The following is a 72089-nucleotide window of genomic DNA, read 5'->3' as shown; positions in this document are numbered from 1 at the left end:
CCTGGGCAAGTCACTTAACCCTCATTGCCCCACCAAAGAACAAAAACAAAAAAACAAGTCAAACTCTGAGTAAGTGACAAACCAGTGATGACCCTGGAGGATTTCCAGGGCTATATATTGCATATATTGTCAGATGTACCTACTAGATCAAAGGTTTTTGCTTAATCATTTTCTGTTGAAAGGAGGGTTCAGTCTTGATGGGAGGAGGACCTTCATTTTCTTTTCCAAAACTGATTGTGATGTAAAACCAGAAGGTATCAATAAAATGTACTTAATCACTGGAATGGGCCTGGGATCTTATCAATTCAGTTGTTTTATCCATTGATTCAGATCACAACCAATCCTCTACAGCACCTGTCCATGCCCTACCAAAAATTCACAATAGGAGGTTTACCCAAGGCTGGAAGCCTTCCTTAATTTCACAGGATAAAGGCATCAGTGGAAAATTCCAGCTGTCCATCTATTATCCCTTGCCCTCAGTCAATCAACAAGCATTTATTCAAAACTAGATATGTATTCCTCTGCATTCTCCTAACTGCGTGCCATTCTCCTACTGCATGCCAGGCACCAAGTCAGATGCTGGAGACAGAATAAATGGAACAACACCCACCCATCAGGAGCTTACATTCTAACAGGGAAGGTGGCAAGTGTAGTTGGTTGCTGTCCTTCCTTCTCAAAGAGAACCAAAATGGCATCGCTATGTTAGAATCAACATACAGTGTGTCCTAGGGTGGCTGATCAGACCAATACGTGCTCAGAAGTATCCCACAGGTCAGACACAAATAGTCCATGTGAACACTTGAGGTGGATTTAAGTACTTAATAAATGCTTCATCTATCTATCTATCTGTCCCTTGGGATGCTGCTACTGGGAATCAAGGGCCATATGGGGAAGGGCAGCTTTCTCCACACATTTGCATCTCTGTGGATTTCCATTAGGCATTCCAAAATTCAAACCTTCTGTTTTTCACCCTGTCACTCTTGAACTCTGCCTGTCTCTCAGAAATCTCTCTGACAATCAGAATTTATATGATATCATAAGGAGATCCTTCAGGGAACCCATTCAACCTCCTTGGGGCCTGTGGTAGAGGAGTTATAGCCATATTTGTATTGCTTCCCACATGGCTTCCACATGGATAGGAAGAGAACTCTTCACCAAATAAGGCATTGAGGTGGCTCCAAAAATAAAATAGATTATTTTAATTACATGAAATTGACAGTCTTTATCCTAACAAAATCAACACAACAAGATAAGAGGAAGAATTGGGGGGGATCTTTACACCAATATATCTGATAAGCATCTGATATCTAAGATATATACATACACACAGACATATATATATATATATATATATATATACACACATACACACAGACATATATATATATGTATATATATTTGTTGCATATATGTATATGGAACTAAAAATACCGAAAGTCTTTCTCAGTGGAGAAGTTTCAATCAAAGGATAAAATCAAACAGTTCTCCAAACAACCATTACTAAAAGAACTGAAAATCAAAAGAACTTCGAGGGCTTACTATACACCTAGCAAATTGCCAAGGATGACAAAATATGGGAGTAGTCAGTGCTAGAAGGGCTGTGGTAGGCACACAAACATACATACACACACTAATGCATACATTAACACATGGTAGAATTTGTATATTTATTTATCTAAACATTTATTTATTAATTTGTATATTTATTTGTTTATTCATTCATTGATTCATTTATTGGGGGGCAATGAGGGTTAAGTGACTTGCCCAGGGTCATGCAAGCTAGTAAATTTCAAATGTCTGAACCCAGATTTGAACTAAGGACCTCCTGAATCCAGGGCCAGTGCTTTATGCACTGTGCCACTTAGATTCCCCGGTGGAATTTATTGTGAATTGGTCCAACAATGCTGGAAAGAAATTTGGAATTGTGTGGGGTTTTTTTAAGTGACTAAAATGTCCACACCTCTTTGAATCTGTGTTTTGCTTTTTACTGCCCCCTCCCCAAATCTGCCCTTCCTTCCTTCACCTCCCCCACTTTCTCCTTCTCTTCCCACTTTCCCTCAGGGCAAAATATATTACTATACCCACTTGAGTGTTTATATTATTCCCTGTTTGAGCCAATTCTGATGGAAGTAAGGATCACTTACTCCTCCACTCCTTCCCCATTCTCCCCTCCACTCCATAAGCTTTTTCTTGTTTCTTTTATGTGAGCTTTTTTACACCCTTCCACCTCTCCCTTTCCCTTTCTTTCAGTGTATTTATCTTACCCTTTAACTTTATTTTAAAGATGTCATCATGGGTCTGCTAGGTGACAGATTGGAGAAAGCACCAGCCCTGCCCTGGGTCCAAATCCAGCCCCAGATATAAGCCACCTCACCCTGCCTGCCCCAGAAAAAACAAGGGTATATGCTTTAAAGATACCATCCCTTCATATTCAATTCACACCTCTGCCCTCTGTCTAAGTATATTCCTTTCAGCTGCCCTAATACTAAGAAAGTTCTTATGATTTGGAATTATTATCTTCTCACATAAGAATGTAAACAGTTTAACCTTTTAATGTTCCTCAAGATTTCTTTTTCCCGCTTACCTTTTTTTTTTTTTTTGGTGGGGCAATGAGGGTTAAGTGATTTGCCCAGGGTCACACAGCTAGTAAGTGTCAAGTGTCTGAGGTTGGATTTGAACTCAGGTCCTCCTGAATCCAAGGCTGGTTCTTTATCCACTGAGCTACCTAGCTGCCCCTCCTGTTTACCTTTCTCTAGGGTTTTGTATTTGAAAGTCAAATTTTCTATTCAGTTCAGGTCTTTTCATCACAAATGCCTAAAAGTCCTCTTTTTCATTGAAGTCCCATTTTCCCCCCTGAAACATTATACCCACTTTTTCTGGGTAGATTATTTTAGGTTGTAATCCCAGTTCCTTTGCCTTCTGGAATATCATACTTCGTGTCCTCGGGTCCTTTAATGTAGAAGCTGCTAGATCTTGTGTTATCCTGACTGTGGCTCCACAGTATTTGTATTCCTTTTTTCTAGCAGTTTGCAATATTTTCTCCTTGACCTGGGATCTCTGGAATTTGGCTATAATATTCCTGGAAGTTTTCCTTTTGGGATCTCTTTCTGGAGGTGATTGGTGGATTCTTTCAATTTCTATTTTACCTTCTGCTTCTAGAATATCAGGGCAACTTCTTGGAAGATGATGTCTAGGCTCTTATTTTGATCATGGTTTTCAGGTAGCCCAATGATTTTCAAATTATCTCTCCTGGATTTATTTTCCAGGTCAGCTGTTTTTCCAAGGAGATATTTCATATTACTCTCTATTTTTTTATTCATTTGGCTTTGCTTTACTGTGTCTTGGTTTCTCATAAAGTCACTAGCTTCCATTTGTTCACTCCTAATTCTTAGGCAATTATTTTCTTCAGAGAGCTTTAAAAAAAAAACAGAGACCTTTTGTATCTCCTTTTTCATTCAGCTTTTCAAGGTGTTAACTTTTTCTCATGACTCTCATGCATTGCTCTCATTTCTCTTTTCATTCTTTCCTCCATCTCTCTAAATCTTCCTTCTATCTCTCCTACTTTCTCTTCAAAGTCCCTTTTGAGCACTTCCATGGCCTGAAACCAATTCATATCTTTCTTGGAAGCTTTGGATGTTGGAGCTTTGATTTTGTTATTATCTTCTTCGGAGGGTGTATTCTGGTCTACTCCTCCCCCAAAGAAGCTGTCTATTGTCCACTGTTTTCTTTGATGACTCATTTCAAGTTGCAAGTAGATATCTGATTGAAATCTGATTCTCTATGGTCAGAGCTTGGCGTGCCTGTACCCTTCCCCCACTGGACCGCCACCACTCGATTTAGTCCACTGGTTCAAAACCAGGGTGTTTCTCCCCAACTCCAGCAGAGACTACAGCCACTTCACCCCGGCCAACTGCCAAACCCCCTCACTCACCTGCTAGCTAAGCCTCAGAAGGTGGCACTGAAGACTTGGAGGTGTCTGTTCCTGGCTGGGTCTGGGCCTCCCGCTGAGCTCCTCTCTCAGTCAGATCAGGAGGTGATCACAACTGCCATTTTTGGCTGGCAAATAGTCTCACTCTGTTCTTATGTGAGTTAGGCTTCTCTGGGGTTTTTTTTAATGGCATTATTTGGGAGTGAGTGGATGGGTTTATCGTGAACTTGTGGAAGTCACAGCCTCTCCTCCGCCATCTTGGCCCTGCCCCCCCCCGCCCCTCCCCCCCCCCCCCCCCCCCCCGTGTGTATTTTAGTTTAGTTTAGTTTTTTTTTTGCAGGGCAATGAGGGTTAAGTGACTTGCCCAGGGTCACACAGCTAGTTAAGTGTCAAGTGTCTGAGGCTGGATTTGAACTCAGGTCCTCCCGAATCCAAGGCCAGTGCCTTATCCACTGCGCCACCTAGCTGCCCCCTGTGTGTATTTTCAATCTCAATAATGTAACTTGTAATTTCTTGAACACCTTAATAATTTCATCCTTCCAAAGGAGGAATCCCTAAGAGAAACTGCTATTCTGGACCTAATTCTCACTAACAAGGAGTATTTCATTGTCAAAGTAGAAATAATAAGAACTTTGGGGGGAATGACCACTTCACCTTAGAATTTATAGTTGAGAAATGAGGTGAAAAAAAGGCTAGGTATAATTTCATGCATACTTTAGGATTTTTAGAAAGTACATTTAAAAACATTCAGAAAAGGAGACATAGAAACAGATTATTTAACACTTTAAGGAACCTTATAGGTCATCTAATCCAACCTCTTTGTGTAACAACTAGTTATCGGACTCTGCTCACAGATAACCTTGCTATGGGGATCACACCCCAAAGATGCAATATGGCTAGTGAGCCCACAGCATGAGTTTGTTCAGCCCAAATGCAGGAGAGGTCTATGGCACCCCAATGATGACATCCTAGGGCAATTGGACAGGAAGTAGGGACAGCTTGACAGAAGTGGGAGTGCGGTTGCTACTCACTAAGGAATGAGGCCATCTTTTTTTTTGCTATTTATAACCAGAAATGCTTGCAGGCAGGATGGGAGTGAATCAAAAAATGCTTAATAATGGAGAGGGGAATGCCAGATGACTCTCCTCCACAAATGGCCCCTGGGTGAAGCTGTTCCCTTGGCAAACATGAAATAGAGAACTCCAACCTTACTCAAAGGCTATCCCCTGGGATTGAAAATTGTAGACCCCTTTTACAAAAAACAAAAACAAAAACAAAAACAGAATCACAGATTTAATTTCCTGTAATAAATGTAGTCTAATCTTTAATGTGTCATGCTTTCCTTTGGAAGCCATGGGAACTTTAAAAAAGAGATAATCATGTCAATGAGAATTAGAGGCAAATAAAAATCTATTGTGATTAACTTATGAGATGTTATGTGGCAAGGCTTATTACATTTTTGACCCTGGGTCAAAGTGTGATAGAAACATGAGCTAAAACACTAGGAGGCCATGATCCTTTCAGACCTCTGGGAAACATACAGGTATTGGTGCTCACACCTCTACACCTTCTTTCCTTTTGTATGGAATAGGTGCTTTTGCATAAAGCAGGTGTTTGACCTAAGGAGTCCATGGATAGATTTCAGGGGGGTCCATGAACTTGGATGAAAAAAAATCGTATCTTTATTTTGACCAAACTTTGGTTTACTTAATAATATATTTTTGTTTAACACATTTAAATTCATTATTCTAAGAAGAGTTCTATAGGTTTTACCAGACTGTCAAAGGGCTCCATGACACTAAGAAGCTAGGAAGTTTTCCTCTACTGCCACACAAGTAACACCACCATCTCCTCTCCTGTCACTTTTTTTCTATTCTAGTCTTTGGACAGGAAAGTACAGAATTTTAAAAGTGGCTAATAAAAATAATTTAATAGCTGACATTTATGTAAGGCTTGCAAAATGCTTTACAAAACCTTATTTTATCTTCACAGCAACCCTGGTAAGTAAATGCCATTATTCACTTCATTTTTTAGATCAGTAGCTTGAGGCAGACAGGAGTTAAGCGACTTGTCTAGGATCACATAGCTAGTAAGTGTTTGAAGCTAGATTTGATCTTAGGTCTTCCTGACTTTCTAGGTCTGGTGCTCTACCCATTGTGCCACCTAAGCAAGCAAGAATATGAGAATTCCTAGATGAACTCAAGTCACCAGGCTAAGACTAAATACATCTAATCATACTGGGAGAATTGGCCAATACTATTTCTGGACAATTGTCAGTGATCTTTGAAAGATCACAGACACTTTGACCCATAGATACCACTACTACGCAAAGATTCAAAGAGAAAGGAAAAGGTCCCACGTTTACCAAAATATTTATGACATAATTTTTCATAGGATTATAGATTTAGAACTGGATGTAACTGTACTGACTATTGAATCTAAACACTATAAAAATAATTTTATAAATGATGAAAACAAGGCAAACAGAGGTTAAGTGAACTACTTAGTGTCTGAGGTGGGATTTGAACTCACGTCTTTCTGACTCCAGCTCTAGTGCTCTACCCACCACGCCCCTTAGCTGCTTACCAGGACACCTAGGTGCTCATCCATTAGGGAATGGCTGAAGAAATTGTGATACAAAATGTAATGAAATATTACTGTCCCATAAGAAATGATGAAAGGGAAAAATTCAAAGAAATTAGGGAAGACCCATATGAAATGATGCAGAGTAAAGTAAGCAAAACCAGAAAGAGTAACATGAGGACAACACTAAGTGGAAAGCAATATTGGAGGACAACAGAACCCTGATCAATGCAATGGCCAATCATAACGTGCAAAAACTGATGAGAAAGCATGCCTACCTACTTTCAGTGCACAACTTACTGTCAGATATATCTCATGTATTGATTTGTTTTGCTTAGCTCTACTTTTGTTAAAGGAAACTTTCTATGGTGAGAGAAGGGAGTCATAGGGAATTGATAGTGATGGAAAATATTGATATGACTATTTTTTAAAAGAGTGAGTAAGCATGAAAAATGGGAGAGTTACCAAGGAAGTAGAGAAGGGCAAATGTCCTGCCATTCAACAAAAAGGGAATATATAGAACGGAGTGTACAAGCTATCATGCAGTGAGCTTGATTTAGATTCTTGGCCAAATTCTAGAATGTATTATTTCAAATGTCTGGTTAACAAAGAAAATAGGAAAGAGGGATCACAAAAAGTGAAAATGGCTTGACTAAGAACAGGTTATTGGGGTTTTTTTTGTTTTGCAGGGCAATGAGGGTTAAGTGACTTGCCCAGGGTCACACAGTTTGTTAGTGTCAAGTGTCTGAGATCAGATTTGAACTCAGGTCCTCCTGAATTCAGGGCTGGCACTTTATCCACTGTGCCACCTAGCTGCCCCCAAAGAACAGGTTATTGAAGATCAAGTTTACTTCCTTTTTTATAAGGAAGAAACTTGCATATATGGCCTCCTTAGACTCTACCCAAACAGTTGAATAGTGCTCATGCTGTTCTTGGGGGCAAGATGAAAAGATGTTGTTTTGTGGCTTGGCAGGACCCAAAGACTAGTCAATTCAGGAAGAAGGGGAAGAGGAGAATCATTAAGTGCCGACTATTTACCAAGCACTGTGCTAAACACTTTACAAGTATCTTATTTTATACTCACAACCACCCTGAGAGGTAAATGCTATCGTGATTCCCATTTTACATTTGAGGAAACTGAGGCAAACAGAGAGTGACTTGCCCAGGGCCACACAGCTATTAAGTGCCTGAAGATGAATTTGATAGCAGGTCTTCTTGACTCCAAGTCCAACACTGTATATCCCCTGTCCCACCTAAATGCAGTGTAGTGCCCCAGTGATCTGTGTTTGACCTGTTCCGTTTAACAATTTTATCAGTGACTTAGATAAAGACATAGAAAGCCTGTGTATGTAATTTACAGATGACACAAAGGTAGGAGGGATCACTCATATATTGCATGACTGAGTTGCAATCCAAAAAGGATCTCAACAGGCTCTCATGCTGGAACCAAAAGCAATAAGGTGAAATTTAATCAGAGTAAGTGCAAAGTCTCATATGTGGGTTCAAATAATGAACTTCACAAATACAAGATGGGAGGGTCATGGATAGATGGCAGTTTATTTGAAAAATATCTTAGAAAAATGACAGAAACTCAACAGTGGAAAAAATAGGTCTTGGAGCCCTATGAGAGAAACATTCCCCTTGTTGTAATGGAACTGATTTGGGAAATCTGGGTCCTGGTTTCAGTTTTACCACTGCCTAGCTGTATGACCTTAGGCTGATCCCCTTATCTCTCTGCACCTCAGTTTTCTCACCCATGGAAAGAAAGGGTTGGAAGAGATGATCATGGAGGTTCCACCAACCTTTCAAATTCCATGATCCCATATGACTCTTTGATATTGCATGGAAGAAGGAGGTGGGAAATTGAATGGGGTTAATTGTCCCTCCCATACACACACAAAAAGAGGCATGGAAGAGCTTTAATAATGGAGAGGAAGATGGGGGCGGGGTATGCACAAAGGTTAAATCCATTTCCTTTTCAATCCAAAACCACAAGACTATGGTTGACCTCTCAGAAACATTGTAGACCCAAAGTTGTCTAAATATGTCAGTTCAGAGTTACAGGTGGCATATTAAGGAAGAGCAAGCCCAGCCAAATATATCATCATGTTTCACAAGCCCAGATGAAATAAATATTTATCGAATCATAGTTATAAAAAGTGGGAAGGGCAGCTAGGTGGTGCAGTGAATAAAGCACCAGCCCTGGATTCAGGAGGACCTGAGTTCAAATCCAGCCTCAGACACTTGACACTTACTAGCTATGTGACCCTGGATAAGTTACTTAACCCTCATCGTTATGCAAAATAAAAAAACAAATAAAAAGTGGGAGGGGAGAGGATATGGAGGAAGAGGGATGGATGCATAGCAGATGTTACCACAGTAGACATGCAAAACAGTGTGAGGAAATTCATTGCTTTCTTAAAAATGGCAACCCCCTACTTTTGATGGATTTTTTTCATTTAGTAAACATTTTGTTTATGGCCAATTCTCTCCCCCAACCCCCATCCCAAAAGGAATATGTGTGATTTGATACAGCTGCTGAGGATGTAATTTCCAACTTACGCTTCAAACTTTGTCATGTTTTCCAGAAGCAAGTATGGGATTAAATCCATTTGTACCATAACAATATGGTGTTCAGTTCTAGCTGCCACATTTTTGGAGGGTCATTGATTATAAGTTAAGGGAGAGGGGGCAGCTAGGTGGTACAGTCGATAAAGCACTGGCTCTGGATTCAGGAGTACCTGAGTTCAAATCTGACCTCAGACACTTGACACTTACTAGCTGTGTGATCCTGGGCAAGTCACTTAACCCCCATAACTCTGAAAAAAAACCATAATAAGTTAAGAGGGAGCCTCAAGATCATGCTGTGAGAAGGATAAATTTTAGTGCCTTCCCTCTGAGAAATCTTCCAATTTATCTTCCATAGATCTTAATTGTACATAGGTATTTACTATGTCCCCCTCCACACACACACATTAGCCCATGAGCTTCTTGAGAACACAGACTGTCTTTTTCCTTTCTTTTATTACCAATGCTTAGCACAGTGCCTAGCACATAGTGAGCACTTAATAAATGCTTCTTGACTGGCTGACCAACACAGTCTGGAAGAAAGAATATTTTCTGGGGACAGGGTTTTCCTGTGAAAGAAGGATTTAATCTTTTGTTTGGCCCCAGAGGAAAGAACCAGGAGCAAAGGGCAGATAAGATGCCCTGAAGCAAATTTAGGCTTCAAATGAGATAGAATTTCCTAATAATTAGAGCTGCCCCAAGCTGGAATTGACTGCCTTCGAATCCATTGAATTTCCCTTCACTGGGTTTCATGTAAAACCTTTATAACTGTTCATTGTATGTGTGGTGGAGGGAATTTTTGTCCAAGGATGGGTTGAACTAGGTAGCCTCTGATATCCATTCCAACTCTAAGAGTCTGTGACAGGGAACGGAAATGGGAATGAAGTTGGAGATGGGGATGAGGATGAGGAGGGAGATGGGGATGGGGATGGGGATGGGGATGGTGACAGGAATAGGTTGGTGATGGGCTAGATAGGATGAAGTGGACCTGGGGGTGAGGGCTAGGTTGGGCATAGGAATGAGGATGGGGATGGGCCCTCAAGGGGATAGAGCACAAGGCGTGGGGACCCAATCCCAAAGAAATTCTCTCTTACCTCTCTCTGCAGATTCCCTCTTCCCTGGTCTAATATGCTAAAAGACAAAAATGAGGAAAGGGTTAGATATCTGATATGTCTGAGTAATTACAGGAATTTTACCTGGAACCAAAACTCCCCAGAGGACCCAATCTCCCAGCTAGATTCTACTTAGAGCCTCCTGTGCATGGAAAAGAATTGGACTCAGCACCAAGGAGGCTGGGCTGAAGGGATGGGTTAAGAGAATATCTGATTCATCCCCTGGGCCATCCAATCATCAATAGCTCCTTCCAACTAGCACCTAATTAATTATACATATCTGCTTTTATAGAGCAGTCTTTACTTTCAGAGTGTAAGTAAAGCATTCTGCAACCCTTAAAGCACTCTGTAAATGCTAGCTATTATTATCAGAGAACATGCACACCTGACCCATGCTTCAAATACACCTATGAAAATATCCTCAGGGGACCTGATGGTGCCTCAGGAAACAACAAACAAAATGAGGGAATTTTCAAGCTATAAGGTGAGGAGTGGTGTGTGTGTGTGTGTGTGTGTGTGTGTGTGTGTGTGTGCATAGGTCATCAATGGAGATACCACTCTTCCCTCTTCTCTTCCCCCTAACGCCAACCAGAAAACCTCCTGGGCTAATGGGATCATAGATTTAGAAATGGAAGGGACCATCAAGGTCAACTAATCTAAGCCCCTCATTTTACACATGAGGAAATGGAGATCCAGGCAAGGGAAATGACTTTCTCAAGGATCATTTATCTAGAAGCTCTATGTCTCCCAAGGCCCACTCATCACACTCATCTCTCCTCTACCTCATCTCTCATAACTTTTCCCTCTTTCTCTCTACTTATGACCACTACCCAGGTTGGTCCTCACTACTTCATACCTGGATGATTGTAATTGTGTCCAACACAGTCTCCCAATCTATCACTCTTTTTAGAAACACAATGTTTTATTCAGTTATTTCAATTCTCACCCACTCCCTATCAATACATGCAATGACAAAGAAAAGCAAAAACATTGGGTTTAGTGATCCATGTGACAGTGATATAACATTCTGCCCTAGTAGTCCTCTGGCTCTGTATAATGAGCCAGAAGGCATGATTTGTTTGTGCTACGGGACCTTCACCGGTTTTTCAGTTTCTCCAAGTTGCACATCCTGTTTGGGATCTTGGCTTATACTACTGTCTTGCATCAATTGCTGTGAATCTTCCTATGTTTCTCTGAATTCTTCACATCCCCAATTTCTGTGGGATAATATTCCATTACATTCATGTACTTGTTGGTCCAGCCCTTCTCCATCACTAAATCTATGATCCCAGGGCCATTTATGGGTAAGGGAAAAAGAGTTGTGGTGAGGAGTAGGTATAAGCCCAGTAATAGTAGGATCAGAGGGTCAAAGGGTAAAGAAAGATTAGATACTTCTATTGTTTAATTCCAAATTAATATCTTAGTCAGTTGGCTGAAACCAGAGTTCCACCAACAGGGAATTAATGATCCTTGTCTTCTCAAAATCTCTCCAATATTAACTTCCCATTTTTTGTCATCTTTGGTAATTTGTATGATATAAGATGGAATCTTGGGTGTTTAATCTTGGGTGTATTTCTATTAATATTAATGATTCAGAACATATTTTTACATGGTTCTATTCTTTCCTTAGTCTAAAATTTACAAGGCCAACAGCCATATCCATTTCTCGAACAAGATAGGTCTCTACTTCCTGCTTGTCCCTATAGCAGGGGTGGAGATCTTCTGCTCCATGGGTTGCATCAAGCCCTTAGTTTAATTTCATTCCTGCAGAGTCCCACCAATGGATGTCTTGCTATCCAGGAACCACCCACCACATCCATTCCATTTCAGAGTAAGTACCAAGGAGAAATCTTCTCCCTTTATATTCTAGATATAGTGTGGTTTTTTTTCTTTTTGCAGGGCAATGAAGGTTAAGTGACTTGCCCAGGCTCACACAGCTAGTAAGGTCAAATGGCTGAGGTCGGATTTGAACTCAGGTCCTCCCGAATCCAGGGCCAGTGGGATGCCCCCTAGATAAAGTTTTTTAAAGTTTTAAAAGTTCTTAGCGTGAATCTCCTAAATGACCACAAGATGGAGATGTTACTTCAGAAAAGGTCATTCTTTTCTCTGCTTTCTATGAGATTGTCTTTGGTGTTTCTCTACCCATCTATATGTCCCTTTCTTCTTATACAACTCATTTCTTATTTGTTATACTTACTGCAATTAATATATGTTCCTTCTATGCCTTTATTGGAAAAAGTTCTTAAAGAATATTTTGTATTTCCTTCTCACTTAATGAAAAGTGTAGTGACCTTCGTTTCTTTATGCTTTCTTTTTTTCTTTAACTGGCTTCCTCTTCATCAATGAGATGTCAGTAATAAAACAAAACAACGTTGAAGTATCATAATGACCAAATTTGGCCCTGGAGGAAGAGATGAGAAGATGGTAAAGGCAGAAGAGTATGGATTTAGAATGTTGTATATACTGTCAGACACAATATGTTTGTTTTGCTGATATTCTGTGTGTGTATGTATGCATGTGTATGTGTTTTAATTTTTGTTACAAGAGAAGGTTCACTAAGGAGGAGCCAAGAGGAGCAATATGCTCAAAAACCCCAAACCAAAAGACATTAATAACATTAAAAATTATAAAAGTAAACAAATATTATTAATATTAATTATTTAGATGGTGTCACACAAATATATTATTAATTCTATTAATTGTTAATTATTATTGATTAAATAAAAAATTGATAAGCAATAAGAAAATTCATACTTATTCTCCCCAAAGAAAGAAGGTTCTTAGCCTCAGGCCTATAGGATTATGGTGCCTGTCATATTATTTTATTTCCAAAGTCAAGGTCTCTCCTATCAGAAAAAGGCAGAGCTTCTGAAGGGCAAAGGCCTTTCTTCTCTTTTCTCATTTCCAATAACAATGAGTACAAAGAACTAATTGAGCCTTGAAGAATTCCCCTTATGGGGAACTGGTCTGTAAGGGACTCTGACCTTACTTATTGGCCCTCTGAGTGGTCAGTCAAATTCAGGCTTTTCGGGGGCAGCTGGGTGGTGCAGTGGATAGAGCACCGGCCCTGGAGTCAGGAGTACCTGAGTTCAAATCCGGCCTCAGACACTTAACACTTACTAGCTGTGTGACCCTGGGCAAGTCACTTAACCCCAATTGCCTCACTAAAACAAAACAAAACAAAAAAAAACCAAATTCAGGCTTTTCTTTTCACTTGCCATCAGGTGAATAGGCACATTCTCTGACTCTAAAGGGATCATGATCTTTTAATTCAATCTAAATTACCCTGGAGACTCTGTGAGAATTGAGGAAAAACTTTTAAGAGGTGATGCTGAGAAAATAAAGAAATGAACATGAGTTAGAATCAACAGAGAAGATGAGGGAGAAGGGTAAAGGGAGGGGAACAGAAGAACTGGTCTCCATGGGAGGCCAACCTCCCTGAAATTGCTTTTCCTCCTAACCTGAGACTTTGAGAAATGATAGAGGCCCCCAAGGAGGAAGATGCTGCTGCAGGAGAGGAAAGAACCCATATTCCCTGTAGTCAGTAATTGGTTCATTGTCCTCTGAAGTAAATCCCAAGTTTCCCCAAAGGTTGTTCACATTCATTTTCTCCAAAGAGAACATCGACAAATGATTCTGGCACTGAGTCTCCAACTTTAGGTCAGGGTTCACCTCTACATCACGGATTCCTGGAACTTGGGTCATGGAGACTGTCAAAAAGGAATCTTTATGGCTTGGCAAAGCTCTAGGTGGGATGGGGCAGAAGTGGGGGGCAGGGGGAGATCAGAGAGAGGTGGACAATAGCCCCTCTCCCCGTGGTCCATCTTAGCACCTCCCCATTTTTCCTCTTACCTTCACACTCTTTTTCTGTGCTCTGGGACTTCTTTACTCATGGTGGTTACTTACTCATCCTACCTCCAGCTACCTCCTCCAGGGAGTTTTTCCTGATTATTTCTTCCATTTTCCATCTAACCAGAAAAAGTCCTCTGTTCTCCCAATGTGTTTATGTAATGAGATTACAAAGAATTGTTTTTGAGGAAATCAGGATTCAGCAAAGATGTGCCAAGGATGGCACAGTTATTAAGTATCTGAGACTGAATTAGAATGCAAGTCCTACTGATTAAGGGCCAGTCTTCTATCCCCTGGGCCACCTTCCTGCCTCAGTCATAAAACAATTGTAATCCACAGTTCTGGATCTCCCACACACCAAGTTCAGTTGTGAGAAAGAGGGAAAACGTGAACTCAAATCCTGTTCCTGTATTACTTTGTACCCCTATAAAATTTCCTCTAGAAACGTCAGAAGATCCCTCATGTCTAGGTCTCCACAGATATCACAAGGGTCTCCTCTTCCCATGAAAGTCTCCTAAGGAATGCCTTTGAACAGAGGACAGCCTTTATTTGAACCCGTAGAAAATATTAAAGAAGATTAAGGATTCTGTGGTTGCTAAACTGTAGCAAGAAAACTCCCCTGTCTAGGATTCCTACCATTGCCCAGGAACATTTAGCATCTCCCATGTTTAGCGTATTGCCTTATAGGTTTGTCCTCCCCCTAGAAGGGAAATACTAAATAGGCAGCTCCTCACATTCCAGCGATGAGCACTTTCCACCCCAGTACAGGTAGGGCTCTAGTCTTAGAATGTCTAAGTGAAACAGTGGCTAGAGTGCCATTCCTGAAGAGGAATATCTACTGTCGCCTTATTTGCTTCAGTTTTCTCATCCCTAAAGTGAACTAGAGGAGAACATAACAAACCACTCGAGTATCTTTGCCAAGAAAACCCACAATGAGTTGACAGAATGTCAGACACTACAAAAAACGATCAAACAAAAAGAAAGCAAAATCCCCTTCTCTGTCCCCTTCATTGATCACTGGTTCCTCTAGAACACTTGTGTGACCTGGAGAAAAAAAGTGTTGTGGGAGGTAGAATAGTGTAGAACAAAGGTGAAACTAAGAGGGATCAGTCGTCAGGAAAGAACAGGGAGGGGGATGGAAAAGCAGGGGAAGGGAACATCTCTACAGGAAATCAGATTGGTTCCCTTTACCTTAGGGCCATGTTTCCTGCCTCTGAAATTGAGGTGGATTATAGGCAGCTAGGTGGTGCAGTGGATAAAGCATCGGCCCTGGATTCAGGAGGACCTGAGTTCAAATCTGACCTCAGACACTTGACACTTACTAGCCGTGTGACCCTGGCCAAGTCATTTAACCCTCATTGTCCCACCGCACCCCCCAAAAAATGAATGAAATTGAGGTGGATGGTCAGGCTTATTGAAAAGATACAGCAGTCAAGGGAGCAACAAGGAACCCAGGATATAGAAGTGAGGGTCAATTCCATATTTTCTCAGCACTGAATCCAGCAGGGATTCTATCCTACTCAGGGTCATCTCAAGGTCCCTCAGGAGGAGGGAACAGAGTTCTATCTTCTCCAGAGGTCAGTCTCAACAGAAACAGCTCAGGAAATCAGAGTGCCTGACCCTAGCCAGAATTTCAGCTCTGTATCATAGAGCCCCAGGAGCTGGGTCTTTCCCCATCTTTCCCTCCACTCCATAAGCTTTTTAAAATTTCTTTTATGTGACATACTTTATTCCATTTCATCTCTCCCTTTCCCTTTCTTCAAGTGCATTCTTCTCATCCCTTAATTTTATTTTAAATATGTCATCATGGGGCAGCTAGGTGATGCAGCCCTGGACTCAGGAGGGCTGAGTCCAAACCCAGCCCCAGACATAAGCCACCACACCCTTACTGCCCCACAGAAAAAAAGGATGAAGAAAAAAATAAATGCTTTACATGAACTCAAATCCTATTCCTGTCTCATTTTGTATCCATATAAGATTTCCTCTAGAAATGTCAAAAGATCCCTCATGTCTAGGTCTCCACAGATATCACAAAAAGGGTCTCCAGCTTCAGGCCTATAGGATTATGGTGCCTGTCAGATTATTTTATTTCCAAAGTCATCCCTTCATATTCAATTCACACCTGTTCCCTCTAAGTATATTCCTTTCAGCTGTCCCAATATTGAGAAAGTTCTTATGAGTTAGAAGTATCATCTTCCCATGTAGTAATGCAAACATTTTGACTTTTTGACTTTTTTTTTGCAGGGCAGTGAGGGTTAAGTGACTTGCTCAGGGTCACACAGCTAGTAAGTGTCAAGTGTCTGAGGCTGGATTTGAACTAGGTCCTCCTGAATTCAGGGCCTGTGCTTTATTCACTGTGCCACCTAGCTGCCCTGATTTTTTTGAATTTTTTTCCTTTTTTTACATTTTGACTTTTTAATATCCCTGATAATTTCTTTTTCCTGTTTACCTTTTTATGGTTCTCTAGGGTCTTATATTTGAAAGTCAAATTTTCTATTCAGTTCAGGTTTTTTCATCATGAATGCCTGAAAGTCCTCTTTTTCATTGAAGCCCCATTTTTCCTCCTGAAAGATTATATTCAGTTTTTCTGGGTAGGTGATTCTTGGTTGTAATTCCAGTTCCTTTGCTCTCCAGAATATCATACTCCATGCCTTCTGATCTGTAAGGACCAAATTTAGTATGGGAAGAGTTAACTGGGCAGCTCGCCTTAATATTGGGGTAAGAAAAGAAATTAACAGCCTCTTTCAAAAACAAAACAGATTTTATTAATGAGAACAAATTTAAAACACAAGCAAGGTTAATAGAATTAGGGACAATGAGAAAGAATTGAAATCTCTGGGGTAACCCCTAACCTGCCTCCAGCCCAGCTAGCTCCAAAGAGCTAGCTTTAATCTGTAAGGGCCAAATTTAGTATGGGAAGAGTTAATTGGGTGGCTCACTGTAGTATTGGGGTAAGAAATGAAATTAACAACCTCTTTCAAAAAAAACAAAACAGGTTTATTGGGGCAGCTAGGTGGCGCAGTGGATAGAGCATCGGCCCTGGAGTCAGGAGTACCTGAGTTCAAATCCGGCCTCAGACACTTACTAGCTGTGTGACCCTGGGCAAGTCACTTAACCCCAATTTCCTATCTAAAAAACAAAACAAAACAAAACAAAAAGAGGTTTATTAATGGTAACAAGTTCAAAATGCAAGTGAGGTTAATAGAGCTAGGGACAATGAGAAAGAATCTAAATCTCTGGGGTAAAAAGGCCCCAGGCATCCGAACCTGCCTCCAGCCCAGCTAGCTCCAAAGAGCTAGCTTTGCCTCAAAAACACAAACTCACCACCACCCAAAATCTGTAGCTCCAAGGAGAATTAGGTTGCAGTCTCTTCTGTTTTGGTCTGAAGGTCAAACACCAGCAGTTCTTCTGTCTGCCTTCCTTCCCCGTTCCTCTTAGAAAAACTCTCCTCAGAAAAGCTCCCCTCTCCCTCTTACTCTAACTGCCTCTAACTGTCTCTCCCACAGGAAGAGGAAGTTCTTAGCCATGCCGAGTCTCCAATTGACTCAGCACACCCACATGGGCTGTCCCCATTATAATCTGGCCAGGCCCATATGGGGGTGGGGAAGCTATTAGGGAAGGCTTAGTTACTTAGTTTCAATAAATGTTCCCTGTGGGGGCAGCTAGGTGGTGCAGTGGATAAAGCACCCGCTCTGGATTCAGGAGGACCTGAGTTCAAATCTGGCCTCAGATACTTGACACTTACTAACTGTGTGACCCTCAGCAAGTCGCTTAACTCTCATTGTCCTACAAAAAAAAAAATGTTCCCTGTGGTCAGAGTTCCTCTTGTTTGTTCAATTATCTCTCAAAGTACACACCCATCTTCTCTTAGGCTTTTAAGCTTACATTTTTTTCAGTCTGACTATAATGAAGCAAAGATAGGGTTATGAAAACCCCAAATCACAATTAATTCCTTACAGATCCTTTAATGTAGAAGCTGCTAGATCTTCTGTTATCCTGACTGTGGCTCCACAGTACTTGAATTGTTTCTTTCTAGTTGCTTGCAATATTTTCTCCTTGACCTGGGAGCTCTCTAATTTGGCTATAATATTCCTGGAAGTTTTCCATTTGGGATCTCTTTCAGGAGGTGAATGCTGGATTCTTTCAATTTCTATTTTACCTACTGCTTCTAGAATATTAGGACAAATTTTCCTGATGATTTCTTGGAAGATGATGTCTAAGATATTTTTTTTGGATCATGGTTTTCAGGTGGTCCAATAATTTTCAAATTATCTCTCCTGGACCTATTTTCCAGGTCAGCTATTTTCCCAAGGATATATTTCACATTGCCCTCTAATTTTTCATTCAGTTGGATTTGCTTTATTGTATCTTGATTTATCATAAAGTCATTTGATTCTGTTTGCTCAATCCTATTTTTTAAGCAATGATTTTCTTCAGAGAGCTTTTGTACCTCCTTTTCCATTTGGCCAATTTGGCTTTTCAAGCTGTTGACTTTTTTTTATGACCCTACTGAATCACTCTCATTTCTCTTTCCATTTTTTCTTCTACCTCTCTAATTTTCCTTCTAACTCTCTTACTTTATCTGCAAAGTCCTTTTTGAAATCTGATTCACTGTGGTTGCAAGTTTCACTTGCCTGTGCCCCTCCCCCACTGTGTCATTGTCACTCAAGTTTGCACACAACAGTGCTCCGCCTCAACTCCAGCAAAGACCCCTGCTATCTTCCCCTGGCCAACTGCTGGACCCCCTCACCAGTCCTTGTGTTGAGTTCCAGAAGTAGCTGCTGACACTGATGATTCTGAGGCTCTGGAGGCATTGCCTTTCTGGGGCTGGATCTGCACTGCATGGCTGCACTCCCTTCTCACCCTTGTACAACAGACCTTTCCTGCCACCATTTTAAGCCGTCTTTGGCTGGAAAATGATCTCATTCTGTTCTTTTGTGGGTTCTGCTGCTCCAGGAATAGTCTTATGGCATTATTTGGAGGTATGTGGACAAATAATGTGGGGAGCTCTGAAAGTTACAGCCTTTCATTCTCCCTCTTGGCTCCACCCCTATTACTTCTAGGCTAAAATATATTCCTTTGCTTGGCATTGATAGCATTTCATGGGAGGAAGAACCAAGGTGGCAGAGAGAAGCCAGAAAGTTGCCTGAGCTCTCCAGAGTACCCCTCAAAATCAACTTTAAATCAAGTCTTTAAACAGATTCTGGAACTATCCAGCCTACAAAAAGACATAGAGAGAGACATTCTTCCAACTTGAGACAATTTAGAAGTCTTCAGGAAAGATTGTTCTCACTTGCGCAAAAGGGAAGCCCAGCCCAGGTCAGCACAGTGTAGAATGGGTCTGGGCAAGTCAGCAGGAGGTTCTTCGCTACAGAACAGATCGGCAGCTGTGTCCCCATGGTCCTGGCTCAGCAGGCTGGTGGCACAGCAGGCCAGTTGTGAGAACCACCCTCCCTGGCTGGTAGACACTAAATGAAATAGGGGACTTTCAAGGTTTCCTGATGAAAAGACCAGAAATGAAGAGAAAATTTGATCTTCAAATACAAGACTCAACAGAAGTATAAAAAGGTAAACAGGAAAAAGAGAGTTATTCAATAAGGCTAAACAGTTTCTATCCCTACAGGGGTAGATAATCTTTATAAATCTTGAGAACTGTATCTCTATTTGGGCATATGGAAGGAGTATACATAAAGGGTACAGGTATAAATTGACTTTGATGTGATGATATAAAGAAAATTAAGGGGTGAAAAAAAGGAGGATATGGGGAGAAGAGGAAAGGGGAGTTGGAATAGGGTTAAGAGGAACAAAAACCTGTTATAATAGAGGGAAAGAAGGAAGGGCTGAACATTGTTTCAACCTTACTCTCATAAGATTTGTCTCAAAGAGGCAATAACATATACATTCATTTGGACAAAGAAATTTAGCTTACCCTTGAGGGGAGTAAAAGGGTAAGGGGAACAGGGGGGCACTGACAGAAGGGAGGGCATAAGTAGGGGAGGAAAGGGGAAGGAAAAGGGAGGGGGGTTGATAAAATGGTGGGCAGATTGAGGGAGGCAGTGGTCAGAAGCAAAATGCTGGTGAAGAGGAATAGAATGAAAGAAGAAAAAAAAGTACAAACACAGCAGGAAGTTGGGTGGAGGGTAATACAGTTAGTAATCATAACTGTGAATGTGAATGGGATGAACTCTCTAGTAAAATGGAAGCAAATGGCAGACTGGATTAAAAACCAGAATCCTACAATATGTTGTTTACAAGAAACATATCTGAAGCAAAAAAATACACACAGAGTAAAGGTAAAAGTTTGGAGCAGAATATATTATGCTTCAGCTGAAGTAAAAAAAGAAGGGGTAGCAATCCTTATTTCAGACAAAGCAAAATTAAATTAAATGAGATAAGGAAGGAAACTATACCTTGCTAAAAGGTAAAGAAATAATATCAATACTAAACACATATTCACCAAGTGGTATGGTATACAAATTCTTATAGAAGTTCAATGAGTTATAAGAAAAAATAGACAGCAAAACTATACTACTGGGGGATCTGAACTTTTCCCTCTCAGAACTTTTGATTTATCATAAAATCATTTGATTCTATTTGCTCAATCCTATTTTTTAAGCAATGATTTTCTTCAGAAAGCTTTTGTACCTCCTTTTCCATTTGGCCAATTTGGCTTTTCAAGCTGTTGACTTTTTTTTCATGACTCTCCTGAATCACTCTCATTTCTCTTTCCATTTTTTCTTCTACCTCTCTAATTTTCCTTCTAACTGAACTGGCAAAAATTTAATGGGATAGAAAGGAATATACATTTTTTCAGTGTTACATGGCACATACACAAAAATTGACCATGTATAAGGGCACAAACACCTCACAGTCAAATGTACAAAGGCAGAAAGAGTAACTGAATGCTTTTAAGATCATGATGTAATAAAAATTACATGTAATAAAGAGACATGGAAAGGTAGACTGAAAATTAATTGGAAACTAAATGATCTCATCTTAAAGAATGAGTGGGTGAAACAACAAATCATAGAAAAAATCAATAACTTCATCCAAGAGAATGACAATAATGAGACAACATACTAAAACCTATGGGATGCAGCCAAAGCAGTGCTTGTGGGAAATTTTATATCTCTAAATGCTATGTCAATAAGAAAAGAGAAAGAGGAGATCAATGAATTGGGCTTATAACTAAAAAGCTAGAAAAAGAACAAATCTAAAATCCTCAATTAAATACTAACTTAGAAATCCTGAAAATCAAAGGAAAAATTAATAGAATTGAAAGCAAAACTATTTGGTACTGGGTAAGAAACAGTGGTGGCTCAATGGAATGGGTTAGGCACAGGAGACACAGTTGTAAATGCTACAGTAACCTACTACTGTTTGTTAAACCCAAAGATTCCAGCTTCTGGGATAAGAACTCAGTATTTTACAAAAACTGTTGGGAAAACTGGAAGATAGTATGGCAGAAATTAGGCATAGACCAACATCTTACATCATATACCAAGATGAGGTAAAAATGGATACATGATTTAAACATAAAGGGTATGTTTAGGTAAATTAGGAGAGGAAGGAATAGTTTACCTCAAAGATCTTTGGAGAGAAGAAGAATTTATGACCAAACCAGAGATAGAGAATATTATGAAATGCAAAATGGATAATTTTGATTATGTTAAATTAAAAAGGTTTTATACAAACAGAAACAATGCAGCCAAAATTAAAAGGGAAGCAGAAATCTGGGAAACAATTTTTACAGCCAGTGTTTCTGATAAAAGCCTAATTTCCAAAATACATAGGCAAGTAAATCAAATTTATAAAAATGGAAGTCATTCCCTAAATGAGAAATGGTTAAAGGATATGAAAAGACAGTTTTCAGATGAAGAAATCAAAGTTATCCATTGCCATGAAAAAATGCTCTAAGTCACTATTGATTAGAGAAATGCAAATGAGAACAACTCTGAGGTACCACCTCAAATCTATCAGATTGTTGAACATCACAAAAAAGGAAAATAATAAATGCTGGAGAAACTGTGGGAAAATTGGAACACTAATGCATTGTTGGTGGAGTTGTGAACTGATCCAATTATTCTGGAGAGCAATTTGGAATTATGCCCAAAGGGCTATAAAGCTAGGCATACCCTTTAACCCAGCAATACCACTTTTGGGTCTTTTTCCCAAAGAGATCATGGAAAGGGGAGAGGGACCCACATGTACAAAAATATTTATAGCTGCTCTTTATGTGGTGGCAAGGAATTGGAAGTTGAGGGGATGCCCATCAATTGGGGAATGGCTGGACAAGTTGTGATATATGAATGTAATGGAATACTATTGTGCTGTAAGAAATGATGAGCAGGAGGAATTCAGAGAAACCTGGAGGGTCTTACGTGAGCTGATGATGAGTGAGATGAGCAGAACCAGAAGAACATTGTACATAGTATCATCAACATTGTGTGTTGATCTACTGTGATGGACTATATTCTTCTCACCAATGCAATGGTACAGAAGAGTTCCAGGGAACTCATGATAGAAGAGGATCTCCAAATCCAAGAAAAAAAAAAAAAGAACTGTGGAATATAGATGCTGAATGAACCATACTATTTCTTTTGGTTTTGGTGCTGTTGTTTTTCTATTTTGAGGTTTTTCATCATTGCTCTGATTTTTCTCTTATAACATGACTAATGCAGAAATATGTTTAATGTTATTGTGTATATATATATAACCTATATCAGATTACCTGCTGTCTAGGGGAGGGGGGAGGGGAGAGAGGGAGAAAAATCTGAAATTGGAAAGCTTGTATAAACAAAAGTTGAGAACTATCTTTACATGTAACAGGAAAAAAATAAAATACTTTATTAATAAAAAAAGAACTATGCCCAAAGGGCTATGGGACTGTGCTTTACCCTTTGATCCAGTAATACCACTACTAGGTCTTTATCCCAAAGAGAAAAGGACCCACATATACAAAAACATTTATAGCAGCTCTCTTTGTGGTGGCAAAGAATTGGACATTGAGAGGATGCCCATCAATTGGGAATGACTAAACAAGTTTTGGTATATGAATGCAATGTAATATTGTTGAAAGAAAGAAAGGAAGAAAGAAATGATGAGCACACAGATTTCAGAAAAACCTAGAAAGGCTTAAGTGAACTGATGCTGAGTGAAGTGAACAGAACCAGGAGAACATTGTACACAGTAACAGCAACATTGTGTGTTGATCAACTGTGATAAAGTTAATTCTTCTCAGCAGTAGAATGGTCCAAGACAATTCCAGAGGACTCACAATGGAAAATGTTTTCCATATCAAAAAAAAGAACTGTGCAATCTGAATGAAGATTGAACCATACTGTTTCTACATTTTTTTACTTCTTTGACATTTTTCCATTTTGTTCTGATTCTTCTTTTTCAACATGACTAATGCAGAAATATTTTTAAAATAAAATACTTTTATTATTAAAAAAAGAAAGAAAGCCCTTCATAAGCTGGCTGGCCCCAGTGTGCCTCTCCAAACAACATTATTACACATGATTCCTCTTAATACCAAAGCTGTTCCTTGTGCATATCCTTGCACTTCATCTCCCACCCTCATGTCTTTGCATGGGCTGCCCCTTCAGACCTGGAATGCATTCCCTCCTCACTTCTCCCTTTAAGAACCCCTGGTTTCTTTTAAGGCTCAGCTCAGCCATCACTTTCGACATTAAGCCTTTCCTATCTCAGAAGCTGCCAGTGCCTTTCCCCTAAACTTATCTGGTATCTAATTTGTATATATTCCTACATATGTACATGCCATCCCCCTCTTCCCCCAGACTACCATCCTCAAGGACAACAACTGCCCTATAATAGGTGCTTAATATTAAATGCTTGTTGATGGATTAATATGACTTGTCAACAGGTAGCATCAGGCAACACAACACTTGGCATGTTTAAAAACAGTGACAGAGCTACCAAAAATGAGCTCCAGTGATGGGAAGGGTCTGTTTGAACCAAGTCAAGGAAGGGAAGGGCAAAGTCCCAAAGTAAGTGGGAAGATCAGGGTACTTTCTTTCCCCCACACTTTGCAAGGGACAGGTTGGGGGACCACAACTATAGGCCTGATTCCATTTAGTGCTTTTTTTTTTTTTTTTTGCTGGGCAATGAGGGTTAAGTGACTTGCCCAGAGTCACACAGCTAGTTAAGTGTCAAGTGTCTGAGGCCAGATTTGAACTCAGGTACTCCTGAATCCAGGGCCGGTGCTTTATCCACTGCGCCACCTAGATGCCCCCCATTTAGTGCTTTCTTGACCTTGGAAAAGCCACAACCTCATTGAGCCTCAGTTTCCTCCCCTGTAAAACAAGGGGGTGGCCTAGAAGAGCTAGAAAGTATCTCCCATGGGGCAGCTAGGTGGCGCAGCGGATAGAGCACTGGCCCTGGATTCAGGAGGACATGAGTTTAAATTCAGCCTCAGACACTTAACACTTACTAGCTGTGTGACTCTAGGCAAGTCACTTAACCCCAACTGCCTCACAAAAAAGAAAGAAAGGAAGAAAGGAAGGAAGGAAGGAAGGAAGGAAGGAAGGAAGGAAGGAAGGAAGGAAGGAAGAAAGAAAGAAAGAAAGAAAGAAAGAAAGAAAGAAAGAAAGAAAGAAAGAAAGAAAGAAAGAAAGAAAGAAAGAAAGAAAGGAAGGAAGAAAGGAAGAAAGGAAGAAAGAAAGAAAAAAGAAAGTATCTCCCAGCTGGAGCTAAACCTCCCAACCAGTCATTCCTGTTTCCCCAGACAGGTGTGCAATGCTCACTCTACCTCTCAAATTGCCAATCTGGCTCCCCTGCAGGTTCACACTTCCCTGCTTGGGTCCAAGTGGGAGTGTTTTCTAAGGTAAGATACCTGTACACCCCTAGAGGCAGGGTGAGAGTGAATGCAAGCTACATCCAAAGGAGAAGCAGGCTGGATCCCCAACAGCAGCAGCCACCATTTATGGGAGGAGGTGGGGGAGGGGTCTGACCTCAGTTTCATTTTTTCAGAGTTCCTGATGGCCAGATCCTCAGAAATGAAGCTCACATTGAATTGGATTGGCAGCTCCTCTGACACCTCCTCCCTCTAAGATGCTTCCTGAGACTTGAGTCTGGAGGGGAAGTTGATGAGGGCCCAAGAATGGATGGATGGATGGATCATGGATGGATGAATGGATGGATGGATGAATGAATGCATCCATGTACGCATGCTTGCACAAACTCCATGCAATCTGCCGCTGGAATGAATGAATGCATGCATGCATGCATGCACGAAGTCACCTCCGCTCTGGGATAGGCCGACGCGCCTGGCAAGGGAGGACTTGGCTTCGAACTGACCTTGATGGTGCCAGTTGGACAGACTGGCTATTGCACTCCGGGGCTCCGCTGTCCCGGGTCTTGGCGGAAAGGAGCTCATTCGTATTCCCCAGCCCGCTTGGGTCAGGCCAGAGCTGGTACACCGCTCCCCCCACTCACCCTGACTCCTGCCCCAGGCAGCCAGTCCGCTGTCCACTTTTCTGGAGAACAAGGGCTCTTCCTGGCGCACCCCGTCCCTCCCCGCCCCCTCCCCCGGCAGGACAGGTTTGCTTCCTCCCTGACCCCTCCACCAGAAGGCGCGAGCTGAGCCTTGTAACTGTCCCTATGACGCTGCATCCCCTTCCCCCGCGAGCTCCCGGCCGCCCACCAGTCAAGGGCGATCCTGCCAGCGCGGGCCCAGAGTAGCCTCTGTGGTTGGAACCCTGGGGCCGAAACTGCCACAGCCAGTAACCGCCGCTGTCGCTGCTGAAGACAAACCAAGCCGAGCCTCCCTGGACAGGTGCAGAAGCCCGGGGCTGGGGCCCACCGCCCCATTGTCTCTAGTCCAGCCCTTCTCAGCTGTCCCGGGTGGGGCAGGTGGCGGGAGCCAAAGATAGAGCCCACCCTCCGAAGCCCCCCGGGGCGAAGGCGCCGCAGCGCAGCTGCCCAGAGCCCGAGAAGGTCTACTTAGGTAAGAGATATTAACCAGGGCTCCATGTGTGGGAAACAGTAATAGCTTGAGATATGGTGGCATTTTCTCAGGGAAAAGCATGCCCATATAGGTATCAGCAAGGCGATATTACCTAGTGAATTCCGTCAACTCAAGGAAGAGAAAATCAGGTTTTCAGGACTGGAGATAGAAACCAGTTTGAGCTGATGCTCACCAGTGCTCTAGTAAAAGTAGGTAGGAGGCAGCTAGGTTGTGCAGTGGATAGAGCACCGGCTCTGGATTCAGGAGGACCTGAGTTCAAATCCGACCTCAGACACTTGACACTTATTAGCTGTGTGACCCTGGGCAAATCACTTAACTCTTTTGCCCTGCAAAAGAGAGAGAGAGAGAGAGAGAGAGAGAGAGAGAGAGAGAGAGAGAGAGAGAGAGAGAGAGAGAGAGAGAGAGAAAGGTGGGTAGATAAGTAGGTAGGTAGGTAAAAAATGTTCAACCCTAGTCACTCTTGGGCTTGCTTAATAGTCTTATGAATAGGAACTTCTCCTCCCCTGTCTAAAATCCTCACCCCATTTTCAATCATGGTTGTATGAAGGTATCTGTGGATGACAGGGGTACCATGTCAAGGAGAATTTAGTTAGAACTCCTCCTGAAAGCTTGTGAAACTGAGCCTAGCAAACTCTAGTGGCTCAGGGAAGGGACTTTTCAAGTCCCAGCTCAGGATAAATAAAGGCTGAGCCTTCTCTGAATTGGCACTCACTAATTGGCTTTACTGTGGGTGCCCCATTCTCGTGAGAATGCAATACAAGGCTTTTGTCATAAGCAAAGTTGCCTCTGAAAGAACTTATTTTGAGAAGGTGGTCTGCACCTCTTTCTCACACACAGGATCACAAAGGGTTGGTGGGATAGATTGCAAAGGGTCCATGCACTGGGGTAAGGGGGGGGAAAGGACATCTTGATTTCAATAGAATGGATTTCCTTTGTAATTCAGTGTGTTTTATTTTATTCATTTAAAGACATTCTGAGAAGAGGTTCACAGACTTCACTAGACTCCCAAGAGGGTGCCAAGTCAAATGTAGGGATGGTACCCTGTGACTGAGCTCCACTAAATCCTTTTATTATTCAGCCTATCTAGAGCTCAACTTTTAAAAGGAGATAATTGGAAGGGACTTGAGAAAATACTTTAAGAGATGAGGAAACTGAGCTCTTAGAATTCTCCAGAAAGAAAATGATTTCTCCCAGGTCACTTAGTTGATGTCAGAGCTAGAACTGGACCCCAGATCTCCAGACTCTCAGTTCAGTCCTTTATTTTTTTTCCTACTGTATCACAGGGTTTCTTTCCAGTCCCTGGCCCTTGACATCATAATCATTGTGATATTTCTATATAATTTGGGGAACCTTAAATCAGTAGGCAAGAAGAGGCAGTTTGGAAATGGTCTGTGATCCAGCATTTCCCATCAGAAGTGAGGGAAAGCACAGATAACTATGATGGTGACAGAGAAGTGACCTTACCAACTGCAAAATAACTGAGATTAATGAAGGGTTGTTAATATTACTGTGTCTGACCATCTCCAGTCTGCAGGCCTATTCTCACAGCCAATCAGAGGGGGTGGGTGAGAGAGAATAAGTCCAGAGAATTTTTTACATTATTTGTAAAAGCAAGTAAAAAGAAATTTGTACACTGTTTGCACTGACATTGGGAACAGAGAACTTGAAAGTAAAGTTTGGAAACTTTTAACAGGCAACACAAAAGGAGTGTACTGTCACATTAAGTGCATTCATGCAATTAAAAGGTCTGTGAATCCAGGAAGAACCAAAAAGCAAGAGTGGAAGATCTAGTTGGATATTTACTGTCTTGAAAACCTGTTCCCTGGGAATCTATTTACCACTGAGAGCAATTTTGGTGACTGGTATTCTCCAGATGCTGAGTATAAACTATTGTTGCAGCCCTGGGAAAACAGAGGTGAAGAACAGAGACCAGGTGGCAACAGTTGGATCTCATTCTTGGAACTAGGGACAAGTCAAACCTAAAAATAGGCTCCCCAGTGTTTAGGGCTAAAATTCTAGCTAGTCTGTCTAAAATATCTAATGAGTGGTCGCCAATAAATTATAAGCTTTAGCAAGAGTTAGACTTTTAAGCATTTATTAAGGAGAATAAGAATTCGGTAAAGAGAGAGAAAGGCCTAGATTCCTATCTATTAAAGGGAGAGCACATTTCTAGCTCCGCTCTCCACCAGAGTCCAAAGGAAAGAGCGCCAGAGTGAGCGCCAGTCTCTTCCTTCCTCCTCCCACTAGCCCGCGTCACTTCCTGACGCCAAAGAAAAGACTCCTGGTCTTGCCCTCAAAGACCTTCGCTTCATGGGTGGAACTCTTCTACAGTAAGTCTCCAGCAGGTGTCGTCATCCCAACCAGGATATTGCCAGGAGACCAAATAGCTAGAACAGAACCCACACCAGGGAAGGGGGTACTGACTGTAGTATATATTGAATTCTCAGTGCAACAATCATTGATATGCCTACAGATCACAAGGTCCCTATGTTGCATGGAAGCCCATGGACTTTGCATGTTTTACAGTCAACAATAAGAGGACTCTATTTTTCCTCACAGACTCAAAACTTACATTGATATCACTTAACAAGAGCAAACCTAAGTTGTAGAGTGAGCACATAATCTATACAGTTATAGGATGCAATATATCTCATTGAAAGTTATGGTACTTTCAGAGTCATGTGTGGTCATATCCTCTATGTAGCACAGGTTTTTCCTGGCTATTCAGACATATTGAATGGTATGTGTTTGGGCCAATCACCAATCAGTCCTAAGTGCCAGGATCTTCATGTATTAGGAGGAATTCAAGATATACTCCTTTACTAGATCGAGGGAATACACATCAAACTTCATGATATTGTCCTTAGTCAAGAGCTCTCCTTTGATGGTCTCTTTTGCTGGGCCGCTGGGTACTACAGGACATGATTTCCAACACTGGGCACCCTATTGCCTTTGGAATTGTTACTTTCCCTTGTTCTGCCAGTGTGGTTCATGTAATTGGATGAGTACCAAAACCCACACCTAGCTAGCTGTGTCCTGTGATCAGAGAAGTCACCACACTGCCATCCATTGCTGAATCGCTTTCATTTCTGCTGACCCTGATCTCACTTCTTAGGCAGCCTAATTACTGGTGAAGCAAGTTGATCTAAGTAATGGTATTGCTTTGGTATTTAGTCTCACTTGCCCTTCTCCATCTTGAGGAATTTTTTAATGTGGTATAAAAAAGAGCCCTTGGATTTGAAGTCAGAAGTCCTGGGGACTTATCCAGGCTGTTCCAAATAGTTCTTATGAGAATCACAGGAGATAATATATGTGAAAACAATTATTGGCTGTAAAGGTCTATAACAATATACATTGCTATTATTGAGGGAGAGGGCCATGACACAAGGAACTAAAATAAATCCTAAGCTGTTCTCAGTCTCCCACAGCATCCATTCAATAACTGTTTTTGCATATCTACTATGTACAAGAGAGCAAGAAGCAGCACCTCAGTTTGCAAAGCCCTTTCTAAACTTTCATGATATCATTTGAACCCCACAACAATCCCCAGTTTTAGAAACTACAGGTATTACTGCCACCATTTTCCAAGTGAAGAAACTGAAACTAAGAGATCTTAAGTCACTTGCCCATGATTACACAGCCTTTCAATGTCAGAGGTGAGATTTGAACTCAGGTCATCCTCCCTGCAAGACTTTTATTCACTGTTCTACTGCCATTCATTCTCTTCCCAAGAATTTTCTAAAGAAATATGAGATCAAGGGGTTCCAGCCTTAGCCATTAAGCTATTCACTTAGCTATTCAGGATATAGTACTAGAGTAAGATTTCCTCAGACACCCCCAAGCACACCCAGTGGGTGGCCCACCTCAGAGAGCCTGGGCAATCTCAACCAACAAGCACATCCATCCTCACTGTAGGTCACCAGTCCCCACCTCAGCTTTTTTGTTTGCCTGCTGCTGTAATTTAATACCTGCATTGGGAGCAGGTGTTCAACAGAAAATGGGTGTGTAACACACACACTCCACTGCCTCCATCAACACTCTCTTGCTGTCAAACAGACATTTCAAGACAGATTCATCTCTCACTTTTAGTTGGCTCAAATCCTTTTGTCCAAGCTGCCCTTCATCACTTTCTCCCTCCCTCCCAACATGCTCTTTTTCCTTGTCCCACCCTACATCCCCCAACTCTCAGATCCTTTCTGTTCTTCCCAAAATGGTCCTTATTCTCTGACATTAGTATTCTCCTCCCCTTACCCCAAAATCTGGTTCCTGGTAATCTCCTAGGCAAGGAAACAAGTGAACTAAACTCTATCTACAAGCCAAAGAAACAGTCCTGAAGTTTCTGAGGCCTGGCAGAGCCACTGCTTGTCCCACCTTACCACCACCAACCATACTTCACTAGCCAGAGGCTTTTTATTAAGCAGATGAGCATCCTCTTCTCTCTCTCTGTCTCTCTGTCTCTGTCTCTCTCTGTCTGTCTATCTCTCTCTCCCTCTCTCCCTCTCTTTCTCCCTCTCCCTCCCTGTCTCTTCTCTGTGTCTTTTCACTTTCAGCTTTTGTTATAACCAGTCGCACATCACAACCAGTTCTCCTGTCACTAAGCTTCATTTGGTAATTTTCTAAAGCATCTCAGGCACAAATCATGGTGATGTGAAAACAACATTTAATCAAGTTCCCTTTTATGCACAGTTTCTAGTTTACTCATACCAAAAGTTGCAAGTAAGTTAGCATCATTAGGGGAGTCAAATTCTGTTATATCTTCAGCTTCCCCTCAAAATCAAAGTTATGCCAGTTCCAAAAGGAGCTTGTTTTCTATCCAGAGATCTTAATTTTGATGGTTTTCTTTTTTCTTTACAGTATTGCTGCACATACCAACCTAGTGGGGCCAAGGAAATTGAGCCATTTCAGGTAAGAAAAATACAGAATCTTACAGAGAGCTTAGTCAAGACATAACATGGCTTTGTGATGGTGAGTACTTGTTCCAAGTTTTTGTCAGAATCCTTTTTAAAATGAACTACAAAGATCATTACAGGAGTATTACTAACAATTGAGATTTTTTATTTAAATAGTGATTATTTTTGTAATTGTAAAGAACACTAGATTGTAGAAGGAAAGGAGGGCATTGAGAGGTTAGGACATTTAATATGCTGATACAATGTTAATAAGTCAGATAACTTTAGAGAGCATCCATTTTTGGTTGACTGGGCTTTGTTCAATAAATTTTTATATGCTTTTCCATAAAGTCAATAAGAACCTACTTTTAGGCATAGCCTTTATTTTACCCCAGTGAACCAGTCTTTTAAAAGTGAATTTGATGGGGACAGCTAGGTGGCGCAGTGGATAAAGCACCAGCCCTGGATTCAGGAGTACCTGAGTTCAAATTCGGCCTCAGACACTTGACACTTACTAGCTGTGAGACCCTGGGCAAGTCACTTAACCCCAATTGCCTCATTTAAAAAAAAAAGTGAATTTGGTATGTTTCTCCAAAGTTGTCTGTAGTTGGTCTTCCCACTGCATTGAAGTTCTCTGAAGAAAAGCATGAATGACAAATCTAAGATTAAACAAAAGACAGTAGATTCTGTATATGCATGTAGATGACTATAAGAGGGATTGCAGGAAGGAATTAGAGGTACAACCACTGACTACAAGAAGTATTGGATTGTACATGAGTGATCTTTAAGCATGCCAAGGGTAGGACTGTACATTGGATAAGAAGTAGGAATGACAGATTCTGACTAATACAAGAGTCCTCCTAAAGCAGGAGGAACCCATTTACTTTAGACTCTCAAAGGAATATAGGTTAAAAAATATTTGCACCCTCGCCCTAGTAGCACTGCAGCTCTCTCTTGGTCAGATGGGCTCTGTGCCTCAAATTAGGGAACTCTGAAGCAGAAACCAGGCCATTTCTGCCAGAGAATTTCTCACCTGGCAGACACTGGTCTTAGGTGACCTCTGACCTTTTCATAGAACAGAGCTCTGGAATTCTGAACTAAGTCAGACTTTGGAGCAGGAACTGAAGTCAGATGAGAACTGACTTCAGTAGCAGATGGCATGTGTCTCTTTCACTGATTGCTGATCTCTTTTGCATACCACATTGAAGCCCAGGGAGCTGACTATAGCATTCTAATAGGATAAAGTTCTTTGAGAGTACAGACTATCCCGCTGTAAGATTTGTAACCCCAGTGCCAGAGCTACAGTAGGTACCCATAGTAAGTGCTTAATAAATGCTTCTTGTTTGAGTGTGCCCAGCCACATAACTGATTGTGTCTGCTCTTTTGTTCATAGAACCCTGGGAGTGTTGACATCCAAAGGGCAGACAGTGGAGCAGGTTCAGAAGGGGAGCCTGCCTGAGTCAGCTTTGCACTGGGGTACTCCCTCCTGTTTTGGGAAACCTCAAATTCCACTCATAGGACCCTGAGATGGCCACCCGCTACTAAAGTCTGACCCTTTAATGCAATGGGCTCCCGTCTTTGTCCTTTGTAGTTCATTCCTTTGTGAATCTGGGCTGGTGGTTTACCCTTTCTCTCTCTCTCTCAGCTGAAGGCCCTTGTTCACTTTTAGAGTCTTCTACCTCATTTACTGCAGTCTCTTTCATATGAGGTTAGGTCTTTTTATGACCATTTCTTTAGACTCCTTTACCCTTAAGGGAATTCCCCAAACCTTCTCTACCATCTTTTTCTTCAGGAGAAAACTGAACTTGGAGAAACTGATGGACTTGTTCAATACACATGGCTTCTTCTTTTGTGTGTGTATGTGTGTGACATATTTTTATAGCATTTCAGAATTGGAAAAATAAATGCCCCACTTCAACCCTGGGAGGGAGAACTAGAAGTACTCTCTTCTTAGGATCGGATGAAATGAGATAATGCATGTAAAGTGCTTCATAAACCTCAAAGCACTATGTACAAGTGAGCTATTGTATACCTATTTTTACAAATGAGGAAACCAAGGGTGCTAGGGTTATTATTTCCCACTGTGGCATGGAGGTGACTGGGCCGTTAGAAGTTATGCCAGTGGAGTCAAGTCCTCTTGAGGTAGAAGGCTTTGGTGTAGAGACCTCCCGCCAGACTGTACGTTATCTAAAGTTTAGTTAAGGGCACAGGATTGTCAACAGAGATTCAGTCGCAAGGTGATGGGTTGTGATTTGCATTAGTGGAGGGAGTCCTCACATAAGGAAAATGAGATTCTGACCTATTAAAGTAAGTCTCTGCACATCTGTGTGTCCATATGCTTTCTGTGTCTGTGTTTGAACTGGAGTGCTCATGAGAACATTTTCTTCGGTATTCTAGTCTGGAAGCCAACTTGTGTCAAATAGAAAGCAAGTATTTGATTTTGTTTCAAGAAATGAAGAATCCTTTGTGCTCTGAAGAGCAGGGACCTGCCTGGGACGTCCTAGCCCCGCTCCTGGAAGACACTTTGCAGGTGAAAGGCCCCGAGCAGCCCAAGCAAGCTTTTGTCAAACATCTTGTCAGGTATGTGTGCCGGGGACCGTTGGTAGGAGGATACTTGGGAGTCCAGGATTGCCCCAGCCCTAGAGCCTTTGGCTGCCCTGGCACCCGTTTTATAGGAAAAGAGGAAAGGACATGGAGGGCTGGGGCTCCAGCCTTGTGTCAGATGGAGGCAGGAATGCCGACTGCCTTCACATGGGCTCTGCTGTAGCCTGCACCCCCTGCTCAACTCTCAGCATCCTGCGACCTCCAGTGGAAACCTGGAGCACCCGTGTTTTATTGTTGCTTTTTTCTTAGAAATCTCTGTTAAGCCTCAGTAATTAAGAGAAAAGAATAGAAGTCCAGATTCTTAAAAACTGGTAGGGAGCTTTGAGATCAAGCCCCTCATTTGATTGGTGGGGAGGCAGCAGTCCCTGCTGGGGTGGAGTAACTGGCCCCAATGGCCACAGAGCTAATTAGTAACAGAGGAAGAAGACAAATATGGGCTACGTTGAGGTAGGGCTTGTGCCTTTGTATTATTATTATTGTTATTATTATTGATTTTTCACAGTTTGATTTCACTGGAAGAGCTTATGCCTTCCCTCAAAACTAGCTTGTATTGATTCCATTTTGTATATATGTCTTCTCCAATAGAATGTTCTTAGGCCCTGCAGGGTCTGCTTTACATTTGTCCTTCTATGCACATTACCTGGTCCATAGTAGGTGCTTACAAAGTGCTTATTGATCAGTTCTCTCCTACTTAAGATTACCAGAGGCTGGTGGTACAGTGGACAGAGAGCTGGACCTGGAGTCAGGAAGAACTGGGTTCAGATTTGACCTTGGACAAGTCACTTAACCTCTCTTTGCCTCAGTTTCCTCAACTATAAAATGGAGAAAATAAAAGCACCTACTTTGCAGGGTTGTTATAAGAATGAAATGAGATAATAAAGCACTAGACACAATGCCTAGCACATAGTAGGTCCTATATACCTGTTAACTATCATTACAATTATTATTAATGTTATTGTTAAAACACTTAGCACAGTGCCTGGCACATAGTAGATATTCTATCAATGCTTATCTTCTCCCCTTCTCCCTTTCTTGAGGACAAAGACCGTGTCTTCTACCACTTTCGGCCACTCTAGCAGCTCTTGGCAAGATCTGCCCCATTTTAGAGCCGGTCGGCCCTCACAAAGACAGAGGAGCAGCTCCAGCCTGCACAGTCTGTGCAGGCACTGTCTCTGTGGATGGTGACGTTCAAAGGCTTGAGCTAGGTTTACTTTTCTTCTCAGTGAGAATGACATTTATAGGTTTCATACAGTCCCTGAGGATGATGAAGAAGAGAAGCTGATCGCTAAAGTTCAGGCGCCAGATCTGAAGACTCTGGCACTCACAGAAAATCAGGACGTCTCCACGGGGATCAGGTTGGAAAATTATTTTGCCAGCACCATGAACTGAGAGATGATCTGCTCTCCTGAGCTGAAAAGCCTCATCTGCACTGGGATTCCCCATGAGCATCGCTCCAAGATGTGGAAGTGGTGCGTCAATCTCCACACCAAGAAGTTCAAGGACTGTGTAGAGGCTGGCTACTTCCAGACCCTGCTCCAGAACCCCCTCGAAAAGCAGAATCCAGCCTCCAAGCAGATTGAACTAGACCTCTTGAGAACACTGCCCAATAACAAGCATTACTCCTGCCCCACATCAGAAGGCATTCAGAAACTGCGCAATATGCTGTTGGTCTTTTCATGGAGAAAACCCGATATAGGCTACTGCCAAGGTCTGAACAGGTATAAGACCACCAGGGTCTTAGAGCTGGAGCTGGAGGGGCCTCCCGAGCCATCCAGACCAGTGTTGGGGGTGAGGTGGGATATGAACCCAGGTCCTTGGATCCATGGCCAATGCTCTCCATTGTGCCATATTTCCTCCCCACTTTTAAAGGGAAAAGAAATAGAACATCTAGTCTGCCAAGGCCCCTCTTCAGATAGTATGGAGGAAAGCCATGTTGTTTTATCTGAATCAACTAGTTCTCCCTGTAATTAATAGGAAGAGACTGAATAATGCACCAGGAGAAAGATGTTCAAAGACGGTGGCCAGGCTCTGCCCACTTCTCTCTCACAGCAGAAATTTACATTCTTAACTCCTGCTTTGGGCACTTGATTGCCAGCAGAACACAAATCCTTGAGCGGGCATGTTGAGGAATGCACAAGGCCTGCTGAGGGAGTTTTTCAGACAGTGGAAGCCCCCACTAGCAACATAAGGCATTGGATTTTGACTGTTGTGGACAGAAGTCTCATGTCTCATGTCCACTCAGCGTCCAGCAGCTCTTGCTCAGGCCTGTGGCAACAGCTTCCCTGACTAGTCTGCATTTCCCCATGGCTGGCAAAGCATCCTTCTCCATCCTGACTTATTCCTTCTCAGTGCAGATGTCTTCCTGGCTCCTCCTGCCTTAGAGCCTGGCTCCCCGGTAGTGATCACTGCCCACCCATCTAAAGCAGTCACCATGCCCTGCATGCTGGTTCCTCTACCCCCCAATAGAGCTAAAACCAGCCCAAAGGATAGAGCTAAAACCAGCCCAAAGGATGAGCGCTGTTCGTGTCCCAGTTCTTTCTGCCTGCGTATCCTGGTGCTCTTCTCCTAGGCTTGGCTCCAGTCTTTGGGGTGTTGTCTGTGGAGAGCAGAAGGTGGGCAGGGAGTTTCCTGGGCCAGAGACAACTCCCTTCCTCTTTTCCTCTCAGAACTGTTTCTCTTTGCAGCTTCAGAATTTCATTCTTTTTTCCATATAAATATTTTATTATTTTCCAGCTACACTTAGAGATAGTTTTCAACATTTGTTTTTATGAGATTTCCAATTTCAAATTTTTCTCCTTCCCTCCCTCCTCCCCAAGACAAGCAGCAATCCGATACAGGTCATGTATTGTATGTACAATCACATCAAACATATTTCTGCACTAGTCATGCTAAGAGAGAAGAATCAGAGCCAAAAGGAAAAACCTCAAAAAAGAAAAACAACAACAACAATGAAACAATAGAAATAGTATGGTTCGATCTGCATCTAGATTCCACAGTTCTTTTTTTTTCTGGATTTGGAGAACATTTTCCACTATGAGTCCTTTGGAACTATCTTGGACCAGTATATTGCTGAGAAGAATCAAGTCTATCACAGGTGATCAATACATAATGTTGTTGATACTGTGTACAATGTTCTCCTGGTTCTGCTCATCTCGCTCATCATCAGATCATGCAAGTCCTTCCAGGTTTCTTTGAAATCTGCCTGCTCATCACTTCTTACAGCACAATAGAATTCCATTACATTCATATACCACAACTTGTTCAGCCATTCCCCAATTGATGGGCAGCCCTTCAATTTCCAATTCCTTGCCACCACAAAAAGAGCAGCTATAAATATTTTTGTACATTTGGGTCCTTTTCCTTTTTCCATGATCTCCCTGGGAAAAAGACCTAATACTGGGTTAAATGATATGCACAGCTTTATAGCCCTTTGTTAACTATTTCAACTTGTCCTTGAACAAAAAGTCCCCCCACCACATATGCAATGACCACTTATAAAGGTTTTACATGAAACCCAGTGAAGGGAAAGCCAACAGATTCTAATGCAGTCAATTTCAGCTTGAGGTAGCCCTACTTATTAGAAGTTCTATCTCATTTGAAGCCTAAATTGGCTTCAGTGCATTTTATCTGCCCTTTGTTCCAGGTTCTGTCCTCTAAGATGAAACGAATGCTGAAATACTCCTTTCACAGGAAAGTGCTTAAGACAAGACAGTTATTGTGTCCCCTGAAAATATACCCTCTTCCAGACTGGGTCAGTCATTCGAGAATCATTTCTTAAATGCTTACTAAATGCCAGGCCCTATGGTAAGCACTGGTACTACAAAGAAAGGAAAGAGTCTGTGTTTTCAAGAAGTACATGGGGATGATGGGGGATGTCCCGGGGAGAACAATATAGAGGGAAAACTATGTACAAATAAGATATATGGAAGATAAATTGGAAGTAATCTCAAAGGGAAGGCATTGAAAATCCCACACACAGCATGATCTTGAGGCTATCGCTTGGCATATTATCAATGACCCTCCAAAAATGTGGGCACCTAGAACTGAATACCATATTGCTATGGTACAAGTGGACACAATCAGCTACTGGGTTCTTGACAAAATGACTAAGTTCTGACATTTCTTATCTATTTCCTTTCTTTGGGAGCCAGATGATAATACCAGGAAGATAATTTCCCTTCTATTTCTCCATCTGTTGATCTTCACCTGAATGCCTTCCACCATGTTTCCCAACTCTGATTCCTAGGATTCCTTACATGAGAATATCATCTTCAGTCCCTGGAGGCCCTTGGCCAGCTTGTGGCTTTCAGAGAAGGAAGTTTCCCAAGGAGAAGCTCAACAAAAGGAAAGTCCAATTTGGGCAATATTCTGAATTGGGCAAAAACAAATAAGGACAATTTATTCTCTGCTCTTCATTTATTCTGGGAATGAAGGAAATGGAAGGCAGAATAGTGACTTATCTCACTGTCCTGGCCTATTTGAACTTGGTTATGAACTCAGGGATGTTAGGGAGTGTCACTTCCCAACATGCCTCTTGACTCTTCAGGGTCCCCCACAAATCTTGCCCAACCTACACACAACTTAGATGATATCAAAAGCTTTTTTTCCAGCTGTAAATTTTATACTATTTTTTCTGGTTTCATAGCTTGGAGGTTCAACTAGGAAGAAACAGCACACTCCCGGGAGATCCAATCTATCCTGGAAAGGTAACCTATCCCCTTTTCCCAACTGCATCATTTCTAGGAATTTGTATTAATCATAGGGTGAGAGAAACAAAGATTTAAGACATAATGAGAGGCCTGCATGGTGAGGGGTGTTTATGGGATGGGGAATGGGGAGAGGGAACAGGAGGGACAAGGATACTTCAAATGCCCCTTGCCTAGTTCCTGCCACCATAACCTTCTCCAGCCTTCAGCTGGTCATTCCTGTTTCCTGCAGTCACAGGGCCAAGCTCTTGGAGAACAGCAGCATCCAGCAGATGCTAAACACAAACTACTGCTGTGAAATGTGCAATTCTGTGGCTTTGGAGTCTGATCTACTCTTTAACCCTCCTCTATCTGAACTGGCCCACAGGGCCCTGCCATCAGATCTACCTCTAAATTTGCCTTCCACCTTTTCCCAGGTCCCCAGGCCATCACAGAACACAATTTCATCACTCAAGTTCTCTTTCTCATCAGCTGCCAATATCTTACCAGGCCATCCTCATTCTGTTTCTCTCATGCACCCAGTGGACCTCAGTTTCTCCTCGCCCCATTCCCCATCTTCAGCTACTACCCCTTTTCAGACCAAATCCCCTTTTGCAGTTCCAATGTACCCACAGTCCAGCATGATTTCCAGGACCTGTATATCTAGACTGGGTCATATCTCAACTGTTGTCCTCACTTCTTTGACATCAGACATGTCCATAGAAACCACCCCTTTGGTGGCCATGGCCCCACCATTACATCCCATGGTCTCAGAGGATCTCACCTCTAAATTGCAGGTTAATCTCCCACTGGCCCCATCCCTGATCCAAACTCCCTTGATGGCCCAAATTCCCTCCATGAATCCCAGTATCCCAGAGGCCTCCACTGCTTTATCTACCTTAGCTCTTCCACAGGGATCAGTTACCCAATGTGTTGACTATACCTCCCTATTGGTTCTCCTAACAGTCAGCATCACCTCATCTTCAGCTCCCACCACTTGGACTACTCTCACCCCTCCTGTGGTTCCCAATCCTCCTGGAGCTATCCCTAATTTGGTGGGGTCCACGCCTCCTGTGCCTCCTTCCCCTTCTATCACTCCCAGGCCTCCTTTGGCTCCTCCCCCTTCTATTATTTCTGACTCTATTGTTATTACTCCCCCTCTTATTGCTTCCAACCTTTCCATTACTCTACCAACCCCCTCCAATTAATCCCACCTCTACTTTTATTCCTACCACATCTTTTGGTCCCATCCTTTCTGGTGCTCCCACCCCTTCTGGTGCTCCCACCCTTTCTAGTACTTCTGACTTCTACAAAGACCAACCTTCAACATTGGACAGATTGTTTTTAATTGACCCTGCTCGCCTACAGGCCCACTCTCAACTTTGCCATTTTCCTTATGTGACACCTACCTCCTCATTGGACTCTGATTACTCAAGGACTTACACCTTGTCTGTGGCTTCTACTCCATCCTTAGCCCCGACAGATTCATCAGCCTTCACCTCCTCAAAAGTTCCTTCAGTTGCCCCCCTCTTCTCAAGCAGCTCTGGTTTCTGCTTATTTCCAAGACCTTCAATAGCCCCCTTAAAACTTTCTACTGCATCAACAAAATGTGTCAACACATCCAGATTCCATGCCTCACCACTAGCCGCCAAGGCCTGTATAGCCCAAACTTCATCTATAGACAGAGCAGACAGACATACTTTTACCTCTTCTGTGGCCTGTCATGCCTCATTGGTCACTATGCCCTCTCTGATCTGTACCCCCACAGTGAGCTGCACTGGATCTATTAGTCACACCACTTCCCAGGCTTTTACTTCTTCCACAGTCTGCACTCCCTCTGTGGTCCATACTTCTCTTTTAGCCTGTACCACCTCTACAACTGCCATCATGTCTGTGGCACCTACCTTCTCTCAGGCCTCTTCCACCTTCCAAGAGAAAACCTGCTCACAGATTATGCCTCACAACACTTCAGGAGCCATGATGACCTTCCAGGAAACAAAACAATTCCCAGGTCAGTAGATTTCCACTGAGCAGCACTATTCCTGCAGTCTACGACCCTCCCAGGGCCCGTAGAGGCTCTCTCACTCACTCGTCATTGCTGAAGTCCACCTCTTCACCAGTTCAGAGTGATACCCCAAGGAGAACACCTTTGGTGGTTAAAGTCACCACCAAATTGCCAGCAAGGGATAATTCCATAGAATTCTTCAACAATCCTTCCTACCTCCACCTGCCTACCCCAGCCAATCAACCCACCCTGCCTTCCCCAAACCAAGACTTAAAACTACTTCCAACCTCATGCTCAACTCCACCACCACAAACACCTCCATCCTTATTACCCCAACCACATTGCCACCTCCACCCCCACCCCCACCTCTGGTCCCTTGCCCATCCCTACCCTCATTGCCAGCCCAGATCAGGATCTTCAGCACTGACCCTGAACACACTTGAGTAAAGATCCCAGTTATACAACTGCCCAAGTTCCAGGCCTTGGAGTGGCACCTGCTCCAGAAATATCTCTAGTCCTTATGGGGTGTGCCCCGTATTGTTGAGAAATCTTATGAAGTCTTTAAGCCTCCACCCCTTCAGCTGCCCCAGTTCCAAAAGTCCCCTTGCTCCCAGGGGCAGTTTTCCAATGCGCCCCAGGAGCTACATTTCTTTTTTCTTTTTTTTTTTTTTTAGTAAGGCAATTGGAGTTAAGTGACTTGACCAGGGTCACACAGCTAGTAAGTGTTAAGTGTCTGAGGCCAGATTTGAACTCAGGTACTCCTGACTCCGGGGCCGGTGCTCTATCCAGGGAGCTACATTTCTTAACGGATGACATCAAGAAGCTACTGGAGACCCATCTCAGAAGGAGACTTATCCAATACCAATGGGGCCTAGCCCTGCAAGTGGAAGAATCCACCAAAAACCTTATGCCTCATCCTATGTTTCAGAGAGAATCAGCAAGGCCCAGAAAGCCTCAGCCTTCGACATTCCAAGGCCTCAAGAGCTCTGGAAGAAAGGATGCAGCAAGTGACTCAGCAGCTGGTCCAGGTGTGGCATCAGCAATAGGCCCAGAGAGAGGTCCAGCTAGTCACACAGGGAAGAGCCCAAAGAGTGATCTTAAGATGAGTCCATTTCTAAGCCTAAAGAAGGCACTGCAGAAACCTCTTCTTAGGAAAAATGTCACAATACAACAAAAACTTCTTCCTGAGCATGTGATCAGTCCCTGGGACACCGAAAGCAGTTCCTCTTTATCATTACAGCCAACTCAGCTCACACACAGGTACCCCCCAAAGAGAGAGATTGTCCGTCCAGGCTCATCTATGGAAAACACAGATCTTCAAACCCAATCTCAGCCCAAAACTCAACCCCACAGTCCCTTAATGGGCCAGGCCTCGGATGGTGGGAGGCCATCTCTAGGTCCTCTAAGCAAAATTTGATGTGTAAAAAAGAACCAGAAAGCACCTCAGTGTGAAGGGGACCTCGCTAATCCAGAAAGAGAAAAAGGACAAGGAAAGGACGCCAGTCCATTAAACAGCCAGACCTCTCATAGTACTTTGCGGGTCTCAAACCTACAAGCAAAGTTTCATGGTTCTTAAGAGAAAAAGTAGCCCAGTAGAAAAGGAACCTCCATAAACCCCACATATATCATGGAATACAGGCCAAAGGACAGGGAACAGACCCCAGTTCATCACAGGCCCAGACCTCTCATAGTGGACACCCATCTCTGGATTCTCCAGCCAAGGTTTTATGGGTCTCAAAGACAGAAAAAAGGCCCCAGTGCAAAATTTTTATATAGCATTTAGCTAAAAAGATGAAGAACTTGATCAAGTACATTGTCTTCAAGAAGAAAATCAGAGGGACAAAAGAGCCTAAGCCAGAGTCAGTGAAAGCTGGGAAGGAGACCACTAAGCAAAGTCCATTCACAGGCATGCCTCCCTGCCAAGGGAGTGGGGCTTCTTTCAGAAGTGGGACTGCTTCAACTCCAGAGGATATGCCAGTAGGTGGCCTGATCTGGAAGAAGAAGAAGAAGAAGACAGGGTCGAAAAAGGAACATGATGCTTGGGAAGAGAACAAGCAACAGCAGAGGGAGCTCCAGATCCTGGAGACCCAAACAGAGTCAACTGGTGGTAAGTTCAAGGGGCTCAGGGCACATGCCTCTGCTAGTGCTCAAGAGGATAACAACAAGTCAAGTCATGCAAAAGGTTATGAAGACCATTGGACCCTCAGTTTGGATAGGCAGGTCCAGAACACAGAGAAAAGGGTGAAAAGAAGTAAGAAAACTGTAAGATTCAAGGATCAGCAACTGCCCCCTGAGAAGCTAACTTTCAGACCTAGTGAGGTGTCAGTCTCTTCAGATCAATTCCTTTTTCAACAGAGAGAGGCAAGCTTCTCTCCTACTCTAGGCCACTCCCCAAACCATTTCAAGTCACCTCATGGGGGATCCTACTCCTCTCAGATTGGATCCCTAGATCTTCCTCTTCAGCATGGGGAAATTTGGCTCCCTCCAAGAGAATCCAGGATGTCAGAGGATAACTAACTTGTTCTTATACCATGTGACACTATGAGTCCTTTGAAAGAGGACTGTTATGATTGTGTTAATCATCCTTCCCTAATACCTTAATAAAAATAATTCATTATACTACAGAACAAGAGTAGCTGTTCTCTGTGGCCTCAACCAGTGTTTCTTGCATTGCTTTGGGTGGTCTGGGTGAGGAAGGAGAATTCTTTTGATTGCCCAAGTGATACATGCTCAGAGGCAGCTTTTGTTCAGAAAGGCACTTTGAGGTCAGATGCTGGGTCTTGGGGATGACCTGCTGGTTACTAGGGGGTCAGCTCACTCATGGGACTGTTGATTAAGAGCCTTCTGACTGGTTTCCAAATGATGGGAGTGATATAGGTCTGGCCTAACTCAGGTCTCCTTGAGATGCTAAGCTAAAGGATGGATACACCTAAGAAGTAAGAGAGATAAGCCCATTGGGTGTGGCTGCTGCTAAGGGACAGAGATGACTTCAGAAGTCAGGACCACCACTCTTCATTCAAGCCTTTCCCAGCCTACCCCTCGTTCAAGCTTTCTCCACCCCCAAAGGGAATTTTCCATAGTCAGGTAATCACCCCATCCATCCCCCTTTCCTCCATTTGTTCTTTCTAAAGTCTTTGGCCTCCCTTTAGGTTGAGGAGAAAGGTGTCTCAGAGAATCATGTCTCTAAGCCACCTCCTCCCCTAGAGGCAAAAACTTTGATTTCCCTCTTGGTCCCTTTCTCTGAGTGCCCAAATAAAAGACCATCTTATTTTAATTGGATTGTGTTGGGAGAGTTGTCATTCTTTAAAGACAAATACCTAAAGACCCCCACACCACCTATTTACTTGTGACATATTTCTGGTACCCAACAGTGGGGCAGGGGAATTCCTCTTTCCTCTAGCCCAAAATCCAGAGATAGCATCAGCCTTATGTTTATTCTCTCTCTCCTGCCCTGACTCTATCCCTTGCCCTTGCTAGTGGAGGGATAGTGTGGTCAGTATTTGCAGTCGACAATGGGCAGCAAGGGGTCTTCCTCATGAAAAGCCCAACAAGACATCTGAACCAGGTTCACACACTCCTGTGGGGCAGAGAGAGAATATTCTGAGGGTTTCCCCTTTGGGTGCATTGTCCACAATTAAGCTAAATTTGACCTTAAAATTTGGATACTTGAACAAAAAAAAATACCAGTTGCACTTATCCTGTTCTAGAGAAAGTCCTCATGTCCTTAAACCAAATCAGCCCCTACCACACTGGGAGTGGACTCTAGTTCCCTTAGTTTGTTTCTGTGTCTTACATGTGTCTTATGTGTGTTTATGTGTCTATCAATTGCCATAACTGTGTGTCTGGCTTACAAGGTTAATCACTGCAAGACCATGAGAAGGGGGAGTATAATGGATTTTGTCTTTAATTTCTAAAATTACATTACAGGGGGCTAGAAGCAAAATGGAGGCTACCACATGTCCTAAAGCCCCTCTCTTTCTATGCGGCCGTTTGTGCTGAGGGGCTGAACACCTTTCTTTCCTCATGGCAGTTTCTTCTCTGGGGGAGGGGAGCAATCTGATGGCATCTAGTGCTTAAGGATTTAACAGAGTTGAATATAGGGTTACATATTGCCACTTGTAGTGGAATTTTGTAGTGGAATAGTTTAAAATTGGGAATTATTTGTAAAATGTAAAAGTTGCAAAGAATAATATGGTTTTGGAGTGTCTCTAACCATTGAACCACACTTCCCTAAAAGCATCTTTTGCCTTGGGTTTATTTATTTAATTCTGTTAAAATAGGCCACACCCTGTCTGCATTAAGACTCGTAGGCTACAGGGGCAGCTAGGTAGTGAATTGGATAGAGCATCAGCCCTGGACTCAGGAGGACCTGAGTTCGAATCCAGACTTAGACACTTTACACTCACTGTGTGACACTGGGCAAGTCACTTAACCCCAATTGCCTCACCAAAAAAAAAGAACAAAAAACAAAAAACAAACAAAAAGACTTGTCAGCTGCAAAAGCCTTGACCCAAAACAGACAGACAGGTGAAGAAACAACAACAAACACCAAAAGCAGCCACACTTTAATTCCAAATCATTATCTGATAAGTTTTCTCAGAAAGTTAACATTTTCCATTTACTGTCTCATAAGGCATGATGATAGAATCTCTGTGTAAAGCAGAGAGCAAAAGCACATGCCACTGGATTAAGAACACCTGATTGGTAATTAATTGGTTCTATTTCAAATTTCCTAATATTGTTTTAAGGTATTGTGTTTCTAAATTTCCTTACAAGGTATAAATTGGTGAGCAATTGTATCAGCTATGTTGAGAAAGCAATTTCTTTTATATCTGGATTTTTTTTTTAAATTCTGTTAAAATGGGAAATTTGACTTTACCTAGGTTTGCTATTTAATCTGGAATTAAAACATGTATGCAATTGCATGCAAATTAGTTGAGTCACCTTTAAATATGTTCTCAATGGTTTTTTCCATAAAAGTATCTTATTATTTTCCAGTTACATGTAGAGATAGTTTACAAAATTTAAAAGATTTCTAATTTCATTTTTTTCTCCCTCCCTCCCCCCTCCCCAAGACAGCTAGCAATCTGATATATGTTATATGTGTACAATCACATTAAACCTATTTCTGCATTAGTCATGCTGTGAAAGAAGAATCAGAGCATAAAGGAAAAACCACAAAAGAAAAATAAACAAAAAAATAGAGATAGTATAGGCCAACAGCATCTAGATTCCATAGTTCTTTTTATTTCTTTTTTTCTGGATTTGGAGAGCATTTTCCATCATGAGTCCTTTAGAACTATCTTGGACCATTATATTGCTGAGAAGAGTCGGTCCATCACAGTTGATCAACACACAATATTCTTTTTTTTTTTTTGTAATAAAGTATTTTATTTTTTTCCCATTACATGTAAAGATAGTTCTCAACTTTTGTTTATACAAGCTTTCCAATTTCAGATTTTCTCCCTCCCTCCCCTCCCCCCTCCCCTAGACAGCAGGTAATCTGATATAGGTTATATATATATATATATATATATATATATATATATATATATGCATAATAACATTAAACATTTCTGCATTAGTCATGTTATAAGAGAAAAATCAGAGCAATGACAAAAAATCTCAAAGTAGAAAAACAACAGCACCAAAGACAAAAGAAATAGTATGGTTCATTCAGCATCTATACTCCACAGTTCTTTTTTTTTTCCTGAATTTGGAGATCCTCTTCTATCATGGGTTCCCTGGAACTCTTCTGTACCATTGCATTGGTGAGAAGAATATAGTCCATCACAGTAGATCAACACACAATGTTGATGATACTGTGTACAATGTTCTTCTGGTTCTGCTCATCTCACTCATCATCAGCTCACACAAGACCCTCCAGGTTTCTCTGAACTCCTCCTGCTCATTGTTTCTTATAGCACAATAGTATTCCATTACATTCATATATCACAACTTGTCCAGCCATTCCCCAATTGATGGGCATCCCCTCAACTTCCAATTCCTTGCCACCACATAAAGAGCAGCTATAAATATTTTTGTACATGTGGGTCCTTTTCTCTTTTCCATGATCTCTTTGGGAAAAAGATCCAAAAGTGGTATTGCTGGGTCAAAGGGTATGCACAGCTTTATAGCCCTTTGGGCATAATTCCAATTTGCTCTCCAGAATGGTTGGATCAGTTCACAGCTCCACCAACAATCCATTAGTATTCCAATTTTTCCACAGCTTCTCCAACATTATTTTCCTTTTTTCTAATTTTAGACAATCTGATAGGTGTCAGGTGGTACCTCAGAGTTGTTTTAATTTGCATCTCTCTAATCATTAGAGATTTAGAGCATTTTTTCATATGGGAATAGTTAGCTTTGGTTTCTTCATCAGAAAACTGCCTCTTCATATCCTTTGACCATTTCTCAGTTGGGGAATGACTTGGATTCTTATAAATTTGATTTAGTTCCCTATATATTTTAGCAATGAGGCCTTTATCAGAAGTACTGGCCACAAAAATTGTTTCCCAGCTTTCTGCCTCCCTTCTAATTTTGGATGCATTGCTTCTGTTTGTACAAAAAATTTTTAATGTAATCAAATATCCAGGGAAATAATGAAAAAAAATGCACAGGAAGGTGGGTTAGCCTAGAGCTTTACTATAAAGTGGCAGTCATCAAAACTATCTGATACTGGCTATGAAATAGAGTGGAGGATCAATGGACTAGGCTAGGCACAGGAAACACAGTAGTAAATGACACTAGTAATGTAGTGTTTGATAAACCCAAAGACTCCAGCTTCTGGGATAGGAACTCAGTATTTGACAAAAACTGCTGGGAAAACTGGAAGATAGTATGGCAGAAATTAGGCATAGACCAACATCTTACACCTTATACTAAAATAAGGTCAAAATGGATACATGATTTGGACATAAGAGGTGATACCATAGGTAAATTAGGAGAGAAAGGAATAGTCTACCTTTCAGATCTTTGGAAAGGAAAACAGTTTATGACCAAACAAGAGATAGAGAATATTATAAAATGCAAAATGGATGATTTTGATTACATTAAAGACATAATATTATTGATACCATGTACAATGTTCTCCTGGTTCTGCTCACTTGACTCAGCATCAGTTTCTGGAAATCCTTCCAGGTTTCTCTGAAATCCACCTGCTCATCATTGCTTACAGCACAATAGTATTCCATTACATTCATATACCACAACTTGTTCAACCATTCCCCAACTGATGGGCATCCCCTCAGTTTCCAATTCCTTGCCACCTGTTCTCACTGTTTCTAAAAGTACTGAAGAGCAGTACACTTATCCCAATGCTTTTGTTAGTAAGTGTCTTAAAGCAAAATTCATTTGTGTAATACTACCTTAAGGATGAAAAGCATCTGATATTATGGGACTGTTATATTATTCTTAGTCTGACTCTACGTATGATGATGGAGGAATATGACAGAGTCAATGAGACAAGGTGTCTGCAACCCTAAGGGGTTTTTGCAGGTGATGGATTTTCATGGGAAAGGCTGGAAGTTTTTAGCAAGGACTGAGGTAGGATTCTCTTGACTTAATATCCTCAATATGACATATGCAATGAAAACTATTCCACCTGGCTGATTTTAAACATGACCCCATGCAAATGGCTATCTATACAACTTCTGCCTGGAGTGAACATGAAGCTTGGGGAAGCATTATTCTCCTAGAACTTTGTTTCTCCTCTTTTTATGACAAATTCCTATAATCATATCATTTGATCAGTATGAACACCATAGGGACTCTTGATCCCTTAGTTTAGGACTACAAATGGGTTACTAGAGTGAGATGCAGGTATAAAGTTTAAACTACTTAACCTAAAAATTCTACTCCTTTTTATATTCTAAACTGCTAAAGTACATAAGCATCTGGCTTTGTCTTCTGTAGGCTGTTAGGAATTTTAAAACTGAATCTGAAACACCTTAAGTACAACTTATTTGACATGCATTCTTTTGAAATTAATTCCTTAAGAGTCACCTTAAGTCCTTTACTACAATTGAAGTTCACTTGGTAACTTTTATGTAAATTCATTTCTGGTCCTCTTTTTATGCAATTACTATCCAGGGGTATTTAGATTTGGACTTCCAAAATAAAGTAAGTTAAAATCATGGAAGTAAATCCACTGAAGAGGAACCCAAAGGCCCCTGCAAATACTATGGGCAATGCACAGTGGGTTTTCTTTTTATGATGGACACTCATGAACAGCTCTTCACTCCTAACTCTGGATCCTTTGGTTCCTGGCTTTTCTCTTGGTGGATCACCTTTCTCACTATAGTCCTTTGGATTCTAGCCCTTGCCTCTTTAACATCTTGTTCAAGTCTTTCTCCTCCAGGCTCAAGGCTTCAACCTCATGGCAGCTACAGCCCATGCCTATAATTCTCCTCTCACCCTCCAGAGCAGGGCCTTCCCCCTACACCCTACCCCCATGATTTCTTCCATGCTGCTCATCTTGTAGCAGTTACAGAAGCAGAATCTTTGTACCTTTTCAGTTAAATCTTAGAGAAAGGGGGGAAATGATATAGGTCTGGCCTAACTGAGAGGTTTTCTCCTTGAGAAGCTAAACTACAGGAAGGACACAGTAAAGAAGGGAGATAAGCCCATTAGGTACGGCTGCTGCCTGATTGCTAGCAGGGGACAGAGATAAATGCAGAAGTCAGGACTTCATTCAAGCCTTTCCATCCCACCCCACATTCAAGCTTTCCCCACCCTGAAAGGGAACTTTCCATAGTCAGGTGGTCTTCCTATCCATCCCCCCTCCTCACATCATATCTGTCCTTTACAAAGCCTTTGGCCTCCCTTCAGGTTGAGGAGAAAGCTATCTTCAGAGAATCATGTCTCTAGGCTACCTGCTCCCCTTGAGGCAAAGGCTTGCTCACTTTCTATACACACTCAAATAAAAGATCATTTCATGCAGATTAGATTGTGGGCCAGAGTTGTAATTCTTGAAAGAGCAATACCTAAGACAAAAAACAAAACTAAACAAGAGAATAGTAGGGGTCAGCTAGGTGGCTCAGTGGATAAAGCACTGGCCCTGAATGCAGGAGAACCTGAGTTCTGTTAATATGAGTATATGGATCACCTGGATTTGATGGAGGTACCTTACCATCCAAATGGATTTTATGAGACCCTGCATTAATAGGAGCAAGATGCCCTTTGCTCAGACTTCAAAGCAACCACACAATCCCTAACAAACTCAAATGCCCCTTTGAAATTCCCATTCACTATCTTCTCTTCCCAGAGAGAGTACTCAGTCTCTGATACCTGTTCCTGCTTCTACCTATCCATTAGCATTTGCTTTAAGTTGAGCTATAAAACTGATTTGTACGGTTTAACTAATTTACATTTGTAATGGGTTGATTTGTATCATGCCAATGAAGGTACTCTGTAACCTGTGAGCCAAGAAACTTCAAAACCCTTAGAAAGGAGAGGAGTTTTGAGCTTCTCTCTTAGGGAAGACTCCACACATGAGCAGGTGTTATTTCTTCTTGGGACAACAAAATATTAAATTGATACTATGGTGTTTGTTTCTGTCTGTCTCTGATCTGGTTTTCTTTCATAGGAGATATTAAATACTATGGTCTGGTCCTTAACCATGTTCTCTGATCTGTTATAATATTTGGTAGGAGGACAAGTATGGGAACAAATTGTAGGAGATAGTATAAGATATTATGATTTCTCTGATCTGTTTATTAATTTGTAGGAGAAATGAAACATTATTGCTCTGATATGTTTGTAGGAGACAGGCAGATACAAAAGCTATATTTTAATATTCAATAGTTCCAATCTGGCCTCAGACACTTAACACTTACTAGCTGTGTGACCCTGGGCAAGTCACTTAACCCTCATTGCCCAGTGTGAGAAATGGATAGTTGTCTCCTCTCAATGTGGATATAACAGTCAGTCATACTCCCCTGACCTGTTTGTAGGACAAAGGTCTCAGATCCCCTCCTCCCCCTCAGGTTAGCAAGGTCACATGGTTCAAGGAGCCCTGGTCTCAATTAGGTCCTCACCAGAGTTCTGTCCATATAAGGAAGTATAAGGTCCACTCCTGAGTTATGCCCATACAAAGAAGAGGGGTGGGAATACAGCGTTCTGATTAGCTAGTTTTTTCATGTAGATTGTAACCCCGACCAGTGATGAAAAAGGGGAAGGTCCATTCGCGTTAGGGACTAGGGTATAAAACAGGGCCTGCAAGCCCCCTTTCTGCGCACCCACTAGCTGCACACTAGGGTGCCTCCTCATGAGAAGAAAATAAAGCTTTTGTCACCTCGCTGCTGAGTTCCTGAGAATTATTGAGAAGAGGTTGAATTTTTCCCTCACACCCAGCAAAAAACAGAAAAAAGAAAAAAAGCAATACCTAGGAAACCCCCACAGCACCTATTTCCCCCCATCAGATATTTCTCCCCGTGATAGGAGGAAACCCAAGAGAGGGGTGCTAGTTGAGAGGCCATTATAGTCCTTCCCTCTCCCTCTTTTCCCCCCTCTCCTCACTTCCTTGTAATGCAGTGGTTCACAGATACCCTATTTTAAAAATACTTTATTCTTTTATAATATTGTCATTACAAAAAAGTGCAAAAACAGACTATAAAAATTCCAGGGCTCATCAAAAGGAGAAAATTCAAGAAAACCCCCACCCCATTTCCTGAGGTTGTATCCACAGACCAGGCCAGAGTTGTCAACCACTTCTTCAGGCTCCTAGCTGTTCAGAAGAATATACATTTATACAGTGTGGAACATCAAGTGTGGAACATTCAGGGTTCCCCAGACTCCAGGGACAGGACAAGAACAGCTCCAAAGGACCACAGAAGCTTGGAGATGGAATGGCCTAGGACTGGAAAGGCCCCAACCCAAAACCCAAATTCAGCTCCAGCCCCAAAGTCAGCCCCCAAACCAATCCTAAATGCAGCCACAACCCAAACTCCACCTCCAGATATAGTCTCACCCCAAACTGACATGCAGCCAGGACCCCAAACTCAGATGTAGCTCCAACCCTAAAGCCAAGCCCAAATCCAGCCACAACCACAATCCCACCTCCAGGCACCTTCACCCACTGATGAAATGGTTTACCAAGCAGAGCCCTGCAAGGACCTTCCATTTCTTAATACAGAGATGAAGAAAATGCTAGAATCACACATTTGCCATAGGAACATTTGGCTGAAGTGGGGTCTACAGAAAAAGATGCTTGAATCCACCTACTTGTTTCAAGCAAAAAATGCCTTACATGGAGTTTCTTCCCCTACTGTAGGTACCCACCACCTGGGGACTTACACTAAGGTAGGGGAAGGAAACCCTCAGCAACTCTGGGTAAGGAGTGTTGCCAGAGCAGCCTCAGCTGTTGTTTTAGATTGGATTCAGGAGGACCTGAGTTCTAATCTGGCCTCAGACACTTGACACTTGCTAGATGTGTGACCTTGGGAAGTCACTTATCCCTCATTGCACTGCCAAAAAGAAAAAAAAAAGGCAAAGACAAGTCCTCTCCCAAGTCAACAAGTATTGATTAGATGCCTACTGTGTATCATGCATGGCAGGTGGTCAGTCTATGAGACCAGCAATGCTCAAGGCTGTACACCTCCACAAGGCAAGCAAGGGTGGACTCTAGAGCAGCCAGGGGACCTCTGCCACCAGACCCAGACCCATGCCTCAGGAGTCCTCACCAGCTGTGTTGGGGGAGTGGCAGCCAAGGCTCTGGAAGGGTGGGGTGGGGGGGCAGTGTGTGGTTGTGGGGCAAGGCCCAGGGCAGGGCTGCAGGGCTGAAGATGGTTGTAGGCAGCCTCTGGACTTGATCTTGCTCAGAGGGAGCCCCATTGCCCTGCCCTGCCCCGCAGCCAGGTTGAGTCCCAAGCTCATATCCCACCAACTGCCTTCCCTTCCTGGACTCCCTCCCCTTACCTGGTGTGAGGTGCTTACTCAGAGTTGTTTGAATTTGCATTTTTCTATTCAATAACGATTTAGAGCATTTTTTCATATGGCAATAGATAGCTTTGATTTCTTCATCTGAAAACTGCCTGCTCATATCCTTTGACCATTTCTCAAGTGAGGAATGACTTGCATTCTTATAAATTTGATTTGCTTGCTTATATATGTTAGAAATAGGGCCTTTATCAGAAACACTGGCTGTCAAAAGTGTTCCCAGGTTTCTGCTTCCCTTCAATTTTTGGCTGTATTGCTTCTGTTCATACAAAATCTTTTCAATTTACTGTAATCAGAATGATATATTTTCATTTCATAACATTCTCTATCTCTTGTTTGGTCATAAATTGCTCTCCTCTCCTTAGATCTGAGAGGTACACGATTCCTTCCTCTCCTAATTTACCTATGGTATCACCTTTATGTCTAAATCACGTATCTATTTTGGCCTTCTTTTGGCTGGTTCCCCAGCAGTTTTTGTCAAATACTGAACTTTTATCCCAAAATTGGAGTCTCTGAGTTGATCAAACAGTAGATTGCTGAAGTCATGGACTACTGTGTCTTATGTGCATAACCTATTCCATTGATCCACCATTCTATTTCTTAGCCAGTACAAAATAGTTTTGATGAGTTCCATTTTATAGGTATAGTTTCAGATTTGGTATGGCTAGCCTCCCCTTTATGGCCACTTTTATCCATTTGTTCCCTTGATATTGTTGACCTTTTGTTATTCCAGGTGAATTTTGTTATTTTTTTATAACTCTATCAAAGCCATAACAGAGAAACAGGATATTAGACCAATCTGGCACATGAATATTGATGCAAAAATTTTAAATAAAATATTATAATAAAAATTACAGCAATACACCACAAGGATCAAACAATATGACCAGGTGGGGTTTATACCAGGAATGTAGGGCTGGTTCAATAATTGGAAAAACTGGGGGTGGAGCCATGATGGCAGAGGAAAGACATTAAACAGAGGGCTCCTGATATAATCACCCCAAAAATAGCCATAAAAGAACCCTTGGGGCAGAAAAACACACAAAAATTTGGGTTGAGAGTTTCTCCAGCTATTGATAGATTAGAGGGGGCCGTGCTGTGCCACAAATAAAGCCTAACCACACAATTGGGCCGAAACACCAGACACCAACAGGAAGAATTTACCCCAGTGCCTCTGAATCAGCTGCAGCACTGGTATCTTCTAGAACCGAGCACAATTGGGCTGAATGGCTGACCCGGGGGTGGGAGTGGGGGGGGGTAAGTACCAGTGGACTGGGGGGAAGGATTCAACTGTCCCACCCCAGTGGGGAACCAGGAAGAAATCCTGAGCAGCAGAAGGCCCAGGTAGGGGAGGGGAGCAGGCAGGCTCATCGGAACCTAAAAACCACACCACAGAAAGCTTTGCTATTTGGTTGCTTAGTAAGTAGGCCTGAGGTTATCTCCAGACCTGAGAACAGGCCAGGTGAGATTAAAACTGTCCCGCCTCAAACCAAAAATCCTGGGACCCTCTGAAGCTGGGAACAGGAGTGGACCCAACAAGCAGCCCCACTCCCACCCCCCCCCAACCCCCAGTGGAGAATTTTAAATCAAATGAACACAAGGCCAGGCAGGCTGAGAAGAAGCCCAACCATCCCCCGGGCCATGCTGTAGCTTGAAAAGTGTGTCCTGGAAGAAGCGCCACACTTTAAGAAGGAGTTAAAAGCCAAGAAATAATAAGCAAGGATGACTAGGCAGAAAAAGCAAAAAACCATCAAAAACTTCTTTGGGGGTAAGGTAGACCACAATACAACCTCAGAAGAAGAAGATAACAACAGGGTCAAAGCTCCAAAATCCAAAGCTTCCAAGAAAAAAATGAACTGGTTCAGGCTATGGAAGCTCTCAAAAGGGACGTTGAAGAGAAAGTAGGAGAAATAGAAAGAAGATGTAGAGAAAAGGAGGAAAGAATGGAAAGGGAAATGAGAGCGATGCAGGAGAGTCTTGAGAAAAAGGTCAACAGGTTGAAAAGCCAAATGGAAAAGGAGATTAAAAAACTGTCTGATGAAAATAACTGCCTAAGAATTAGGATTGAACAAATGGAAGCTAGTGACCTTATGACAAACCAAGACAAAGTAAAGCAAATCCAATCGAATGAAAAAATAGAGGGCAATGTGAAATATCTCCTTGGAAAAACAGCTGACCTGGAAAATAAATCTAGGGGAGATAATTTGAAAATCATTGGACTACCTGAAAAGCATGACCAAAACAAAAGCTTAGACAGCATCCTCCAAGAGACTGTGAGGAAAAATTGCCTTGATATTCTAGAAGCAGAAGCTAAAAGAGAAATTGAAAGAATTCACTAATCACCTCCTGAAAGAGATCCCAAAAGGAAAACCTCCAGGAATATTATAGCCAAATTCCAGAACTCCCAGGTGAAAGAGAAAATACTGCAAGCAGCTAGAAAAAAAGGAATTCAAATACTGTGGAGCTCCAATGAGGATAAAGCAAGATCTAGCAGCTTCTACATTAAAGGACTGAAGGGCATGGAATATGATATTCCAGAGGGCAAAGGAACTGGGACTACAACCAAAAATCACATACCCAGCAAAACTGAGTATAATCTTTCAGAGGTTAAAGTGGGATTTCAATGAGAAAGAGGTCTTTCAAGAATTTGTGATGAAACGACCTGAACTGAATAGAAAATTTGACTTTCAAATACAAGACCCTGGAGAAGGATAAAAAGATAAACAGGAAAAAGACTTCATGAGGGATATTAAAAGATCAAACCCTTTACATTCCTACATGGGAAGATAATACTTCGAAATCATGAGAACTATCTTAGTAAGAAACTCACAGAAGACACAGGTCTGAACTGAATATGAAGGGATGATTTATGTTTTGTTCTTTGTGGGGCAGACAGGGTGGGGTGTCTTATGTCTGGGCCTGGATTTGGGCTTGGGACCTCCTGGGTCCAGGGTTGGTGTTTTGTCCACTGTGCCACCTAACTAATCCATGATGACATCATTAAAATGGGGTTGCAGGAGGGATAAACTGGGAGAGGGAGAAGGGGAGAGATGATCTGAGGAGAGGTAGTTCACATGAAGGAAACAAGAAAAGAGCTTATGGAGGAGAATAGAAGAGGGGGGAGGAATTTCGGAGTGAGTGAACCTTAATATCATCAGAATTGGCTCAAAGAAGGACTAACATACATACTCAAGTAGGTATAGTAATATATTTTTTCCCTGAGGGAGGGGAGGGAGAAAAGGGGGGGGGAGAAGGGAAGGAGAAAAGGGAAGATTGGTGGAGAGAGCAGTAAAAAGCAAAACACTTTCAAGGAAGATGAAGATGTTCTGCATTACTGCACCAGTATGACATATTGAATTGCTTGATCTCATAGGGAGGGTTGAGGAGAGAAGGAGGAAGAAAAATTTAGAACACAGAATTAGCTCAGGGACCCTGATCTTACTGGAGTAGGCTCATGGGTAGAATAGATTTCATACATAATTGGTAGGAGTAATCTATTTAACACTGCAGGAAAGTAGGAGGGGAAGAGGATAAGGAAGGAAGGGTGAAAAAAGGGAGTGCAGAGTGAAGGAGAGGATAGTCAGAAGTAAAACGCTTTTGAGGAGGAATAGGTAAAAAGAAGATAGAATAAATGTCATGGGAAGGGAGTGGGATGGAGGGAAATAGTTATGATGATTGATTATATTGGTAAAACGTATGGTACTTATGCTGGGTTTTTAGGAAGAAAATTCTCTGTCAAGCTTAAGGTACTATATACAGGTTATAATGAACAGGATACTAACAGAAAAGCCTGGAAAGACCTACATGAACTGAAGCAGAGTGAATGTACTACAAAATAACAGCAATAGTGAGGGATGATCTGCTGGGAAGCATATGGTTATTTTCAGCAAGGCAATGATCCAATATAACCCTGAAGGACTTATGAAGATTGCAGCCCATCTGCAGAGAAAGAACTGATAGTATCTGAAAACAGATGAAAACACATTTTTAAAATATTTTTTTTCTTTTCTTTGACAATTCCTTAATCTGAAGTTTTGGGGTTTTTTACTGTTTTCTCTCACAACTAGCTAATATGGGAATTTTTCCTGACTACTCATGTATAACTTATTTTGAATTCCTTGAGTTCTTGTGGGTAGGGGGTGGGAATGGAGCGGGGAAGAGAAATTGGAAAACAAAGGTGTTTTTTTTTAATTGATGTTAAAATTTTGTTTTTACATATATTTTGGAAAATAAAATCCTTTCAAAAAATAATTGGGAAAACTATCAGCATAATTAACCACATCAGTGGCAAAAGCAATAGAAATCATATGATTATCTCAGTAGGTGCAGAAAAGGCCTTTGCCACAATACAGCACCCATTCCTATTAAAAACACTCACTAGAGAGCCAGCTTGTGAAGGGCTTTCAATACCAATCAAAGGCATATATTTTCACCTAGAAGTAATAGGGAGCCACTATAATTTTGAGACTAAGGGAGTGACTCCTGAAGACATGTGCTTTTTTGTTTTTTTGTTTTTTTTTTAATTTAGGTTTGTTTTATTTAAGTTTAATGTTAATTCCATGCTGTGTTTCAGTAAGAACAATACAGATTCTGTATCTGTGGCTCCAGTCAGATATCCAGTAGTACAAATTAGCTTCAAGTTACACATACTGAACGAAAGAGGTTGAGCGAGCGAAGGAGGGCAGGGAGTAAAGGGGAAGAAGGGGAAAAGGGAAGGAGAAAACCCAAAGAATTGAACACGCATGCAGGCTTTTCAATACCACCTTCAATGCTAACCTGCTGTGAGGGAAGGTCAAAGTCGGCAAGAATGAGCAGCCACGGATTGTTGGGCTGTTACCAGCACCATTTCAGCACAGTTTGGAAACACTTTTTACAGCAAAACCACTACAATAAACGTTCCAACGCAACCTGTAACTTCAAGCTAAACACCCAATTAATTTTAAACATTGGTATAAAATTCGGTTTAAACAATTATAAAAAGGAAAAATGCCACCACATGCGCCCTACAGTGCGATAAACCTCTCTCCTAGACTCTCGCTTCACCTAGAAGTCTAATGGCATTCCAATGTAATATCCATGTCTAATGGTTATCTTGCCACATCTAGCACGGAGACAATACAGTAATGCTGAAAAAGCCTCTATGCAGTCCTGTTAGTGTCTTAAAGAACCTAAAAGCTGGGACCAGTAAAATCCACAGAAATTCACTCTTGCCTTTAAGAACTTTGAAAAGTGTTTTTTAAAAAAAACCAACAGGGCAGGAACCTAAATTCTGAGACCAAATGTAAAAGTCAGATTTGGTGGTTCTCAGTGACAATGGGAAATTTTCAGGGGGAGGGATGGGGAGGAATGGGGTGGTCAGAGATGGATTCTCTTGTTGGCTTTGATGTCTTTCTCACTGGTTTTCATCTTCCACATCCTGCAGCGCTTCTTTATTCTGTTCTTCACCATCACCCTGCATATCTGAAGTCCATAGTGTCAGGTTATCACGTAACAACTGCATGATAAGTGTCGAGTCCTTATAGCTTTCTTCACTCAGCGTATCCAGTTCTGCAATTGCATCATCAAAAGCTGCTTTTGCCAACCTGCAGGCACGGTCAGGGGAATTAAGAATTTCATAGTAGAATACGGAAAAGTTGAGAGCAAGCCCTAAACGGATGGGGTGCGTTGGAGGAAGTTCTGTCATTGCGATATCGCTAGCAGCTTTATAAGCCACCAAGCTATTCTCTGCAGCCTCCTTCCTGTCATTTCCTGTGGCAAATTCAGCCAGATACCTGTGGTAGTCCCCTTTCATTTTATAATAGAAAACCTTGGACTCGCCAGTGTTTGCTGCTGGAATGAGGTGTTTGTCCAGTACGTCCAGAATGTCACAACAGATTAATTTTAGTTCAGTCTCAACCATTTGCCGATATTCCCGAATCATTTTTAGCTTGTCTTCTCCTCCCTTGTTTTCTTCTTTCTGTTCAATGCTGCTGATTATCCGCCAGGATGCTCTTCTGGCTCCAATCACATTTTTATATGCAACTGACAGTAGGTTTCTTTCTTCAACTGTCAACTCCACATCCATTCCTGCTACTTTCTTCATTGACTCCACCATTTCGTCGTATCGCTCGGCCTGCTCGGCCAGTTTCGCCTGGTACACCAGATCCTCTCGATCGTCCATAGCGGCGGCGGCTCCGGCAGGGTCTGCGCGACGGTTGGCAGCGGATGGCGCCTCCGACTCTCTTGTCAGCCTCTCGCTCGGCGTCCGGAAGACATGTGCTTTTGAACATATTACTTTGGCAACTATCTCTGTGGAGTGGGGAGAGACCTGAGGTAGAGAGAAAAAATAAGAGAATGGAGCAGTAGTCCAGTCAAGATATGATGAGGGCCTGAACTAAGCAAGAACTGTTGGGGAGTTAGGACTGACAGAGTCTGATGGCATTGCTGAGATATGGTGGTAACTGAATGGGCATGTGGTAGAAGGTGAGGATGACAGCAGCCACAAACCTAGGTCGGGGGTGGGGGGGTGGGGATGGGTCTAAAGGAGCTGTGGTGTCATCTGTAGGAATAGGAGAGTCTGGAGAAGGGATTTGGGGGGGGGGGGGTAATCAAGAGCTCTGTTTAAGTTTGAGAGGCCTGGGATTGATTCATTTGGATGTGGAAATCATCCTCCAAGAGATCATCAGGCCCATGAGAGCCAATGGCACCAACCCTCTGTGTAACATTTCATGAGGTAAATAATATGACTAATATTTTTTAAGAGCAACGTCTATCCTAGTCTCTTTACATACCTTCTTACCTATGTGCCTTTTCTTTAGCTGTTTCCTCTATCAGGAATGTCTCTCTCCCTCCTTCACCTGTTGGATTCCTACCTGTCATTTAGTAATCAGGGCAAATACCATCTTCTCTGTGAATCCTTCCCTGATCTGTAATTTCTACTCCCCCACTTGGAATTCACCTAGCATTTTGTTTGGCAAATCTAATGTCTCACGGAATATCACATTTTGCAGTTGCTTGTGATTGTGATTCATCCTTCATTAGGCTGTAAGCTCTATGAAGGTAGAGATTGTGTTTGATCTAAATTTCTATCTCTCTCAGTACCTAGGACAATGGCTTGTACACAGTCTCTACTTGATAAGTGTTTGCAATGAATTAAAGAATACCTCCTTTATGTCTATACTGCTCAAGATGCTCTTGACAACATTTACCCAGGAACCTTAGACAACTCATTAATACAATGGATTTTGTATTCATCTAGCATACATTCTCTGAATACCAAAAGTATGTAGTAAGATGGAAGGTTGTACCAAAAAAGAAATTGATATTTGCCCCAAACCAAGAATTACAAAGAGTCATGTATAATTGCCAATGATGATCTTCAATAAATCATCTGATTTATCATATAGCAAATTACTTTTCCTGGTATTCCATTTCCCATGTAAATGATGTACTGAGTTATACACCTCTCAGTCCTTTCTCAGGATTCTTGAATACATAGGCATTCACATCGTTTGCTGGGACATCCCTGACTAGCAGATAGGCTGTGGTGTCTGGGATCCCCTGCCCAGCCTAATTACTCCAGTAACTCTGTAGGCAGAGGACCCTCTAAAGGGTGATGGCCCTTAAGATTTTTGAGCTTCTTGTTGGGTTAAAACTAGAGCTCTTAGCAAAGAAGAAGGTGTAACAAATCTCTGCTGAATTCCTGGAATAAAATAAGAGATTTATTAATTGCATAAAATACACCTTATTGTTTATCTAAAAGTATTCAAGCCGTATCTTAATTTATTTATACTTTTCTGCTCTTTTCCCCATTTTCTCCACTAGATCATTTTAGCAATGAAGTAATTGAGATATGAGCTCAGGAAGATGAGCCTTCAGGGCCGGAGCTCCATCCACTGAGCAACCTAGACTAGAATCCTATGGATATTGAAGTGGAAGGTGGGATTAAATAGAGCAGCCCGGTTAGAATTTTCTCTTCAAGCAGGGAAGAAACCTTGAAGAGAGTACTCTAAAGATGGAGGATTCCTTATGTTCCTGGCTCAGAATGGGGCCATCTCAGACATGGAAGTTTTCTTGCTAATGTTAAGCAACTAAATGCATCCTTTATTTTCATTTTTGTTTTCTGTGGGTTCAAAAAAGGCTCTTCTCTATCGGAGACCCAATTCCTGATGTCAGTGGAATTCTACACATGAGGGGTATTTTGAAGTCCCCAGAGGAAATTTTAGGTGGGAAGACAATGAGATAGAAATGTCCTCTCCAGACCAACAGCTGTGGTTTACAATTGCTTTGTGAGAGTAAGGTGGCCCAGTGGTTAGAGGGCTGGCCCTCTAACCCCCAGACACTTACTCCTTGTATGACCCTTGGCAAGTACTGCCTTCATGCTCATTCCTTCAAAAAATATTTGCGTTTGATTGCACAAGCAAATTGAGGGGGCTTGGGACTTCCCTAGGTAGATTGGAAATGGAAGGGAACATTCATGGAAAACTCCCTGGAGGAGGTAGCTTGGAGATAGGATGAGTAAATGTCCATGTAAAGAAATCTCAGAACCCGGAAACAGATCTGGGAGGTAGAGGAAATGATGGGGAGGTCCTAAGAGTGTCCCTTGGGGATAGGGGCTGTTGTGCACATCTTTCTGATCACCCTCTGCTCCCACACCTTGACCTTCACTAAGTCATGAAGGGTCTTTTGTGACAGTGTCCATGACCCAACTTCTGGGGCTCTATGATGCAGAGTGGGAATTCTGGCTAGGGTCAGGCTCTCTGCCTGCCTGAGCTGTTTCTGTTGAGACTGACCTCTGGAGAAGATGGAACTCTGTTCCCTCCTCCTGAGGAACCTTGAGATGACATTGAGTAGGATAGAATCCCTACTGGATTCAGTGCTGAGAGAATTTGGGATTGACCCTCACTTCTATATCCTGGGCTGCTTGTTGCTCCTTTTGCTGCTGTGCTGTGTCAAGGAGCCTGACCATCCACCCCAATTCCAGAGGAAGAAGACATGCCCTAGGGTAAGGGGAACAGTCTGATTTACTATAGACATGCTCCCTCCCCCTACCTTTCCATTTCCCTCCCTCTTCTTTCCTGACAACTGATCCTTCTTAGTTTCCCCTTTGTTCTAAGCCATTCTACCTCCCAGAACACTTTTTTCTCCTGGTCACACAAGCATTCTAGAGGAACCAGTGCTCAATGAAGGGGACACAGAAGGGGGTGTTGCTTTGTTGTGGTGGTTCATCCATTTGGAGTAATCTCTGACTCTTGTGACCCCATGGCAGGTTTTCTTGCCAAAGATCCTGGAGTGGTTTGCCATTTTCTCCTCTAGTTCAGGTTCCCTGTGAGGACACTGAGGCAAACAAGGCCTCAGCAGAGTTGTGAGGTTAGGAAGATGAATCTTCAGGCAGTGCTGCTGCATTTTCTGAGCCCCCTAAACTAGAGACGTACATGTAGTAGAGTTAAAGGACATAGAAAATAGGACTTCCTAATTATACTTGTCTTTCTTGAGGGAGAAGAAGCGTTGAAGAGAATACTCTAAAGATGGAAGATTCCTTACATTCCTGGCTTAGAAGAGGGGCAATCTCAGACATGGGAGTTTTCTTGCTAATGTTTACCAACCAACTGCATCCTTTATTTTCATTTTTGTTTTCTGTGGGTTCAAAAAAGGCTCTTCTCTATTGGAGACTGTTCAGGGCTAAAATTCTAGCTAGTCTGTCTAAAATATCTAATGAGTGGTCGCCAATAAATTATAAGCTTTAGCAAGAGTTAGACTTTTAAGCGTTTATTAAGGAAAACAAGAATTTGGTAAAGAGAGAGAGAAAGGCCTAGATTCCTATCTATTAAAGGGAGAGCACATTTCTAGCTCCGCTCTCCACCAGAGTCCAAAGGAAAGAGCGTGAGACTAAGCGTCAGTCTCTTCCTTCCTCCTCCCACTAGCCCGTGTCACTTCCTGACGCCAAAGAAAAGACTCCTGGTCTTGCCCTCAAAGACCTTCGCTTCATGGGTGGAACTCTTCTACAGTAAATCTCCAGCAGGTGGCGTTATTCCAATCGTTACAAGACCCAATTCCTGATGTCGGTGGAGTTCTAGACATGAGGGGTATTCTGAGGTCCCCAGAAGAAATTTTAGGTGGGAAGACAATGAGACAGAAATGTCCTCTCCAGACCAACAGCTGTGGTTTACAATTGCTTTGTGAGAGTAAGGTGGCCCAGTGGTTAGAGGGCTGGCCCTCTAACCCCCAGACACTTACTCCTTGTATGACCCTTGGCAAGTACTGCCTTCATGCTCATTCCTTCAAAAAATATTTGCGTTTGATTGCACAAGCAAATTGAGGGGGCTTGGGACTTCCCTAGGTAGATTGGAAATGGAAGGGAACATTCATGGAAAACTCCCTGGAGGAGGTAGCTTGGAGATAGGATGAGTAAATGTCCATGTAAAGAAATCTCAGAACCCGGAAACAGATCTGGGAGGTAGAGGAAATGATGGGGAGGTCCTAAGAGTGTCCCTTGGGGATAGGGGCTGTTGTGCACATCTTTCTGATCACCCTCTGCTCCCACACCTTGACCTTCACTAAGTCATGAAGGGTCTTTTGTGACAGTGTCCATGACCCAACTTCTGGGGCTCTATGATGCAGAGTGGGAATTCTGGCTAGGGTCAGGCTCTCTGCCTGCCTGAGCTGTTTCTGTTGAGACTGACCTCTGGAGAAGATGGAACTCTGTTCCCTCCTCCTGAGGAACCTTGAGATGACATTGAGTAGGATAGAATCCCTACTGGATTCAGTGCTGAGAGAATTTGGGATTGACCCTCACTTCTATATCCTGGGCTGCTTGTTGCTCCTTTTGCTGCTGTGCTGTGTCAAGGAGCCTGACCATCCACCCCAATTCCAGAGGAAGAAGACATGCCCTAGGGTAAGGGGAACAGTCTGATTTACTATAGACATGCTCCCTCCCCCTACCTTTCCATTTCCCTCCCTCTTCTTTCCTGACAACTGATCCTTCTTAGTTTCCCCTTTGTTCTAAGCCATTCTACCTCCCAGAACACTTTTTTCTCCTGGTCACACAAGCATTCTAGAGGAACCAGTGCTCAATGAAGGGGACACAGAAGGGGGTGTTGCTTTGTTGTGGTGGTTCATCCATTTGGAGTAATCTCTGACTCTTGTGACCCCATGGCAGGTTTTCTTGCCAAAGATCCTGGAGTGGTTTGCCATTTTCTCCTCTAGTTCAGGTTCCCTGTGAGGACACTGAGGCAAAAAAGGCCTCAGCAGAGTTGTGAGGTTAGGAAGATGAGTCTTCAGGCAGTGCTGCTGCATTTTCTGAGCCTCCTAAACTAGAGACGTACATGTAGTAGAGTTAAAGGACATAGAAAATAGGACTTCCTAATTATACTTGTCTTTCTTGAGGGAGAAGAAAGCTTGAATACTGTACTCTAAAGATGGGAGATTACTTAGGCTCCTGGGTTAGAAGTAGCTGTCTGAGACAGGGGAGGTTTTTTTTTTTGCTAATGTTTACCAACCACTTTATCCTTTATATTGTTTTGTGTTTTCTGTGGGGTTGAAGAAAGGCTCTACTCTACTGGAGACCCAATTCCTGATGTCAGTGGTGACCTAGACATGAGGAGTATTCTGAAGTCCCCAGAGGAAATTTTAGGTGGGAAGGCAATGAGAGAAATGGCCTCTCCAGACCAACAGCAGTGGTTTACAATTGCTTTGTGATAGTAAGGTGGCCCAGTGGTTAGAAGGCTGGCCCTGAAGTCAAGAGAACTTGTATTTAATTCAGCCCCACACACTTACTCCTTGTATGACCTTTGGCAAGTTGTTGCCTTCATGCTTTCCCTCAAAAGTATTTGTGTTTGATTACATGAGAACATTGAGGGGGCTTGGGACTTCCCTGGCTAGATTGCAAACAACATTCATGGAAAACTCCCTGCAGGAAGTAGCTTGGGGGTAGGATGAGTAAATGTCCATGTAAAGAAGTCTCAGAGGCCAGAAACAGAGTTGTGTGGCATTTAAAATCTAATGTGTGTGGGGCAGCCAGGTGGGGTAGCAGTTAAAGCATCGGCCTTGTATTTAGGATGACCTGAGTTCAAATCGGCCTCAGACACTTGATGCTTACTAGCTGTGTGACCCTGGGCAAGTCACTTAACCCTCATTGCCGAACACAAAAAAATAAATAAATTTTTTTTAAAATCTAATGTGTGGTAGCCATAAGGGGAATTTTTCATGCCTCAATTAATTCTTTGTATTCATTGTTACTGGAAATCTGAAAAGAGAAGACAGGCCTTTGGCCTTCAGAAGCTCTGCCTTTTTTCTGATAAGGGATACCTTGATTTGGAAGTAAAATAATTTTACAGGCACCATAATCCCATATGCCTGAGGCTGAGAACCTTCTTTCTTTGGGGGGAATAACTATGAATTTGCTTATTGCTTATCAATATATTATTTAATCAATATTAATTAACGATTCATAAATTTAATAATATATTCATGTGAAATTATTTTAGTCATTGATAGTCATCTACAATATTTATTTAATTTTATCATTTAACAGTGTATTGATGTCTTTTGGTTTTGCATTTCCTAGCATACTACTCCCCTGACTCCTCCCTAGTGAACCTTCTCTTGTAACAAAAATTAAAACACACACATGCATACACACACACACACAGAATATCATGAAAACAAAATGTGTCTGATAGCATATGCAACATTCTAAAACCTTGGTCTTCTGCCTCTACCATCTTTTCATCTCTTCCTCCCAGCCCAAATTTGATCATTATATTAGTTCAACATTGTTTTGTTTTATTATTGAATTCTAACTGATGAAGAGGAAGCAAATTAAAGAAAACAAAGCATGAAGAAATGCAGGTCACTATAATTTTCTTTGAGCGATAAAAAAATAGAAAATATTCTTTAAGAACTTTTTCCAATAAAGTCAGAGAACAACCATAGAACTGTTGAAGTAAGTACAAAAAATAATAAATGAGTTGTAAAAGAAGAAAGAGACCTAGAGAGGGGAAGAGAAACACCAAAGACAAAGACAATCTCAAGGAAGCAGAGAAAAGAACTCTATCTCTATCTTGGGGTCTTTGAGGAGATTCATGCTAAAAACTTTTAAAACCTTTTAAAAGTACACATAGAGTAACAAGAGAGAAGATTTCCTCTTGGTATTTGCTCTGAAATAGATGTGATCATTGCTGTAGAAATGGCATGGATGTGGTGGGTGGTCCTTGGACAGCGGGACACCCATTGCTGGTATTCTTCAGGAATGAAATTCAACTAAGGGTTTGATGCAAACCATGGAGAAGAAGTTCTCCACCCCTGCTATAGGGACAAGCAGGAAGTCGATTTCCATCTTGTTCCAGACATGGATATGGCTGAAGACTAATATGGCTGTTGGTCTTGTAAAGGATAGGCTAGAGAGGGGGAAGATGGCGGCGGGGGCGAGGTGAGGTGTTGGCAGGAGCTAGGGGCTTGGGCTAGGAGGGAAGGAAGGGGGGGCAGCCGGAGATGGCTCGCGCCTGCGGCGGGTGAAAATAACACTCGCGCCGCAGGTGTGGCGGCCGCAGCGGGAGCGGCGAGAGCGGGAGAGGAGGAGGGCCCAGGGCAGCGGTGGCTGACTGGCCCCGAGTTTCGCGAGCATGACCTGGCTGCATGCGCTGGTGTGGCGCGTGCTGCACGCGCTGCTCTGCTTCCACAGCATGCTCGCGTCCTAGCTCCGTGTCCGCTTAGGCACCTGGAACTGGATCTGGTGGCGATGGCGCCGCGTCGTCTCCTCCGTGGTCCTAACGCCGCTTGGCTTTACCCTCCGCAAGCCCCCGGCAGCAGGTAGGAACCACCACCACCACACTACCATCATTACTACCACCACCATCCCCACGGCCGCGGAGCAACTGGCGGGGCCTCTGCCGCCACCCACCCCCGGCTCCGCAGGCGCTCGGACGGCAAGTCGCTGGAGAAGTTGCCGGTGCACATGGGCTTAGTGGTCACAGAGGAGGAGGAGCCCAGCTTCTCGGACATTGCAAGCCTCGTGCTGTGGTGCATGGCGGTGGGCATCTCGTATATCAGCGTCTATGACCACCAAGGTATTTTCAAAAGAAATAATTCAAGACTGACGGATGAAATTTTAAAACAGCAACAAGAACTCCTGGGCCTAGATTTTGTCCCAAATACTCACCAGAGTTTGTGAATAGTTATGACAAAGAAGATCAAATTTTAAATTGCCAATCATCAGTGAAGGTGCTGTCTCCAGAAGATGGAAAAGAAGATATTGTGAGAGCTGCTCGAGACTTTTGCCAGTTAGTAGCTCAGCAGCAAAAGACATCCACAGACATGGATGTGAATGTTTTAGACAATGTACTTAGTTTGAATGGTTTCCTTGACCCAGATTTCATATTGAAGTTTGGTCCCGTGGACAGCACATTAGGATATCTTCCCTGGCACAGTAGGTTGACTGAGATTATCTCTTTGCCTTCACACCTAAACATCAGATATGAGGACTTTTTCTCTGCCCTCCATCGGTATGCAGCCTGTGAGCAGCGCTTGGGAAAGTAATCATTGATTGCACTGCTTGAATTCAAGCTTTTGGAGGAAAGGACCCAAGGGATTCTGATGTTTACAAGCACCTGCGATCAATTCTGTATACACCCACTTCACAATCCTCCTCATAATTTATCGACAAACTCAAAAAAGTGTATGTCTTGAGAGCGAGTGTGTGTGTATGTGTGTGTGTGTGCATGCGATTGTGAGTATGAAAGTAAATTTATAAATGGGAAGTATTGAAGAAGGAACTATATAGACCTGCAGCTTTGAGAAAATAACACTATCCAAGTCTGAAATGTAGGATTCTCAAAGGCTTCAGCCTCACTCTTCCCTATTTTTGTGGGGAGGGCAGAGGAGGGATGATTGAAGCTGTTTGGTTATTGTTTGGGGACTTTGAGAGAGGGGAGGGGAGAAGGCAGGGTTTAGTGTTTTTTTCCTAGTGACCAAAATTTTAAGTTTTAAGAATAATGTATTGACTCTCTCTATTAAGTGGAAGCATTCTAAATATGAGAACTCTCCAGCCTGACAGTTTGGCGTGTTGCTCACATGTTAAAAGCATGCACCTTTGGAGCTAAGAGGAAATTTCACTTGTCATCAGATGTCCATACATTCCTGTCCCTTACCACATCATGAACCAGCTGGGTCACTTTAGAGCCCTTGACCTGGTGTGCTTGTTTATGGTATGGATTGTGAAGGTCAGGGACAAATGTGTTTTGCTACTTTGGAAACGAAAAGTTGAAAAATTCCTAAGATGTTTTCCAAAAGGAAATGGTTGTCCAGCAGTAGTTTGAGAAATGAAGCGATAGCAAGTTCCTTGAGACTAGAAAAAGCAGCTTTGGTCTCTTGTTGGGGGAGGGGCAGTTTGTTTTTAAGCAGCCACCGGTACCAGTGTTTATATTAGACCTAAAGTGTCTAACTGTCCATTTATGAATAGCAAGTGAGGGAAGTTAGCAATGGCAGCTGGTTATCTCCTCCAGAAGCGATCCAACACCTTCAGAATTCTTCCCTCCTTGGAATAGCATTAAGTTCTTATGAATGGAGTTATAAATAGAGTTTTCATATGACATTCATTGGAATTTTAAAATTTATTACTATTTTTTTAAGGATTGAAGCCTCTGCAGGGAGTTAAATATTACCAAAGTCTACAAAAAGATTGGGCTTAGGTTTTTGTTTCCTTTCTTGAGAGAGAAAAAAAACACTGGTTTCATTTTATTTTGAAATCTATGAATATCCATTTTTTAGGCATTTAATCATTGCGTCTTCCCTCACTCCTGCTCTTAAATTAGGCATAAGTCACTGTTTGAATTTGCTATGTTAGTTTTGGGGAGAACCTGTCTACTAATGTACAATATTTGCATTGGAATTGTGCATTTGGAATTGGGTCATTATTTACAATTTAGGTTTCAGAAGCCTGTAAAGTAGTAGTTGAAGACTGAATTCAGAGAGCACGGTCTGTTAATGTCCATCAGGTTCTGAAGCTATGAAGAATAAATGTATTTCAGTAATGGGTAATAAATCCCCATATATGATTTTGAAAATGCACTTGAAATAAAATCCATTGAAAACTGAAAGAAAAAAAAAGGATAAGCTAAGGAAAGAATAGAACCATGGGAAAATATGTTCTGAATCACTAATTTTAATAGGAATACACCCAAGATTAAACACCCAGGATTCCATCTTATATCAAAAAAATTGCAAAGGTAAAAAAAATGGGAAGTTAATGTTGAAAGGATTGTGAGAAGACAAGGCATGTTATTTCACTGTTGGTGGAACTCTGACTTCAGCCAAGGGAATAAGATATTATTTTTGAATTAGACCATAGAAGTATCTCATCTTTCTATACCCTTTGGCCCAGTGGTCCTACTATTACTGGGCACATACCTACTCCTTACCACTACTCATTTCCCTCACCCAGAAAAGACCCTGGGATCATAGATTTAGTGATGGAGAAGGGCTGGACCAACAAGTACATGAATGTAATGGAATATTATCACACAGTAATTGGGGATGTAAAGAATTGAGAGAAACATGGGAAGATCCACAGGAACTCATGATGCAAGAAAACATTATAAGCCAGGATCCCCAAAAGGATGTACAACTTGGAGTGACTGAGAAACTGGAGAAGGTCCCATAGCACAGACCAGACAAATCATGCCTTCTGGCTCATTACACAGAGGCAGAGGGCTACTAGGGCAGTCAAGTGGGGTCACTAAAGTGGATGTTTTTGCTTTTCTTTATCGTTATATGCCTCAGTGGGCAGTGGGGGGGGGGAATCCAAATGACTGTGAATGAAACATTGTGTTTCTAGAAGGAGTGGTAGGCTGGGAGACTGAACAGGACACAATTACAATGATCCAGGCAGGAAGTGATGAGAAGGGGGGACACATTATGAAAGGTGAGATAGAGGAGAGATGGTTGTGATGAGGGGGTCTTGGGAGACAAAAAGCTTTGGCATAAATGATAGTTGAGAAAGTTATTTCCCTTTCCTGGATCTCTATTTCCTCATCTGTAAAATGAGGGGAGTGGATTAGTTGACCTTGAAGGTCCCTTCCATTTCTAATTCCCATTAGCCCAGGGGTTTTTCTGGGGAGGGTGGGGGAAGAGTGGAATCTGCATTGATCACACACACACACACACACACACACACACACAACACTCCTCACCTTACACCTAGGAAGTTTCCTCAATTTGTTTGTTGTTTCCTGAGGCTCAATCAGGTCCCCTGAGGATATTTGCAAACGTTTATTTGAAGCGTGGTCCAGGTGTGCATGTTCTATGATAACAACTCCTAGCATTTATAGAGTGCTTTAAGAGTTGCAAAATGCTTTTTACTTATACCTGCGGATATCTCTGAAAGTAAACAGACTTATCAGGGAAGTCACCACTGGCAGGCATTTATAATTACTTAGGTGCTAGTTAGAAGAAGCTGTTAGTGATTGGATGGCCCAGGGGTCAAACAAGGGATTCCCTTAACGCATCTCTCTAGCCCAGCCTCCTTGGTGCTGAGTCCAATTCCTTTCCATGCACAGGAGGCTCTAAATAGAATCTAGCTGGGAGACTGGGTCCTTTGGGGACAGGTTTTGGTTCCAGATAAAATTTCTCTAATTTCTCAGACATATCAGACATCTAACCCTTTCCTCATTTTTGTCTTTCAGCATAATAGTGCAGGGAAGAGTGAATCTGCAGAGAGAGGTAAGAGAGGACTTCTTTGGGATTGGGTCCCCAAACCTTGTGCTCTATCCCCTTGAGGGCCCATCCCCATCCTCATTCCTATACCCAGCTCAGCCCTCACGCCCAGGTCCACTCCATCCTATCTAGCCCATTCCCAACCCATTTCCATCCCCATTCCCTTCCCCAGCCTTATCCTCATCCCCAACTCAAACTTCCTTCCCATCTCCATTCACAGTCAAGGATTCTGAGAGCTGGAATGGATATCAGAAGTTACCTATTTCAGTGCAGTTTATCTGCCCTGTGTTCCAGGTTCTGTCCTCTCAGATGAAACAAATGCTGAAATACTCCTTTCACAGGAAAGTGCTTAAGACAAGACAGTTATTGTGTCCCCTGAAAATATACCCTCTTCTAGACTGGGTCAGTCATTCGAGAAAAATTTCTTAAATGCTTATTAAATGTCAGGCCCTATGTTAAGCACTGGTATTACAAAGAAAGGAAAGAGTCTATATTTTCAAGAAATACAGGGAATGATGGGGGATGTCCCGGGGAGAACAATATAGAGGAAAAACTATGTACAAATAAGATATATGGAAGATAAATTGGAAGTAATCTCAAAGGGAAAGCACTGAAAATCCCCCACAGAGCATGATCTTGAGGCTATTGCTTGGCATATTATCAATGACCCTCCGAAAATGTGGGCACCTAGAACTGAATACCATATTGCTATAGTACAAATGGACAAAATCACCTACTAGTTTCTGGACAAAATGACTAAGTTCTGGAATTTCTTATCTATTTCCTTTCTTTGAGAGCCAGATCATAATACCAGGAAGACAATTTCCCTTCTATTTCTCCATCTGTTGATCTTCACCTGAATGCCTTCCACCATGTTTCCCAACTCTGATTCCTAGGTTTCCTTACATGAGTATATCATCTTCAGTCCCTGGAGACCCTTGGCCAGCTTGTGGCTTTCAGAGAAGAAGGAAGTTCCCCAAGGAGAGGCTCATCAACAGGAAAGCCCAATTTGGGCAATATTCTGAATTGGGCAAAAACAAATAAGGACAATTTATTCTCTGCTCTTCATTTATTCTGGGAATGAAGGAAATGGAAGACAGGATAGTGACTTATTACATTGCCCTGGCCAATTTGAACTTGGTTATGAACTCAGGGATGTTAGGATGTGTTGCTTCCCAACATATCTCCTGACTCTTCATTGTCCCCCACAAATCTTGCCCACCCAGCACACAACTTAAATGATATCAAAAGCTCTTCTTCCAGCTGTAAATCTTATACTATTTTTTCTGGTTTCACAGCTTGGAGGTTTTACCAGGAAGAAATAAAGTACTCCCGGGAGTTCCAATCGATCCTGGAAAGGTAACCTATCCCTTTTCCCCAAATGCATCAGTTCTAGGTCTTTGTATTAATCATAGGGTGAGAGTATCAAAGACTTAAGACTTGATGAGAGGCCTGCATGGCGAAGGGGGGTTTATGGCATGGAGAATGGGGGTGGGAACAGGAGGGACAAAGATACCTCAAATGCCCCTTGCCTAGTTCCTGCCACCTTCTCCAGCCTTCAGCTGGTCATTCCTGTTTCCTGCAGTCACAGGGCCAAGCTCTTGGAGAACAACAGCGTCCAGCAGATGCTAAACACAAACTACTGCTGTGGAGCATGCAATTCTGTGGCTTTGGAGTCTGATCTACTCTTCAACCCTCCTCTACCTGAACTGGCCCACAGGGCCCTGCCATCAGATCTACCTCTAAATTTGCCTTCCACCTTTTCCCAGGTCCCCAGGCCATCACAGAACACAATTTCATCACTCAATCCTTCTTTCTCATCAGCTGCCAATATCTTACCAGGTCATCTTCATGCTGTTTCTCTCATGCACCCAGTGGACCTCAATTTCTCCTCACCTCATTCCCCATCTTCACCTACTACCCCTTTTCAGACCAAATCCCCTTTTGCAGTTCCAATATACCCACAATCCAGTATGATTTCCAGGACCCATATATCTAGATTGGGTCAGACCTCAGCTGTGGTCCTCACTTCTATGACATCAGACATGTCCATGGAAACCACCCCTTTGGTGGCCATGGCCCCACCATTACATCCCATGGTCTCAGAGGATCTCACCTCTAAATTGCAGGTTAATCTCCCACTGGCCCCATCCCTGATCCAAACTCCCTTGATGGCCCAAATTCCCTCCATGAATCCCAGTATCCCAGAGGCCTCCACTGCTTTATCCACCTTAGCTCTTCCACAGGGATCA

At 42.3% G+C, this 72089-nt stretch overlaps 2 protein-coding genes and 1 pseudogene across 2 annotated transcripts; 2 read left to right on the top strand and 1 right to left on the bottom strand.

Annotated features, from left to right (window-relative positions):
• The first annotated feature begins 33358 nt into the window (after positions 1-33358).
• Positions 33359-41258, top strand: LOC122752551 (TBC1 domain family member 2B-like). The gene is given in 4 exon segments (XM_043999378.1): positions 33359-33498; positions 34746-35315; positions 40069-40218; positions 41141-41258. Coding segments are annotated over 4 exon segments (966 nt in total). The 5' UTR covers positions 33359-33370.
• Positions 41259-56660: 15402 nt separating this feature from the next.
• On the bottom strand, positions 56661-58386 carry LOC122735463 (14-3-3 protein epsilon). The gene has a single exon (XM_043977023.1). It carries the CDS (start codon positions 58307-58309, stop codon positions 57542-57544), a length of 768 nt encoding a protein of 255 aa, XP_043832958.1. The 5' UTR covers positions 58310-58386; the 3' UTR covers positions 56661-57541.
• A 7364-nt stretch (positions 58387-65750) lies between these two features.
• Positions 65751-66730, top strand: LOC122736398 (annotated as a pseudogene).
• Positions 66731-72089: the final 5359 nt, after the last annotated feature.

This window comes from Dromiciops gliroides, chromosome 1 (genome assembly GCF_019393635.1).
Source record: "Dromiciops gliroides isolate mDroGli1 chromosome 1, mDroGli1.pri, whole genome shotgun sequence".
NCBI lineage: Eukaryota > Metazoa > Chordata > Mammalia > Microbiotheria > Microbiotheriidae > Dromiciops > Dromiciops gliroides.
This window is presented reverse-complemented; position numbering and strand designations above follow the sequence as displayed.

Coding starts and splice junctions, on each gene's coding strand:
- LOC122735463 (XM_043977023.1), bottom strand. CDS start 58,309: ATGGACGATCGAGAGGATCTGGTGTACCAGGCGAAACTGGCCGAGCAG.